The sequence below is a fragment of the Coregonus lavaretus genome (assembly GCF_964263955.1).
Source record: "Coregonus lavaretus genome assembly, chromosome: 26".
Classification (NCBI taxonomy): Eukaryota; Metazoa; Chordata; class Actinopteri; order Salmoniformes; family Salmonidae; genus Coregonus; species Coregonus lavaretus.
Window position 1 is genome coordinate 6,922,151 of NC_140013.1, and position 72,089 is coordinate 6,994,239.

Genomic DNA, 72,089 nt, shown 5'->3' on the forward strand with positions numbered 1-72,089 from the left:
ACAGTAAAGCAACAGGGAAAAATGACACTAACGATGGAGAAGAAAAAACAGAAGTGCTTCTTGAATGGCACAATTCAGGACCTTTATCAGATGGTTGAGGGGATATTCAGAGATTCAAAATGTTCTACTATGAATTATTAAAAATACACCACCGGTCAAAAGTTTTAGAACATCTATTCATTCAATGGTTTTTCCTTTATCTTTACTATTTTCTACATTCTACATTGTAGAATAATAGCGAAGACATCAAAACTATGAAATAATTATTATTTATTATAAATAACACATGGAATTATGTAGTAACCAAAGAAGTGTTAAACAAGTCCTAATATTTTATATTTGATATACACTGCTCAAAAGAAAAAAGGGAACACTTAAACAACACAATGTAACTCCAAGTCAATCACACTTCTGTGAAATCAAACTGTCCACATTGATTGACAATACATTTGATTGACAATACATTTCACATGCTGTTGTGCAAATGGAATAGACAATAGGTGGAAATTATAGGCAATTAGCAAGACACCCCCAATAAAGGACTGGTTTTGCAGGTGGTGACCACAGACCACTTCTCAGTTCCTATGCTTCCTGGCTGATGTTTTGGTCACTTTTGAATGCTGGCGGTGCTTTCACTCTAGTGGTAGCATGAGATGGAGTCTACAACCCACACAAGTGGCTCAGGTAGTGCAGCTCATCCAGGATGGCACATCAATGCGAGCTATGGAAAGAAGGTTTGCTGTGTCTGTCAGCGTAGTGTCCAGAGCATGGAGGCGCTACCAGGAGACAGGCCAGTACATCAGGAGACGTGGAGGAGGCTGTAGGAGGGCAACAACCCAGCAGCAGGACTGCTACCTCCACCTTTGTGCAAGGAGGAGCACTGCCAGAGCCCTGCAAAATGACTTCCAGCAGGCCACAAATGTGCATGTGTCTGCTCAAACGGTCATAAACAAACTCCATGAGGGTGGTATGAGGGCCCGACGTCCACAGGTGGGGGTTGTGCTTACAGCCCAACACCGTGCAGGACGTTTGGCATTTGCCAGAGAACACCAAGATTGGCAAATTCGCCACTGGCGCCCTGTGCTCTTCACAGATGAAAGCAGGTTCACACTGAGCACATGTGACAGACGTGACAGAGTCTGGAGACGCCGTGGAGGACGTTCTGCTGCCTGCAACATCCTCCAGCATGACCGGTTTGGCGGTGGGTCAGTCATGGTGTGGGGTGGCATTTCTTTGGGGGGCCGCACAGCCCTCCATGTGCTCGCCAGAGGTAGCCTGACTGCCATTAGGTACCGAGATGAGATCCTCAGACCCCTTGTGAGACCATATGCTGGTGCGGTTGGCCCTGGGTTCCTCCTAATGCAAGACAATGCTAGACCTCATGTGGCTGGAGTGTGTCAGCAGTTCCTGCAAGAGGAAGGCATTGATACTATGGACTGGCCCGCCCGTTCCCCAGACCTGAATCCAATTGAGCACATCTGGGACATCATGTCTCGCTCCATCCACCAACGCCACGTTGCACCACAGACTGTCCAGGAGTTGGCGGATGCTTTAGTCCAGGTCTGGGAGGAGATCCCTCAGGAGACCATCCGCCACCTCATCAGGAGCATGCCCAGGCGTTGTAGGGAGGTCATACAGGCACGTGGAGGCCACACACACTACTGAGCCTCATTTTGACTTGTTTTAAGGACATTACATCAAAGTTGGATAAGCCTGTAGTGTGGTTTTCCACTTTAATTTTGAGGGTGACTCCAAATCCAGACCTCCATGGGTTAATACATTTGATTTCCATTGATAATTTTTGTGTGATTTTGTTGTCAGCACATTCAACTATGTAAAGAAAAAAGTATTTAATAAGATTATTTCATTCATTCAGATCTAGGATGTGTTATTTTAGTGTTCCCTTTATTTTTTTGAGCAGTGGACTTCAAATAGCCACCCTTTGCCTTGATGACAGCTTTGCACACGCTTGGCATTCTCTCAACCAGCTTCATGAGGTAGTCACCTGGAATTTAAATTAACAGGTGTCCCTTCTTAGAAGTTAATTTGTGGAATGTCTTTCCTTCTTAATGCGTTTGAGCCAATCAGTTGTGTTGTGACAAGGTAGGGGGGGAATACAGAAGATAGCCCTATTTGGTAAAAAAGCAAGTCCATATTATGGCAAGAACAGCTCAAATAAGCAAAGAGAAACTACAGTCCATCATTACTTTAAGACATGAAGGTCAGTCAATACGGAACATTTCAAGAACTTTGAAAGTTTCTTCAAGTGCAGTCTCAAAAACCATCAAGCGCTATGATGAAACTGGCTCTCATGAGGACCCCCACAGGAAAGGAAGCCACAGAGTTACCTCTGCTGCATAGGATAAGTTCATTAGAGTTACCAGCCTCAGAAATTGCAGCCCAAATAAATGCTTCACAGAGTTCAAGTAACAGACACATCAACAGTTCAGGCCTTCATGGTCAAACTACTAAAGGACACCAATAAGAAGAAGAGACTTGCTTGGGCAATGAAACATGAGCATTTGTCCTTTAGTCTGGAGTCCAAATGGGACATTTTTGGTTCCAACCGCCGTGTCTTTGTGGGTGAATGGATGATCTACGCATGTGAGACGGAGGTGTTATGGTATGGGGGTGCTTTGCTGGTGACACAGTCTGTGATTTATTTAGAATTCAAGGCACACTTAACCAGCATGGCTACCACAGCATTCTGCAGCGATACGCCATCCCATCTGGTTTGGGCTTAGTGGGACTATCATTTGTTTTTCAATAGCCCTTACACAACTCCAGGCTGTGTAAGGGCTATTTTACCAAGAAGGAGAGTGATGGAATGCTGCATCAGATGACCTGGCCTCCACAATCCCCCGACCTCAACCAAATTGAGATGGTTTGGGATGAGTTGGACCGCAGAGTGAAGGAAAAGCAGCCAACAAGTGCTCAGCATATGTGGGAACTCCACGAAGACTGTTGGAAAAGCATTCCAGGTGAAGCTGGTTGAGAGAATGCAAAGCTGTCATCAAGGCAAAGGGTGGGTATTTGAAGAATCTCAAATATAAAATATATTTTGATTTGTTTAGCACATTTTTGGTTACTACATGATTCCAAATGTGTTATTTCATAGATTTGATGTCTTCACTATTATTCTACAATGTAGAAAATAGTAAAAATAAAGAGAAACCCTTAATGAGTAAGTGTTCTAAAACCTTTGACCGGTAGTGTACATCCTTTTTGGGTCGTCATGACAACAGTCCAGGATAGGGACACATACCTCTGCAAAACCCATGCCAACCTCCAGTTCATGGCGGACAAACTACAGTATCAAAGTGATTAGCTGCAGCAACATTGAGAACCTTATTGAGTCTTTGTGCTGTGAGAACCTGAAGAAAAATGGAATAATTTACATTTTCGTCATTTAGCAGATGCTCTTATCCAGAGCGACTTACAAATTGGTGCATTCACCTTATGATAGCCAGTGGGACAACCACATTACAATATATCAAATTATTATTATTATTTATTTTTAGGGGGGGTGGGGTAGGGTAGAAGGATTACTTTTATCCTATCCAAGGTATTCCTTAAAGAGGTGGGGTTTACCTGTGTAAATACACCAGTGAAATCCAGGCAGTTCACTTTGATGATTCTCACAAGCAGGTGACCTTCCACACCTGTGATATATGTACCACAAATTATACGGTTTCCCTTTGCTCACAGACCTCTTCTATGCGGCATGACCCCTCTGGTATCTGGGCCCATCTCTCAAAAACACTGGCCTACTTCCTTGAGCTCTGCCCATCGGCTACTGCTATACACTTTGTGAGTGATGGGCCTACAACCCAGTATAGGTCTAAAAATAATGTATATCTCTCCACCCTTCCCTTTGAAATGGGCTTCCAGAGTCACATGGAATTTCTTAGTAGCCGGACATGGAAAGGGCCCAGCTGATGGGGTAGGATCAGCTGTGAAATAAAGAGCAGATAGAATTTTGGCACAAGGCAAGGACCTCCCAAATGGAAGAACTGTATTTGAGGAACTGTCAAAAGATCAGTCAGCTATCAAGCTCTTCTATATCTCAAGGAGGAGATAGAGAGCTTGGAGGCCCTCCTATCAGATCACCTGGAGAAAATCCATGGGACAATGAAGATACACCAGGTAATAGTTGTGGGTTATTTTATGTAAAATCTCACATTTGTTATACAAACATATTATCACTAGACTATGCTATCATTACATATTTCGAATGTGCATAACTTTTAGAATTTCTGGTGTTTCCAGATCTCCGACAGTCCAGGAGAGAGAACTTGGAGGATACTCAGTTGCTTCTGTTACTTTCCAAATCACTGCAGCTGTTTCAGCCCACCGACTGTGACTGGTTGAAAAAACAGAGTTAAACCAAGTTGGATTGATCGGAAAGTGGTGTTTGGAGGAGTATAATCAGGACATTTACCCTGGCATCGTGCAAGACGTTCACGCAGTGGTGCTCGTGAAAAACAAGAGTCATGTTGGCCCCAACCATTTTCTTTCAGCTGATGAGCAACGACATCGTCATCCAGTGACTAAAAGCCACATGGAGCTGCATGCCTTGGTCTGGGAGGAACTTCGCTCTCTTTCTCTGCCTTAGATATCCTTGGAAACTCACTATACAGTACATACAAAGCAGGAGATAAAATCATACATTAAATAGAACATACGCAGCTCTCAATTAACTCTTCACTCAATATATAGGTGTGACATGAGGTCGGACCCAGGAGCAGAGAAGAGAAGCAGATGGGGAATCAGTGGTATAGGATAAACTTGAATACTTTACCAGGAAACGGTTAAACAGAAGGTACAAAGTAACACTGGGAAAACAACAAATACCAGGAATCTAAACTTACGCAGGAGACAAGCGCAAATGAATCAAGCTTCAGCGAAGGGTAACAGAAACACACCTCTCTTAAAAGGGAATCATTATTAGTAATAGAAAACACCTTTGTGTCATTATATAGTCTCTAGGACAGTTTCTGCTGCCCTCTGGTGACAGGTGGAACCATGACAGGTCTCTGCCGCCCTCTAGAGCCATGACAATAGGTGCTAGAAGTTCTAGTTGTTGCATCTAAGTGTAGTCAATGACAAAAAAAATTGTTCTCATGTTGAAAAGGTGCTAGTTCCAGTGTTTTGGCATCTTTGTCTTATTTTAATTACATGTTTAACAATGGTTGCTGTTCAAAATGTGTGCAATAAAATATTATTTTCAGACTAAAAAAAATTATAGATGTAATTTCCACCACACCTTTTCATTTCCACCACAACTCATATTTTTGAGGTAAATTTGTATATTATGTATAATTTACATTGATTTGCATTAGATAGGGAAATCATATGGTTGTTATCATAATCTCACAAAAGGTTGGGTGGAAATATCTTATTTTTCATGATAAATAAATGTTTTCAGCTGTCATCAAGGCAAGTTTATACACTCAGGTGTTGTGTTGAATTATGAATATTAGAAAAACCTTAATCACTTAATATTCAAGTTAATGTACAAATGTATAACAAATGTGTTAAATAAATTGTATGATATTTCATTTTCAACTAAAATGGATGTTTAATGATGGAAATGACATTTGTCTATGGCTGTCCGGGGAAAAAATAAAAATATATATACATTCCTGAATAGTATGATTGCAGCCATTGTCAGATATTGTTTCTAGACAAATCAAAGACAATTATAATACTGGTAAAATTGTGTTTCAATAAGTTTCAATTTCTGAAAGCTTGCAGGGCCGAAGTGCCCGAAGTTGTAGAATCACCTTTATATGACATGAGTAACAATTAGGCGGAAATTAACAAAATAGTTAATAATGCAGTTCTTCTCACTTTACATTTTCACCAACTATAACTGGAAAAGCAGGTCCCAGCAAGACAATGACTCATTCAACATGTTTATGACTGAGATGGGGTCATACTATGGTCATTTTGGGAAAGCTAGGTAACTGGATATTGTCAAGGGTGGTACTTGTAGGTGTGGCTGAAATGGACTACTTATGTCAGTGCATCTTAGTCTTTCCATCTATTAATGAGACTGCTTTATGGAAAGAGTCACCATGCCCACTCAGCTACTGGTGTTTGGTATGTGAGCATCCCTATCAAACTCTGCACATTTGCTAGAATTTGTTTGTACAATCTCTGGACTTTCTTTCCTTAACATTTGTTTGTTTCATTTGTGCAGTTCTTCTGACTCTACCCTGCTACAACGCTCATGGTAAGTGGAAAGCACTATCATCTCTTGCATCTGTTTGTATGAATGAAATGGGGCAGCTGTTGAGAGGTGTAGGGCTGTGTGGGCTACTACTCTGCCTCTCAGATTGAGGTGTGAACAGTGTGTTGGAATGTGGGCTCCTCTTCGTTTACAGTAAGCCACAGCAGAATTCATTGTGAATTATCGCTTTGTGGTTTTTAATTTCAGCGTTTAAGCATCAGGGATGAAAGTATAATTAATTGATTCCTGTTACGGGACCTTTTTATGGGCCTAATCATAGAATTATATATAGAATCCCTTATGCGTCCACTAATAGGTGGCGTGTTTCAAGTTTGGGGAAGCTAATGTTCAACATAAAAATGCACCTTTACATTAAGCATTCAATGCGCCATCACATTTGCAGACTTATGTAAGATAGCCTACTATTCCTAATGTGATCAATAGATTGGATCGTCATCATTTAGGCTAATAATAATAATAATAATAATAATATGCCATTTAGCAGACGCTTTTATCCAAAGCGATTTACAGTCATGCGTGCATACATTTTATTTTATTTTTTTGTGTATGGGTGGTCCCGGAGATCGAACCCACTACCTTGGCGTTACAAGCGCCGTGCTCTACCAGTTGAGCTACAGAGGACCACAATAATATATTATTTCTTTGCATGGGAAGAATTTGGCCTTTTATACACAAATGTATTCAATTCTACTACACTTTATATGACTGGAGACAGATTTTTTTTTTTTATATGACAAAAATTACAGGGTAGCCTAATCTGCTGACACTGACAAACAGATCAATAAAAACATTGTTGTCTGATCTATATAATAGGCCTACGAGAAGGGGAGACACAAGTAGAACATGACATCCATCTAACCTGACGTGACCAATTTTAGGAAATGATTGTCCAGAAACAAACTTTCAATTGGCACTGACCCAACCGTGATAAAATATTGGATATGGCCGATGCTCTCCGCTGGTGCTAATATCCTAAGATGGGCTATACTATTCTCTCAATTAAGTTGAGAATTTATAATAGCCATTTGCTTTCCAAACTATGTTTTCCAGGGATTTTATATGGAAATATATGCCTGGCTCGGCCTTTCTACTTTTCGCAACTCATCAATCATCTATTTGGTATTTGCCAAGTGTGCTGCCCAAATTTGCCGGCCCTTCAGACTTTAGGCAATGTAATTTAAAACAATCAAAAGTTTCTTTTCTTTTCAGTAAGCTAATGATCCTCTGTGGTCAAATCATGCTTTCTGGTGTAGAATCCTATTTTGAATGCTTTTATTTATTTATGTATAAACAGGAATAGGCTAATTAATTTACAATATTGCCAATTTAATTCAATTTACTTAAGGGGAAGCTTAGTTGAACCACATCGCATTTTGGAGCGTAGGCTATACCACCTGTTTTCAAGTCCATTCGTACATTTTTCATGCCTTTTCTTTTTTTGTTTGAATTATTATAGGCTCATGTTTTACCGGTACGCTGTACCCCCACTATTTATTTTGCCAGGATGCCTTACCTGAGTGTATCGTCTTACGCCTCATGTCCACCAGATGCATCAAACGCTTTGCCTTCCAGCGGAAGTCATTCATTGTCAATGGAGCAGTCCGCAACGCTATGTTGGGGGTGCCGCACTAGGCTGCGGTGCGTTCTGTGTACCACATGCGTTCAATATTTTGAAGTTGTGCGTGGCTTTACTGATTGGTGGTACAAATGGAAGTACACACACCGACTTCAACTAGCTAGCTTTTAGCTAGTTGAAAAGCGAAGCATGTGTGTCAAGTACGGCAAATGCGGGCTAGATATCCGGCAAAACAAAACGCATATGCATCTGGTGGACATCTGGCATTACTTTTACCTGTGTGCATCGTAACTAACTTCCCTGACATGCCTCCTGAAAAACAAATGTCAAACAGGAATGCAGTGGATCATGTTGGTTTAGAATCCCAAACAGAGTTCTGCTTGTATAGGGATATGTTTTTTTAATATTTTTTTATTTAACCTTTATTTAACCAGGTAAGCCAGTTGAGAACAAGTTCTTATTTACAACTGCGACCTGGCCAAGATAAAGCAAAGCAGTGCGATTAAAAACAACAACACAGAGTTACATATGGGGTAAAACAAAACATAAAGTCAAAAATACCACAGAAAATATATACAGTGGGGGAAAAAAGTATTTAGTCAGCCACCAATTGTGCAAGTTCTCCCACTTAAAAAGATGAGAGAGGCCTGTAATTTTCATCATAGGTACACGTCAACTATGACAGACAAAATGAGATTTTTTTTCTCCAGAAAATCACATTGTAGGATTTTTTATGAATTTATTTGCAAATTATGGTGGAAAATAAGTATTTGGTCAATAACAAAAGTTTCTCAATACTTTGTTATATACCCTTTGTTGGCAATGACACAGGTCAAACGTTTTCTGTAAGTCTTCACAAGGTTTTCACACACTGTTGCTGGTATTTTGGCCCATTCCTCCATGCAGATCTCCTCTAGAGCAGTGATGTTTTGGGACTGTCGCTGGGCAACACAGACTTTCAACTCCCTCCAAATACGTTCTATGGGGTTGAGATCTGGAGACTGGCTAGGCCACTCCAGGACCTTGAAATGCTTCTTACGAAGCCACTCCTTCGTTGCCCGGGCGGTGTGTTTGGGATCATTGTCATGCTGAAAGACCCAGCCACGTTTCATCTTCAATGACCTTGCTGATGGAAGGAGGTTTTCACTCAAAATCTCACGATACATGCACTGTAAACCCTAATAAGTTCACATAACTCAAAAATTATTTTGTAACAGATTACACAAAAATATTTTAGTGATGTTTTTAAATGTTTTAAGTTTACATAAAATAAAAATTATATTTACAGTTGCCTTAAATTATCTCAATGTTATCTTATAAATATTGATATTCCTCAACTTATAATTAGGGAGTAATTCACTCAAAATTTTCAATATTTTTCAACTCATATAATGTGGGAAATACACTCAAAATATTAAATATTCTTCAACTCATAAATGTGGGAAATACACTCAAAATATTAAATATTCTTCAACTCATATAATGTGTGAAATACACTCAAAATTTTCAATATTCTTCAACTCATAATGTGGGACATGCAAACAAAATTAATTCTAAACTGAAATACTGATGTCGGTCCATTACACAATTATAATCAGCGAATAATGTTAGAAAACATGAAAGTGACACCACAGTGACAATTTAACTTTTTTTTTTATTCAACACAATGTGCTTTTAAAAAGGCACGAATCAAAAGGAGCTCAGTCAAAACAAAGTGCTTGTCATAAATTAAAACAAAAAAGGAAAAGGAAATGACTCCATAAAAACAAAATGTGTTTTAAAGTACATTAAGTGTTAATAGTTCCATATTCTGATAGTGGTCATTGCTACAGAGGGTAGATTCAGTATTTTGGGTCTCCATATCACACTATTCAGTAAACATTATGATAAAAACTCACAAAGGCTTCATGATAAAATTCAATAAGATTCTAATTATAATCCATCCTCAACAGCAATGACAACTATTAGAATGTGGAGCCATTTAAAACGTTTTGGCACTTACTGTACCTTGAAGGCTGCAACTCACTTTTTTTAAATAAAACATTCAAATAAAAGTACTGGTTTCTACTGTGCCGTACTTCAACTGGCAACATCAAGGTAAGCATTAGGTCACACAACATTAAACATGTATAGTGCATGAATTCAACAGTCGTTTCCCACAAGTACAGTACAAAAACTTGGGCTTGGCAATACGTCAATGTTGTGATATTTATCTATTAACAATCAATGTATTAAATCTGAGGTAGAAGAGGCAAACAGTGTAACATATTAAACATGAGGTAGAAGAGGCAAATTATTACATTTGTAAAGAGGGGAAAAAAACTAAAAACATCCTCAATACTCAGCTCAACAAATAGTCCATTCTGAGTGATTCACTCATTGAACAAATCATTCTTCAGTGTCAGTAGACGGCCTTTCAGTGGTTTGTTGTCCTCAAGACACATCACAACTTTTTGGATAAATGTGAATGTAAGCTCAAGATTCTTTGGGTACTGTAGGTCTAGTGCATAGACATACCCAAAGAGCAGGAGAAATGAGTCAGCCAGGTTTGTGGGACCACTCACAAGTATTTCATCTTCCACGACAATACAGATGCTCTCAGGGCTGAAGAGGGCCGCATCAGTAGTATCATCAGTGACAACTGTCAGGAGAGCCACCGGAGTGTCAGTGAGGTCTGGACCATCTGCTGACTATAAAACACAAATAATACAAAAATGAGTTCAGCCCCTCAAGGATACAAATCATGCTAATGATGTCTAGACATTACGGTCACTTTGCACTTAGACTGCAACTAAGCTACATGTTTAAACTATTTTCTTTACACATGCTTATTATTTTATGTTAGTTTCACACCTACCTGTAAGCATACTTTTTGTTTAGTGGAATTCTTTATACTTACCTTTTCATTTATGTAATTTCTACATGTCAGTTTGCAGAATAACAACTCAAGGAAACTTCATAAACAGGTTCTGGGGGCTATTCCAGAAAGGAGGTTCAACAAACTGAGCCTAACCCTGAACTCAGAGTTGACTTATCCCGTGAAGTGAAACTGAGTTTTCAGTTACAGAACAGCTGATCTGAGTTAGGTAAGTTGACTCAGAGTACGTTAACTCGGAGTTGAGCTTGTGCCTGACGACTAGTAAAAAGCCATCATCAATGGAGCTCCGATACGGTTATTCACCATGGCAACGGGAGAAAACAGGAAGCAGACATTTTCTGGCTGCGGCTGTTATATAAATCACTGACAGAGTTTCAGATGCAGTCGTCTTTTCATTTTGAATTTAACATCACTTTATTTTATATTAGCCTTTAAGGAAGTGGTTGAATGTTGTTCAATGTTTTATTTTAGGCTATTTTGTTTTATTTAAAATCGGCTGAAAATGAAATATAAAAACATTTTATCTCATACTCAATGCGGCGACAAACTAGAAACACGGACTTTGAAATTACGTTGTTGGAAAAAATACAATTGGCTATACTGATGGTTTTCACATAACCTGCTTTCTGGAATGCCCCTCTGGTTCTCCTAGAGTTCTTTGAGTGATGTCATGTTTAAGCTGACTGAATAGCTAAGCAAAGGGATTGATAGTGAGGCCAGTACACTTACATTACAGGTCCTGAAAAACTTGGGAGGCATCTTCACGCAGGTACACAGGAAGTGCACGAAGGACGAGGGCCCGTCTCATATTTACATCACGTTGTTCCTACATGGACAAAAAATATCCATTACAATAATAATTACACAAATATCAAAAACATTCATTGTACACTAATTATAGTAAAAATGAAAATGTTAAAAGATAAGCAAGTTAGTTATTAACAAGCAAAGCATCAAAGTTGTGTGCTTATAGATCTGCTATTTCTGTTGTTGTTCTTTGTATTTAACAAAGTATTAATAAAGGGTTCAAGTGATCAACTGTTGACCCCACAGTTGAGATAAAAACATTTAGAGAAATAGCAAAAGAATGACTGTGGAAACACATAAAATAAAACCAATTATTAGTGTAACCCTCTCACCAGGCTCGAATTTGACTCTCACGATATTACCTTATTTAGAATATCTGAACAGCATGGGATATTAGGTGAGAAGGACATCTCCAATAAGAATCCCTATTGTAAACTTGCTAGGGTGAATGACAAATAGGGTATTAACTTCAGATAGAATGATTATAGACTTGGTTATTGTTGTAAGGATATGCTTTCCCATGCATTAAATGAAACTGAAACAGTAAATGACTCCACCAATACAACAGACATAAGGTTCAAGATCTATATTAATCAAATGTTCAATGTATCACATCAAAAGAAATACAAATTATAAACCCCAATGATTTTTCCACAACCCCATGTCCAAATTATTTGCAAGCTTGCTTAAACCCTGGGCGCGCGTTGGAGCTCATAAAAAAAATGACGACATACATAAAGTCCCGAAGTCCACCCCACATTTGTAGTTACTCACTACTTGTAGATAATGCCTCAGCAAAATATAGTAGTTCCGTGCAGGTGTCCTCACAAGATCCACCGCGAACACAGCTATCAATGCAGCCAGTACTCGGTAGCAGCAACAGACATCTGTTGGAAACCCGAACTGATCGTCACAAGCAATTCTCTCCAAGTCTTGCACGATGCTAGGCTAACCTCTAGGATGTCGAATGTCGCGAATGTCTCCACAATGCGACGGCAGCTTCAGTCTCCACTTGGTCTTTCTTAACTAAATAATAAACACTCTCTTATAGAAATAAAATCAGGATTTCCCTTAAAAAAACTCTGTTTTTCTCTCTTTATCGTTTCCTTTGGTCGTTTTTCCTTCACCAACCCCACTAACGTCTCTCCTCTCCCTTCTTTCAACTTTTCCCTCCCTTTTCTTTCCCGGCAACCAGTCCACTCTCCCATTGGCCACAACTTAACAAGTTAGCTCATTGGTCAAAACTTTAACGAGATACGTGGGAAATTTAAACTTAAAAGTAAACCAACCTATTCACTTGTACATTTTTTAAAAACATTGCTTCAAAAGAAATGCATTAATGACATTACAAATCAGGAGCTATTCGATCACCTTTTAAATCTAATACCAATGAATTATAACAAATACACTCTATACTTGGTTTTAGCAATGTATTACATTAGTAACACTATTTCATAATACATCCTACCTGAACTGTTAAAAGGATTTCGAGATGATCTCACAACCACACACTTGAGCCTAGGAAGAAATACACAGGCCTGGTAAGCATAATGATAACACACTCACATTATGTTGTTTAGCATTGTTCGTTTCACGCTAGCACACACGTACACACAGCTCGATAACGTAAAATATTTACTGTGTAAGGCAGACACTTATTGAAATAAGTATAATCACAGTACGCACTTGCATTACCGGCGAACAGCGAAAACTCATGGACCTTCCTCCACCGTCAATGTCCCGGGCAAACATGCATTATGGGAAATGTAGTTCATCCAGGAAACCTGCTGATAATGTTACACCGTTGTAAGATGAAGTAACGTAACGTATTTAGCACATATTTAACAACTTCTAAAGTTACAATTACTTGGATTTTTACACTATTTACAACAAATATTCACTGTGCACATTGTACAAATGTATTCCCAGTTCCACATTTAAGACTATCGAAATTCAATTGAAAAAAAAAAATGAAAAAAAAACAGAGTTACTTACCAAATCAGAGGTGATGATAAGATGGCGCTTAAGAAAACGAGGGCAATAAGACTAATGATAAAAACGGAGGTGGTGGTGGTTTCAAGCGGGCAGCATAAAAGTGCGCATTGCAAACAAATTAAAACAAATTAAACTGTGTTCCACATCCACACGGGCGGCCCAAACAACCCCGCATCTCGGCAAATTCAAGATGGCTGACTCAGCTTTCCTGAGGGAGAGATGACCCACCCACCAGAACGTCATGACGTCGATAACGTCATGACACTTCCTAAACTTTTTGAGCGTTCCACACAAATTACCTATAAAATATTGAGCGCTCTTCAATTAAAGTGGCATAAATCTCAACAGAGCTCAACACTTTATAGTTTGGTCAACTGCATAACGACATTTGACTGTTATGACCTTATTACTTATGAGCTAGTACAACTGTTTGGGAATACAGTGTGGCCCCATTCATTCTTTCCTTTACACGGATCAGTCGTCCTGGTCCCTTTGCAGAAAAACAGCCCCAAAGCATGATGTTTCCACCCCCATGCTTCACAGTAGGTATGGTGTTCTTTGGATGCAACTCAGCATTCTTTGTCCTCCAAACACGACGAGTTGAGTTTTTACCAAAAGGTTCTATTTTGGTTTCATCTGACCATATGACATTCTCCCAATCCTCTTCTGGATCATCCAAATGCACTCTAGCAAACTTCAGACGGGCCTGGACATGTACTGGCTTAAGCAGGGGGACACGTCTGGCACTGCAGGATTTGAGTCCCTGGCGGCGTAGTGTGTTACTGATGGTGGCTTTGTTACTTTGGTCCCAGCTCTCTGCAGGTCATTCTCTAGGTCCCCCCGTGTGGTTCTGGGATTTTTGCTCACCGTTCTTGTGATCATTTTGACCCCACGGGGTGAGATCTTGCGTGGAGCCCCAGATCGAGGGAGATTATCAGTGGTCTTGTATGTCTTCCATTTCCTAATATTTGCTCCCACAGTTGATTTCTTCAAACCAAGCTGCTTACCTATTGCAGATTCAGTCTTCCCAGCCTGGTGCAGGTCTACAATTTTGTTTCTCGTGTCCTTTGACAGCTCTTTGGTCTTGGCCATAGTGGAGTTTGGAGTGTGACTGTTTGAGGTTGTGGACAGGTGTCTTTTATACTGATAACAAGTTCAAACAGGTGCCATTAATACAGGTAACGAGTGGAGGACAGAGGAGCCTCTTAAAGAAGAAGTTACAGGTCTGTGAGAGCCAGAAATCTTGCTTGTTTGTAAGTGACCAAATACTTATTTTCCACCATAATTTGCAAATAAATTCATAAAAAATCCTACAATGTGATTTTCTGGAATTTTTTTTCTCATTCTGTCTGTCATAGTTGACGTGTACCTATGATGAAAATTACAGGCCTCTCTCATCTTTTTAAGTGGGAGAACTTGCACAATTGGTGGCTGACTAAATACTTTTTTCCCCCACTGTATACAGTGTGTGCAAATGTAGCAAGTTATGGAAGTAAGGCAATAAATAGACCATAGTGCAAAATAATTACAATTAGTATTAACACTGGAATGATAGATGTGCAAGAGATGATGTGCAAATGGAGATACTGGGGTGCAAATGAGCAAAATAAATAACAATATGGGGATGAGGTAGTTGGGTGGGCTAATTTCAGAAGGTCTGTGTACAGGTGCAGTGATCGGTAAGGTGCTCTGACAACTTATGCTTAAAGTTAGTGAGGGAGATAAGAGTCTCCAGCTTCAGAGATTTTGCAGTTCGTTCCAGTCATTGGCAGCAGAGAACTGGAAGGAATGGTGGCCAAAGGAGGTGTTGGCTTTGGGGATGACCAGTGAGATATACCTGCTGGAGTGCTTACTACGGGTGGGTGTTGCTATGGTGACCAATGAGCTAAGATAAGGCGGCGATTTGCCTAGCAGTGATTTATAGATGGCCTGGAGGCAGTGGGTTTGGCGACGAATATGTAGTGAGGACCAGCCAACAAGAGCGTACAGGTCACAGTGGTGGGTAGTATATGGGGCTTTGGTGACAAAACGGATGGCACTGTGATAGACTACATCCAATTTGCTGAGTAGAGTGTTTGAGACTATTTCGCCGAAGTCAAGGATCGGTAGGATAGTCCGTTTTACGAGGGCATGTTTGGCAGCATGAGTGAAGGAGGCTTGTTTGCGAAATAGGAAGCCGATTCTAGATTTTGGATTGGAGATGCTTAATGTGAGTCTGGAAGGAGAGTTTACAGTCTAACCAGACACCTAGGTATTTGTAGTTGTCCAGATACTCTAGTTCAGACCCGTCGAGAGTAGTGATTCTAGTCGGGTGGGCGGGTGCCAGCAGCATTCGATTGAAGAGCATGCATTTTGTTTTACTAGTGTTTAAGAGCAGTTGGAGGCTACGGAAGAAGTGTTGTATGGCATTGAAGCTCGTTTGGAGGTTTGTTAACACAGTGTCCAATGAAGGGACAGATGTATACAAAATGGTGTCGTCTGCGTAGAGGTGGATCTGAGAGTCACCAGCAGCAATAGCGACATCATTGATATACACGGAGAAAAGAGTCGCCCCAAGAATTGAACCCTGTGGCACCCCCATAGAGACTGCGATAGGTCCAGAAAAAAGGCCCTCCGATTTGACACATTGAACTCTATCTGAGAAGTAGTTGGTGAACCAGGCGAGGCAGTCATTTGAGAAACCAAGGCTATTTAGTCTGCCAATAAGAATGCGGTGGTTGACAGAGTCGAAAGCCTTGGCCAGGTCGATGAAGACGGCTGCACAGTACTGTCTATTATCGATCGCGGTTATAATATCGTTTAGGACCTTGAGTGTGGCTGAGGTGCACCCATGACCAGCTCGGAAACCGGATTGCATAGCAGAGAAGGTACGGTGGGATTCGAAATGGTCGGTGATCTGTTTGTTAACTTGGCTTTCAAAAACTTTTCGAAAGGCAGGGCAGGATGGATATAGGTCTGTAACAGTTTGGATCTAGAGTGGCACCCCCTTTGAAGAGGGGGATGACCGCGGCAGCTTTCCAATCTCTGGGGATCTCAGACGTTACGAAAGAGAGGTTGAACAGGCTAGTAATAGGGGTTGCGACAATTTCGGCGGCTAATTTTAGAAAGAAAGGGATTGTCTAGCCCAGATGATTTGTAGGGGTCCAGATTTTGCAGCTCTTTCAGAACATCAGCTGTCTGAATTTGTGTGAAGGAGAAGCGGTGGGGGCATGGGCAAGTTGCAGCGGAGGGTGCAGAGCTGGTGGAAAGCATGGCCAGCCGTAGCAAAATGCTTGTTGAAATTCTCGATTATTGTAGATTTATCGGTGGTGATAGTGTTTCCTAGCCTCAGTGCAGTGGGCAGCTAGGAGGAGGTGCTCTTATTCTCCATGGACTTTACAGTCCATGTGCAATCTATACTGAACAAAAATATAAACGCAACATGTGATGTGTTGGTCCTATGTTTCATGAGCTGAAATAAAAGATCCCAGAAGTGTTCCATACACACAAAAAGCTTATTTCTCTCAAATTCTGTCAACAAATTTGTTTACATCCCTGTTAGTGAGCATTTCTCCTTTGCCAAGATAATCCATCCACCTGACAGGTGTGGTGTATAAATTAGCTGATTAAACAGCATGATCATTACACAGGTGCACCTTGTGCTGGGGACGATAAAAGGCCATTCTAAATAGTGCAGTTTAGTCACACAACACAATGCCACAGATGTCTCAAGTTTTGAGGGAGCGTGCATTTGGCATGCTGACAGCGGGAATGTCCACCAGAGCTGTTGCCAGATAATTTAATGTTAATTTCACTATCATAAGCCGCCTCAAATGTTGTTTTAAAGAATTTGGCAGTACGTCCAACCGGCCTCACAACCGCAGACCACGTGTAACCACGCCAGCCCAGGACCTCCACATCCGGCTTCTTCACCTGTGGGATCATTTGAAAAGCCAGCCAGACAGCTGATGAAACTGTGGGTTTGCACAACCAAATAATTTCTGCACTAACTGTCAGAAACCGTCTCAGGGAAGCTCATCTGCGTGCTCGTCATCCTCACCAAAGTCTTGACTGGACTACAGTTTGGCGTCATCACCGACTTCAATGGGCAAATGCTCACCTTCAATGGCCACTGGCACGCTGTAGAAGTGTGCTCTTCATGGATGAATCCCGGTTTCAACAGTACAGGGCAGATGGCAGACGGCGTGTATGGCATCGTGTGGGCGAGTGGTTTGCTGATATCAGCATTGTGAACAGAGTGCCCCATGGTGGTGGGGTTATGGTATGGGCAGGCATAAGCTACGAACACTGTTGCATTTTATCGATGGCAATTTGAATGCACAGAGATACCGTGACGAGATCCTGAGGCCCATTGTCGTGCCATTCATCCGCTGCCATCACCTAATGTTTCAGCATGATAATTCACGGCCCCATGTCGCAAGGATCTGTACACAATTCCTGGAAGCTGAAAATGTCCCAGTTCTTCCCTGGCCTGCATACTCGCCTGACATGTCACCCATTGAGCATGTTTGGGATGCTCTGGATCGACGTGTACAACAGCATGGTCAAGTTCCCGCCATTGAAGAGGAGTGGGAAAACATTCCACGGTCCACAATCAACAGCCTGATCAATTCTATGCAAAGGAGATGTGTTGCGCTGCATGAGGCAAATGGTGGTCACACCAGATACTGACTGGTTTTCTGATCCACGCCCTTACCTTTTTTTAAGGTATAACCAACAAATGCATATCTGTATTCCCAGTCATGTGAAATCCATAGATTAGGGTCAAATGCATTTATTTCAATTGACTGATTTCCTTAAATGAACTGTAAAACCTTTGAAATTGTTGCATGTTGCGTTTTTGTTGAGTGTAGATTAGTCAGTGAAATTAGTTGTCATCATTACTCTAAACAGTATAACCTTCTAGGGCATATTACTGGCTGTGTGGTTTATAGAGCTATGGGGATATTAAGCCTGATTTTAAGGTTTTTTAATTCAAATTACTTCTATGGAGCTGCAGAGAACTTTAGGGAGTGCTAACTGGAGCCATAAATACCGTTGCTTCCTGACAATACCTTATTCAGTTTTTCAGGCATTTTATCATAGAATTATCTTTATGTGTTTTATGCTAATCAACTTCTGTCAATGTATCGGCAGTTGTAAAATGTGATTTTAAAACAATGTATTAATTGCTTTACTTTTTATTTATATTTTTTTACTGTAAAGCAATTTACAGTTCCAATATTTTCTTAGTGAGCGTTTTGCAAATATCATACTTAGATTAATAGCATTCATCATGACCTGAGATACAGCTTTTCACAGAATACGTAGGCAGGACTTTTTTCTTGACGTGGGGATGTTCCATGTTTCACAGGGCAGGTCAATCGTTTTGGAATTCCAGTCTCTGCCCATGCTGGGAAGTTCTACGGCAGGTGAGTGTAGCAAGTACCCTTATTATCTGTGCTCTGGGTAGAAGCTACCCTTGGGCCCAGCTCTTTAGTGGGGATATGTAAAACTGACCTTAGATCAGTGTTTAGGGGCAAATTCATCCTACTAGCTTTCTTTAATTAAGATGTTTCGTCATGATGTGACTCTGTATATGTGAGCATTGTGACTCCACTCTATGTCTATGTCTAGTATATGTGCTGCACACAAACTCAGCAAAAAAAGAAACGTCCCTTTTTCAGGACCCTGTCTTTCAAAGATAATTCGTAAAAATCCAAATAACTTCACAGATCTTCATTGTAAAGGGTTTAAAAACTGTTTCCCATGCTTGTTCAATGAACCATAAACAATTAATGAACATGCACCTGTGGAATGGTCGTTAAGACATTAACAGCTTACAGACGGTAGGCAATTAAGGTCACAGTTATGAAAACTTAAGACACTAAAGAGGACTTTCTACTGACTCTGAAAAACACCAAAAGAAAGATGCCCAGGGTCCCTGCTAATCTGTGTGAACGTGCCTTAGGCATGCTGCAAGGAGGCATGAGGACTGCAGATGTGGCCAGGGCAATAAATTGCAATGTCCGTACTTTGAGACACCGAAGACAGCGCTACAGGGTGACAGGACGGACAGCTGATCGTCCTCGCAGTGGCAGACCACGTGTAACAACACCTGCACAGGATCGGTACATCCGAACATCACACCTGTGCGACAGGTACAGGATGGCAACAACAACTGCTTGAGTTACACCAGGAACGCCCAATCCCTCCATCAGTGCTCAGACTGTCCGCAATATGCTGAGAGAGACTGGACTGAGGGCTTGTAGGCCTGTTGTAAGGCAGGTCCTCACCAGACATCACCGGCAACAACGTCGCCTATGGGCACAAACCCACCATCGCTGGACCAGACAGGACTGGCAAAAAGTGCTCTTCACTGACGAGTCGCGGTTTTGTCTCACCAGGGGTGATGGTCGGATTCGCATTTATAGTCGAAGGAATGAGCGTTACACCGAGGCCTGTACTCTGGAGCGGGATCGATTTGGAGGTGGAGGGTCCGTCATGGTCTGTGGCGGTGTATCACAGCATCATCGGACTGAGCTTGTTGTCATTACAGGCAATCTCAACGCTGTGCGTTACAGGGAAGACATCCTCCTCCCTCATGTGGTACCCTTCCTGCAGGCTCATCCTGACATGACCCTCCAGCATGACAATGCCACCAGCCATACCGCTCGTTCTGTGCGTGATTTCCTGCAAGACAGGAATGTCAGTGTTCTGCCATGGCCAGCGAAGAGCCCGGATCTCAATCCCATTGAGCACGTCTGGGACCTGTTGGATCGGAAGGTGAGGGCTAGGGCCATTCCCCCCAGAAATGTCCGGGAACTTGCAGGTGCCTTGGTGGAAGAGTGGGGTAACATCTCACAGCAAGAACTGGCAAATCTGGTGCAGTCCTTGAGGAGGAGATGCACTGCAGTACTTAATGCAGCTGGTGGCCACACCAGATACTGACTGTAACTTTTGACATTATTCAGTTTCTGTTTGTCACATGTCTGTGGAACTTGTTCAGTTTATATCTCAGTTGTTGAATCTTGTTATGTTCATACAAATATTTACACATGTTAAGTTTGCTGAAAATAAACGCAGTTGACAGTGAGAGGACATTTCTTTTTTTTTGCTGAGTTTAGATATAGAAAATGCCCTCTAGACATGAAGATGAGCCTCTGCCTTTCAGGTCTCCCAGAGGTCACCTCTGCAGCGGGCTGAATTATGGCATTCTAGATTACACTTGCTGTGAAAAAGTACTGCATAAAGGGGCGGGGCTGTCCTGCTGTGGAAACAGGGCCTTCAACCTCACCCAGGCTTCCTGTTGTGAAGGTGAGATAGACAGAGTCATGTCTCCTAGCAGTATCCCACTGCATCTATTCACTTAAACCTGGTAACTGTGAAAACATTTATTTTTTCAGCATCTCCCAAGTTTGAATTTATATTTTGTGTGTGTGTGTTTATCTGTGATTCAACCGATGCAGGTAGGCTGACTCTGAATGTGAGCCAGCTGGTGTCAGATTGCTGTGGGTGTAGGGCCTATGACCCACTCAACCAGCTGTGTTGTGACTCACAGATCCTAACCAGGACCCAACCCCATTCTAAGTGTTGTGGAAAAGGTCAGTAATGTCAGATCTATTGACTTCTTTAGTGTCATCATTGATGTAGTAGTTTGTGTTATTCTTCCCAAAGGCATAAAAAGAGGTGGTGTCATAGTGTGCATCTTAAACTGTCGTTCCCATTGAGGTCTGTCTACCCCGAAAGCTGTTTGGGAGATATTTCCCAATTCTCTCATGCTGAGTCATTGTGACAACCTAATTTCCCACCTGCACCCAGAGTTCGCACAAGGTGCTTCAGGTGCAACAAGTACTTGAATTTGGCACTCTGAAATACTGGAGTACCTTGAAAATCAGACGTTTTCTCAAGTTAGTACTTGAAAAGTCATTGACTTAAAATGAGAGAAGAACAGAAAATGATCAAATATGTTAATATGAAAAATATTAGGAAAATGTATTGGTCTTGCAAATTAATTTCCAGGCAGACAAGAACATTTTATTTCCTCACGTGTCTGGTTGCCAGGCGAGCTTGCTCATTCCACACACACTGGCACTTAGTCAGAATTGACTGAATAAGTGCCGCCAAACGTCACATCAATAGCTAAAATGCCGGGCAACTGTAGATTTAATCATGCCTGGCAAGATATTGATGTTTATGAATGGGTTTTGCCAGACCCAACCAGGGATGTAGTGGAGGGTAAACATCGTTACGTTTACGCACCTTTTTATTTGTGACATAGCACCATTTTATTTTGTTAATTATTGTTTACCCACTTATTGCATTCCCAGCGTTGATCAACGCTCAAAAGGCTTCTTGATCTGAGTTCTAATCGCGCCTACCTCTGCTAATCATGATTCACGTATGCTCATATGTTCGCCTACTCCCCCGGATTTGCCTTGTTAGCAGCGCATTCATTCACCACTCTGTCCAACGTCAAACTCCGCCCCCGACATAGGAGGATAGGTGACACGAACAAGTGTTGCCAATTTAGCGACTTTGTCGCTCTATTTAGCGAGTTTTCAGACCCCTCTAGCGACTAATTTTTTAAAGAAGCGACTAGCGACAAATCTAGCGACTTTTTCTGGTGTTATTGAAGACTCTGACGTGAAAGCACGTATCGTTCTTACTCTTCTCAACGAGCAGCAGGTGCTTTGTTACCCCCGTCCCAAAGCACTCACAGGCGGACCAGTCCTCGCGCAGCATTCCCTCCCAGCTGCAGTCAGAGGAGGAGATGTTCACCCCTCCGTGTCCAGACTGAAAATAAATCGTGCATGCGGGAAGCCGCCGCTGGCTGATCCCGCCCTGGCTTACATTCAGGGCGGGATGTAAATGTAGGGTGTGTTATTCCTCTCTCCTACAGCGTCCATCACAATTACATGCAAATTAGGTGATGACGTCATTTAGCGACTTCTAGCGACTTTTAGGACAGCCAATAGCTACTTTCCTTACTGAGGAGTTGGCAACACTGACAGGAACTACCTCAGTTCAGATCTACAGTGGCAAGTGGCAGAGAGACGACGCTAACAGTCAGATTTTTTTTAACATCCCTCGACTCCTGTCATGTCAACATACATCCCCCAAACAAAAATCCCCTGACTCTCAGAGAATGAGTGTACAACTGGTAAATAGTTGCTGATATTTAAGTCAGATATCTAGCTAGCTAGGTAGCTCAAGGGCTCTGGCTATTAGCCAGGTAGCTAGCTAGAACTAGCTGGCTAGAAGGATGAAGTTAGAAGCTAACGTTGAACCTTGCCTGACCTCAGCAGGAGCAGTTGACTAGCTAGACTTAGCTAGCTATAATCAAAGACAACATTTCAGAGTCAACTAAGGGCCTTTTACACTGTCAGAATTCACTTTCATGTCATTATGTGTTGGGACAGCCTGTGGGGCAAACATTTTGCTAAATATAAAGACAATTTCAACACAAGACCATTTTATATTATTGTCATGTACACTGAACAAAAATATAAAAGCATCATGCAATTTCAAAGATTTTACTCAGTTACAGTTCATATAAGGAAATCAATCAACATCATCAGTACTGACTTAGCACTCGTGTGTAGTAAATAAGTAGTGAAACACGTGTTATTGAGTAGAACTTAAGGTAGTGATGAATAGTAAGTTCGTTTTTTTTTTTCATGAGGTTGTGGCGATATACTGTCATCAAACAATTGCATAATAGGAACTATTACAAATTGATGGTCCTTGAAAATAAATATTAGTGCTTGAAAAAGTACTTGAAGGTCCTTGAATTTGACTTACCACTGTCTGTACGAACCCTGTGCACCTCACGGCTTCTATGCTCACTTACTCCCCTTCACAATGTCAAGCTTGTAACACTTGAGCACTTGAAAGCACTTGAGTGCTTTAAACAGTAAATCTGATCAATTGTTATTACCTGTCCCACAGACCTTTACGATGAAGACCACCAGCTTTGCTGTGGAAATGTCCATGAAGGAAGGAAGGTCCTGACCAAAATGTCCAGTCACCACCGGTGCTGTGGAGACAACCAGTTTGATCAGCAAAGCCAATGCTGCTGCTTAGATTCTGAACCACTATCCCCACAGCCTCTCAATGCAAGCTGCTGTGCGTCATCAGGGTCTAATGTTAGTAAAAAGGCAACCTACTAGTTTTGTGTGGTTGTAATGAAACTTCACATTATGATAGTTTGTCATTTTTGTGTGTATTTTGTTCTTTCTTTTTTTCAGCCCAGGAGAATTTCTCAGAGTTCTACAAACTGGTAAGGTTGCTTTTGGCCTTCAACCATATACTGAACCTCATAATGTCTCACTTTCTTTATTCAATGTTCAAGTCAACCATTTCATTAACAGTCAGGTTTTAAAATAATAATTTTGATATCCTATGGCTAAAAGCCACAATGGGGGTGGCATCCGTTTTTTAAATGATGACTATCAGATATTGCTTTATTTTCCTTGTGGGTTTTAGCTTTTGGCCTAGGCCTGAGGCATTGAATGGTCTGCCAACGACCACATTGACACTGTGATTACTAAATTAAAGTGGGCACTTTAATTGTAAACCTTTGTCTGTAGAACAAGAGTGGTGTCACAAATGTTGGTGGAATGCGACAGGCCAGAGTCAAGCGTAGGACACAGAATGAGATGAAGAACCACTTTACTGAGTAGTAAAGAAATACAAGGAAAATCCTCCAAAACAACAAAGGAGGAGCAAAACCCGCTCACACTAAAGACACTCGTACATACAATAAACACGCACACCAAACAGTGGACGTGTACAGGTTAAATAGGCAGACAAACTAACATAATGGGGAACAGGTGTGCAACAACAGACAACAATCAAGTGAACATAGAAACATATAACATAGAGCGGCAGCAGCTAGTACTCCGGTGACGACGAACGCCGAAGCCTGCCCGAGCCAGAAGGAAGGGCAGTCTCGGCAGAATCCGTGACAAGTGGTGCAATAATTAGAAACATGATGGTGGATTATGTTTTTTAACATGATTTTTTAAAACAGTGCTTGTATGTGTATTTGTGTACATATTATGTTTGTTTGTTTATGTGTGTCTTTATGTGCATGTGTTTGTGTGTTTGTCTCTTTCGCTCTCTACATGCTTCCAGTATTCCTGGGGAGCAGCCCTGTGGTCGAGGTGCCTGTTTTAACCCAACAACAGAGCGTTGCTGTGTGAATCCTAGATCTCGCCAGGGGCAGCGTTACTCACATGACCAGGCCTGCTGTGATGGAACACTCAGCCGCACCCCAGGTAAGACAGCACAAGGTGCCCTGCTAGTGTTTGTGTGTGTATCAGAGGAGGCTGGTGGGAAGAGCTATAGGAGGACAGGCTCATTGTAAAGGCTGGAATGGAATAAATGGAACGGTATCAAACACATCAAACATATAGAAACCACATGTTTGACTCCGCTCCATCTATTCTATTCCATCCGCTACAATGAGCCGGTCCTCCTATAGTTTCTCCCACCAGCCTCCTTTGGTGTGTATGTACACTGAGTGTACAAAACATTAGCAACACTTGCTCTTTCCATGACAGACTGAGCAGGTGAAAGCTATAATCCCTTATTGACAGGATGTGAAATCTGAAACAACTTGAAGCTGGGATGTCCCTCCTACCATTTCATTCACTCTTCCGACTGTCCGTCAACTCCTGGCTAAACCCTACGTCACAGCCACTGACAAAACACATGCCTGCAATCCTTACATCGTAGCGCAGCAGGAGGGCGTGGTTTTCTCACTGTAGCACATTCAGAGATGAATTTATAGCCATCAGAGGCGTGTATTCATGGGTGCCAAGGGAAGCCAGACTTCCCCCCCAAAATTGACAATTTTCCTTCAATTCGCAAAAGGCGGAATGTATCTCGCAGGAGAAAGCATCCAAGCTGTGTAGGCCATCTGTCTGATGCTGTCTGGTCCAAACGAGTATGACATTGTTGCCGCCCGTAGCATTGAAGGCAAGGGAAACCAGCGAGCATCTGGCCCCCCTTGACAGAAAAAAGTATACAATTTTTGACAATCAGCGAGCTCAACTGTGAATGGTCCTGGTGCACCAAAAAATACTGTCAAGGGAAGCCAGCTTGGATTTGGCGTCACTCTTATCAAATCCCATTGAGAGCATACGTCACTGACAGAAAAACTTGAATTGTTGCGTCTTGTTGTGTTGTCCTCCGGTGGCTAGCCAGCTAGCTTAAATTGTCCCTTTCCTAAATTAGCTATGGATGGTTTTTCTTGATTTTTACTATTTTCTACATTGTAGAATAATAGTGAAGACATCAAAACTATAATATAACACATATGGAATCATGTAGTAACCAAAAAAGTGTTGAACAAATCAAAATACATTTTAGATTTTAGATTCTTCAAATAGCCACCCTTTGCCTTGATGACAGCTTTGCACACTCATTTGTTTAACACTTTTTTGGTTACTACATGATTCATATGTGTTATTTCATAGTTTTGATATCTTCCCTATTATTCTACAACATAAAAAAATAGTAAAAATAAAGAAAAACCCTTGAATGAGTAGGTGTATCCAAACTTTTGACTGGTAGTGTAGGTCCTCCAGAAGTTTTTAGTTTTCCTCCATTTTTGCTCAGCTACCTGCAGCCCTGTTCTGTAAGCTCTTAGTGAGTCACTCAGCCACAGAGCAAGAGGGGATGGCCAAGGAAAGGGGACAGTGCGAGTCATAGAATGCGGAAAGGGAGGAGAGTAGGGTCGAAGAGGCAGAATCAGGAGACAGGAGGGAGAAGGATTTAGCAGGAGGGAGAGATGATAGGATAGAAGAGAGAGTAGTGGGAGAGCGAAGATTGCCTATACCCCCCCAAGGTGGCCTAGAGGCTCTGAGCTTCATTTTAGAACAATGTCCTACAGACTCTCGGCCTAGCTCCTCATGTATCAGATACCTAGCAGAGCTGGTACTTACATAACAGTTTCATGTATAGAAGTGACTTTTTTCAACAAACAAAAATAACCGCTATGGGGAGTACGATGGCCCCCAATTAAGGCAATCTTTATATTGGACATTTAGAACATGATTGCATTCTCAACCTTGAGCAAAATCCCTTTCTAGTCAAGATCAAAATATATCGACCTTATATAAATTATGTATTGTTATTATTTCATGGGACTCTTGAGACGTTCCATTAGTTTCTTAATAAGTAAAATGATCATCTTCGTTTCACCATGTACTTTCATTACTCTAGTGTCAGCTTCCTTGACATTCAGATCACCAAAGAAAATGACACACTCATCACCGATCTATACAGGAAGCCCACAGTTTGAAACATGCTTCTAAGATGTGATAGTTTCCACCCTATTCCTCCTAAAGAAAAGCCTCCCGATCAGTCAGTTAAAATGTGTCAGTAGAATATGTAGCATTGACAATTTCCTTTTGGATATATTCCCTCAACACTGTCTCCAAGAGGCCCAAACAAGAAACTAGACATAAAACCTTTTCTATAAAATGTGTTATGCTCACAAGGGCTGCCCTTTTTAAAATTCGCCCTATATTAGATACAATTGTATACAAAATGATTGACGCATTTGTCATACCCATTTTGAATCTATTGCACACGTACAGTGCATTCGGAAAGTATTCAGACCCCTTCACTTTTTCCACATTTTGTTACATTACAGCCTAATTCTAAAATGGATTCTATTTCATTTCCCCCCTCATCAATCTACACACAATACCCCAATGGACAAAGCAAAAACAGGTTTTTAGATTTTTTAGCAAAATTATATTTTATAAAAAATAAATATCATATTTACATTATTATTCATACCCTTTCCTCAGTACTATCTTGAAGCACCTTTGGCAACAATTACAGCCTCAAGTCTTCTTGGGTATGATGCTACAAGTATTTGGGGAGTTTGTCCCATTCTTCTCTGCAGATCCTCTCAAGGTCTGTCAGGTTGGATGGGGAGTGTCACAGCACAGCTATTTTCAGGTCTCTCCAGAGATGTTTGATTGTCTCGGCTCTGGTTGGGCCACTCAAGGACATTCAGAGGCTTGTCCCGAAGCCACTACTGCGTTGTCTTGGCTGTGTGCTTAGGGTCGTTGTCCTGTTGGAAGGTGAACCTTCACCCTAGTCTGAGGTCCTGAGCGCTCTGGAGCAGGTTTTCATCAAGGATCTCTCTGTACTTTACTCCGTTCATCTTTCCCTCGATCCTGACTAGTCTCCCAGTCCCTGCCGCTGAAAAACATCCCCACAGTGTGATGCTGCCACCAACATGCTTCACCGTAGGGATGGTATTGGCCAGGTGATGAGCGGTGCCTGGTTTCATCCAGACGTGACGTTTGGCATTCATTCCAAAGAGTTCAATCTTGGTTTCATCAGACCAGAGAATCTTGTTTCTCATGGTCTGAGAGTCCTTTAGGTGCCTTTTACTGAGAAGTGGCTTCCGTCTGGCCACTCTACCGTAAAGGCCTGATTGGTGGAGTGCTGCAGAGATGGTTGTCCTTCTGGAAGGTTCTCACATCTCCACAGAGGAACTCTGGAGCTCTATCAGAGTGACCATCGGGATGATCAATGGAAACAAGATGCACCTGAGCTCAATTTCGAGTCTCATAGCAAAGGCTATATTTTTAATAAGGCTGTAACGTAACAAAATGTGGAAAAAGCTAAGGGGTCTGAATACTTTCCGAATGCACTGTATATTAGCCTGCTTGACATGGATAAAAAACCAAATGTATTTCTGTTTTTCCATATGTCTACTGTGTAATATTTATTGTGAGATTCATGTATTATATGTATTCAATTGACCGGATGTTCATGCCTCTAGAGGTTATTTAAGTAGGTGTGTTTCACAGTGGTGTATGACCTGACGGAGATCCAACTCGGACCTATAGCTAGGAGATATAAGTAAGCTTAGGACATTTTATTTATTTAGTTTTGGACATATTTAACCCATTATTTTTGTTGCCACAAAACTACCTCCATACTTCCATTCATTTGTATGGGTTAGCTTCAGATAAGTCCTGTGACACTTGTGGGGGACGCTACAGACGTTTTCGTGAGAAGACCGATTTTTCGGGATGTCTCATGCTCTGTTAAATAGCGCTGTAGCTCTGACACTTTCCACCGCAGCTGCGGATGGCCGCAGGCAGATGCGGTGGATTGAGACTCATGCAAAGAAACATACAGTGAGGGAAAAAAGTATTTGATCCCCTGCTGATTTTGTATGTTTGCCCACTGACAAAGACATGAGTACACAATTTAGCCTCACTTCTTTTTTAGCTTCACTTCTGTCTCTGAAAAGTGTGCTTATGTCATTACTCCCATTCATCAGTCGACCCGCACAATTTCTCTACATCCACGTGGATCATAAATGGTATCACCTCAATTGGCGATTCATATAGTACCTCTTTCATTTAGCCTCCTGGGCAACAGTACATGGTTTCACAGCTTTCTGGCAGCAGCAGTGATGCTGATGTTTGCGTTGGTTAATGGAAAATGTTTGTGGAAAGAGGAATGTTTTTGGGATTCCTTGAATACTTCTTTACAAGGCCGTAATGCACCAAATATGTAGGTGAAAGAGCATTCATTTTTCTAACAGATGACCAGTTTTGTTCAGCAGTCATAGTACTGTATTGCATGGATGCTGATTTTGCAGTGCGCTCCAGGTTAGGCAAATTATTTACCATTCTTGATCTGATATTCCCCACAAGAAAAAATACTATAGTATACTATGGTATAAATACTATAGTATTCACTGTCGTGTTTTTGATATATAATATAAATATAAAATATATATAATATAATAATAATATAATATGCCATTTAGCAGACGCTTTTATCCAAAGCGACTTACAGTCATGCGTGCATACATTTTCTTCTTGTGTATGGGTGGTCTACTGTAGTATACTGTATACTGTAGTATTTACAGTTAACTATAGTATAAATACTGTAGTAAAATAACTGTAGTGTTTATACTATAGTAATTCATGTAGTGTTTTTGCAGACTGTACTCTACTGTAGTATTCCTGTAGTGTTTTTGCAGACATTACTGTAGTATTTACTATACTGTTTTTGTTGTATTATCTTTGACATAGAAGTGGAGGCTTTCTCCTTCAGGAAACCTACTGAAGAAATACTAAAATAGCACATTTTCCCTAATCTGTAGGTAGGTAAGACTGTGCTTTGAACAGATAGTTCAGTGCTTCTGCTATTTTCTATAACCTGTAAGGAACACAATATGGTGATTTGTCACTTATGGGTGGCACAAATTGCGATATGGGGGAGGGGAATGGGCAGGATATATGCTCGTTAAATACTGTAGTTAAAAAAGATTGTTTTGGGTAGACTGTGTGTGCGGACATTACTGTATTATTTACAACTGTGGTGCAGATAATACTAGTATTTACTGTAGTATTCTATACTACAACATTGTATAGTAAGTACTACACATGATTGAGGGATACTATAGTGTGTAGTATAGTATATTGCGCTGTAGTGTTCTATAGTAAACTGTAGTATTTTTTCCATGTGGGTCATCACTATCTCTGTCCTCCCTCCTTCCCATCTCTCTAACCAGGTCCCTACAATGGTGCTAGCTGTGGCTCTCAGGTTTACAATCCAGACATTAACATCTGCTGTGCCGGGCAGCTGTCCAATAGGGTGATTGGAAAAAACCTGGTGAGTCCATTAGCCCACAGAGCTTAAGCCTACAGCTAAACCTTAGTTCACTGAACCTCCTCCGCTACATAAAGTTGTCCTCCTCATCTCAGTCAAATTGAAGTAAAACAGCTAAATCATCCATCCGCTTGCGGAGTAGTTGTTTGTCAAGGCATAAAGACAATGCTGTACAGCACAGGGCTGTACAGTACAGGAATGTATTTGTAAAAAATAGTCAAGCCTGAAACTGTACGTTGTCCACAGACCCATTTCAGTCCACTCAGAATGTTCTAGACTGCTGCTTCATCTAAAAGTCTATCAGGGAGAAAATCTGCCCCATGTTTTGCAAGTAACAATTACTATTTATATTGGTGTTTGCTTTACTTGGGCTATATGCTGTACTGTGTCCTTTTCGGCTGCACAGTTAGTTCTGTAAGCCCCACCCTGTAACCAGTTAGAGAGGCTCCTCATCTGTGTGAGCGTTAATCAGACAATGGATAACGATAGTTCTCATCGGGTCTCTTTTCTATCGCTTGGCACTCTGTCGGTAGAGGATGTGTGCACAGGTTTACTGGTAAGAAAGTTAGACTATTTTCTAGCATGTGGACTGTGATTGTGTGTGAATGTTGTGTATTTGCATGCTACGGTTTGTGAGTGCATGAAGTTATCTGTGTGTGTGTGGATACCCTGCTGACTGCTGTGTGTCTCTCCCAGTGCTGCGGTACAACTCCGTATGGTGTAGAGGACCTAGGGGTGCTGTGCTGTAACCAGTCCTTGCACCATGTGGTGGAGGATGGGTACCAGTGCTCCCCAGGTGGCAACTTGTATCTGCCATCCCGTGAAATGGTGTGTGGGTCACACGTTCATCTCAACGATCCAGGCAAACACTGCTGTGGAGAGGAGACATACGACCCTCAGGATGAAATCTGCTGCAACGGACACAAGTGAGTTGCTCTGTAGGTGGAAACTGTAGGTAGTTTATCCCAAAGACGTGGGGTTATCACTGTCTGCAAGCACAGTTCAGAGTGCCTAAGGGCCAATGATTAGATCACTTCATTTTCAGCAGACTGTATCAAGCCTCCCTGTCTAAGTGTTGATGCAATGTCTTAAAATGTGTGTGTGTGTGTGTCGGTGCAGTAGTGCCTAGGTAGAGGTAAGTTGCTTACCACGTGCTTGCATACTCTCACTTTACAGCTCATTGCCGCCGGCTAGCCCTTGTGGTGAATTGGGGAGCAGCTTCATGCAGAAGTCTCCCCTTGTCAGTACAAAGCCTCTCCATGACCAAGACTCCTGTCAGGCCTCCTCGTGGCGGCACACGTTAACTGGTGGTCTTGAAACTCCAGGCTAACCGGCAGGGGATCTCGGAGCAGCAGTGGGCCCCAGAGATGTGTCTGTACAGGCCCACCTCTGTGTGGACATGCCCAGGCAGCCATCAGCCACTGCCCCTCTGCCTTGTCATGCCTTAGGCATGCTGCATGGAGGCATGAGGACTGCAGATGTGTCCAGGGCAATAAATTGCAATGTCCGTACTGTGAGATACCTAAGACAGCGCTACAGGAAGACAGGACGGACAGCTGATTGTCCTCGCAGTGGCAGACCACGTGTAACAACACCTGCACAGGATCGGTACATCCGAACATCACACCTGCGGGACAGGTACAGGATGTCAACAACAACAACCCGAGTTACACCAGGAACGCAAAATCCCTCCATCAGTGCTCAGACTGTCCGCAATAGGCTGAGAGAGGCTGGACTGAGGGCTTGTAGGCCTGTTGTTGTACTGAGGATACGAAGAGGCAGGACGCAGACGCAGGAATCAACAATGTAAAGGTTTACTTTACACTGAGCAAGAGCACAACAAAGAGCAAGTACACGTCACAACACTATCAATCACACACAACACAACACTGAACAGTCCAGGGCTATATAGGGGTGGTGATGAGATGATGAGGTGCAGGTGCGCTGCAGGTGATTAGGGTGTGTTGGGTTTCCATTCCGGTGTTGCCGAGGTGGTGCGCTCAGACTGGTGGCTCAGTGGACCAGCGAATCAGAGTGCCGGAGGGGAGCAACGGGAGGAGATGTGACAGTTGTAAGGCAGGTCCTCACCAGACATCTCCGGCAACAACGTTGCCTATGGGCACAAACCCACCGTCGCTGGACCAGACAGGACTGGCAAAAAGTGCTCTTCACTGATGAGTCACGGTTTTGTCTCACGAGGGGGGATGGTCGGATTCGCGTTTATCGTTGAAGGAATGAGAGTTACACCGAGGCCTGTACTCTGGAGCGGGGTTGATTTGGAGGTGGAGGGTCCGTCATGGTCTGTGGCGGTGTGTCACAGCATCATCGGACTGAGCTTGTTGTCATTGCAGGCAATCTCAACGCTGTGCGTTACAGGGAAGACATCCTCCTCCCTCATGTGGTACCCTTCCTGCAGGCTCATCCTGACATGACCCTCCAGCATGACAATGCCACAAGCCACACTGCTCGTTCTGTGCGTGATTTCCTGCAAGACAGGAATGTCAGTGTTCTGCCATGGCCAGCGAAGAGCCCGGATCTCAATCCCATTGAGCACGTCTGGGACCTGTTAGATTGGAGGGTGAGGGCTAGGGCTAGGGCCATTCCCCCCAGAAATGTCCGGGAACCTGCAGGTGCCTTGGTGGAAGAGTGGGGTAACATCTCACAGCAAGAACTGGCAAATCTGGTGCAGTCCATGAGGAGGAGATGCACTGCAGTACTTAATGGCGCTGGTGGCCACACCAGATACTGACTGTTACTTTTGATTTTGATCCTCCCCTTTGTTCAGGGACACATTATTCAATTTCTGTTAGTCACATGTCTGTGGAACTTGTTCAGTTCATGTCTCAGTTGTTGAATCTTGTTATGTTCATACAGATATTTGCACATGTTAAGTTTGCTGAAAATAAACGCAGTTGACAGTAAGTGGACGTTTCTTTTTTTGCTGAGTTTTTAAAAAACTAACTGTGAAAAGTATTTTCTCACCCACTGTCTGAGACTGGGTGTGCATGTTTATGTCTGAGAGACATTGATGTATTTGTGATTTAAAAATAACATACCCACTACCTCAAGATGTGGGAGAATTATGTGGGTGGCCACTGCTTAATGGAATGCACAGTGTCATACAGACTACTGTATGTTAGCCTCCCAGACATGTTTCAACAGGGCGTCTACCGATGCAGCCAAAGGTCTAAGAGTCTCCTACGGTTCTGAGACATTTAGACAGCCAGAGATCTCTTAAGAGAGGTTGTATGTTTGCTTTTTGGTCTCTAGGGAAGGGGTCAGACAGTGGGTAGTTGTTTTGGTGTACTTTGCCCTAATGTGTGACTTGTGCTTGACGTCTGGTGTCTGACTCTAGGAGGAAGCTGGTTGATTCTTGTTTGTGATTTGAGGAATGTTACTAATGTATGTGTCACGAGTGCTGTAGGTGGGTGTAGTGGTGGAATCAAACGCAGGACACCGAAGTATAGTCCAACAGACTTTAGTCAATCTCCAACAAGGAAAATACGACACGACTTGCCCGAAGGCGAAATTACGCACGAAGGCGAACAAACAAAAGCGCACTAAACAGTTGCGTAAACACTCCAACGCAGTGGAGGGAAGCTCAACCGAGCAAAATAGCTAAATAAGCCCAACACACGACAGACCAAAATCAATAACACACAACACTAGACAAACACAACGAGAAACTTATAGGACACTAATTACGCTAAACGAGAACAGGTGTCACAACAAACAGACAAAAGCAAACGAACATGAAACATACAACGGTGGCAGCTAGTATTCCGGAGACAACGAACGCCGAAGCCTGCCCGAACAAGGAAGAGAGGCAGCCTCGGCCGAAACCGTGACAGTATGTTCCAGGTACAGTGGGGAAAAAAAGTATTTAGTCAGCCACCAATTGTGCAAGTTCTCCCACTTAAAAAGATGAGAGAGGCCTGTAATTTTCATCATAGGTACACGTCAACTCTGACAGACAAAATGAGGAAAAAAAATCCAGAAAATCACATTGTAGGATTTTTTATGATTTTATTTGCAAATTATGGTGGAAAATAAGTATTTGGTCAATAACAAAAGTTTCTCAATACTTTGTTATATACCCTTTGTTGGCAATGACACAGGTCAAACGTTTTCTGTAAGTCTTCACAAGGTTTTCACACACTGTTGCTGGTATTTTGGCCCATTCCTCCATGCAGATCTCCTCTAGAGCAGTGATGTTTTGGGGCTGTCGCTGGGCAACACGGACTTTCAACTCCCTCCAAAGATTTTCTATGGGGTTGAGATCTGGAGACTGGCTAGGCCACTCCAGGACCTTGAAATGCTTCTTACGAAGCCACTCCTTCGTTACCCGGGCGGTGTGTTTGGGATCATTGTCATGCTGAAAGACCCAGCCACGTTTCATCTTCAATGCCCTTGCTGATGGAAGGAGGTTTTCACTCAAAATCTCACGATACATGGCCCCATTCATTCTTTCCTTCACACGGATCAGTCGTCCTGGTCCCTTTGCAGAAAAACAGCCCCAAAGCATGATGTTTCCACCCCCATGCTTCACAGTAGGTATGGTGTTCTTTGGATGCAACTCAGCATTTTTTGTCCTCCAAACACGACGAGTTGAGTTTTTACCAAAAAGTTATATTTTGGTTTCATCTGACCGTATATCTGACATTCTCCCAATCCTCTTCTGGATCATCCAAATGCACTCTAGCAAACTTCAGATGGGCCTGGATATGTACTGGCTTAAGCAGGAGGACACGTCCTGCACTGCAGGATTTGAGTCCCTGGCGGCGTAGTGTGTTACTGATGGTAGGCTTTGTTACTTTGGTCCCAGCTCTCTGCAGGTCATTCACTAGGTCCCCCCGTGTGGTTCTGGGATTTTTGCACACCGTTCTTGTGATCATTTTGACCCCACTGTGGGAGCCCCACTGTGGGAGCCCCAGATCGAGGGAGATTATCAGTGGTCTTGTATGTCTTCCATTTCCTAATAATTGCTCCCACAGTTGATTTCTTCAAACCAAGCTGCTTACCTATTGCAGATTCAGTCTTCCCAGCCTGGTGCAGGTCTACAATTTTGTTTCTGGTGTCCTTTGATAGCTCTTTGGTCTTGGCCATAGTGAAGTTTGGAGTGTGACTGTTTGAGGTTGTGGACAGGTGTCTTTTATACTGATAACAAGTTCAAACAGGGGCCATTAATACAGGTAACGAGTGGAGGACAGAGGAGCCTCTTAAAGAAGAAGTTACAGGTCTGTGAGAGCCAGAAATCTTGCTTGTTTGTAGGTGACCTAATACTTACTTTCCACCATAATTTGCAAATAAATTCATTAAAAATCCTACAATGTGATTTTCTGGATATTTTTTTCTCAATTTGTCTGTCATAGTTGACGTGTACCTATGATGAAAATTACAGGCCTCTCTCATCTTTTTAAGTGGGAGAACTTGCACAATTGGTGGCTGACTAAATACTTTTTTCCCCCACTGTTTTATTGGGAATACAGAAAAATTTACCATGTCTGACAGCATACGTAACACAGACAGCAAGGACTTTTTCTTTTTAAAGCACTTGAATCTACTTATGTTTTGACTCTGTACAGCGGCTTCACACGCTGATTTAAAGTCTGTGGAAACGTGGTCGAATACATCATTAACAAACAATGCTCCAATGTTAAAGTCTCTAACCCTGCCATTCAAACTGTGGGTCGCGACCCCTAGTTAGGTCCCCAGGAAGTTGCATGGCAGTCGGAATTTATACCGATGCCATTACTCAATACTTTGGCCATGAAACAAGCAATCAATGGGCTAAAACGAATAATTCTTATAGCTAGACTCTCCAGATTGCGTTTCCTTGAGTGCTATATTCTTTGAAGTATAATGGGTAAAATCCATTAAATTATAAATAATCAGTACATATGGCTCTGAGTTCACCCAACATGACAGCTCTCTTTCTATTGGGAGGTCAAATATTTTTTCTCTGCACAGACACCAGAGGTTGGGAAACATTTCCTGCTGCGGAGAGAAGGCCTACAACCCCAGCAGTGTCCAGATGAAGTGCTGTGCGGGGACTCTGTACAACCTGCAGGTTCAGGGCAGGCTCTCAGAGGAGGCCCAGTGCTGTGGGACTGTCCTGATGGAGGCTGGCTACAACCAGACCTGTTGCTCCGCCCCGGGGCTAGACCTGCTCTACCCTACCCAGTCAGGGTTCACCTGCTGTGGGCACCGCTACCCCAATGCCTCCCTGTGGTCTTGCTGCGCGGGTGTCCTGCACCCAAGGTCTGAACCACACACCACCAACAAGAACATGATTCCAGGTCAGTGGGAACAGGATACAATTGATCTATGATTTATGTCACAGTTTGAGTTGCGTCTGTTTATCTCTGAAAGGTCTCCGAAAGACCAACCTACAAGTCAGACGAGTGATATGAAAATTGAATTCTATATCTAGTTCATATAAGATAAAGGGGGTGTCTTTTGATGGGTCCCTGCCTGGAGTCTGTCTTTGTCTTAGCCCATTTGATTAGACTGTTGTTCATTATCCTCAGAAACCAGGCTTCTACCACTGGGGGATTTGAAGACGGATGTTCTGTGTTACAACGAAGGTAAGACCTCGTTTAAAGCACAGAATTAAAGGAAACATTACTCAATAATTTGATTTTTAGTAAGAACAGTGGGAAACACTTGAATGTACTCTCATTTTGACACTGATGTACAGTTGCTTCACAACGCTGATCTGAAGTGTGTGTGTGTGTGTGTGTGTGTGTGTGTCCAGTTCTGCTGGGGACAGTGGAGAGTGTGTCTATAAAGATGAAGGAGCGATCCATCGTGATGGTAAACGCCATGTCTTTGCTGGCCTCGCATGGCAAAGTCAGCGCCCTGCCTTCCCCTCACTACGTCACATTAACCGACCACTGCAGCTCCCCTGAACTGGTGCCAGGCAACACTTACATCTGGGTGAAAACAAGACCTTACTCAGACCCCATAAGATTCATCTCTGATCTCAGCGATCATTCCTCCCCTCTCCATTCCATCCTTTCCAGGTGCTCAACCGTTATCTAGCCCAGAGGAAAGAAGGCCAACCCTTTCAACAGAATATGAATTCTGGGTATTTCCATAGGCTATTGTAGAGAAATCTGGTATGTTAACTGACGATAAGCTTAAAACTAGCATCTTTATGATGTCTCATGAGCCATAGCTCAAGAAAGCCATATTTTGTCTGTCTGGGTAGTGGTTTTCTGTAATATTATCATATAAGACTGACTACATGTTTTGTTGCTTTAAAGGAGCAATCTGCAATTGGTGCATCCATTTTTGTATATACCTATTGATTCTTAAAAATATAATTTGTCTCATGGGCTTAGTTCAACTGTCGTACAAGCATGGAGGAGGAGGTGTGGGGGTGTAAGTAAACGTGCGTTTTTTTTTGTTAAAAATAAATGCATTGTTGGTTAAGGGCTGTAAGTAAGCATTTCACTGTAATGTCTGCACCTGTTGTATTCGGCGCATGTGACCAATACAATTTGATTTGATTTGATTTGATATTGATTCTTTAAAATATAATTTGTCTCATGGGCTTAGTTCAACTGTCGTACAAGCATGGAGGAGGAGGTGTGGGGGTGCTTTGCTGGTGACACTGTCTGTGATTTAATTAGAATTCAAGGCACACTTAACCAGCATGGCTACCACAGCATTCTGCAGCGATACGCCATCCCATCTGGTTTGCGCTTAGTGGGGCAATAATTTGTTTTTCAACAAGACAATGACCCAAAACACCTCCTGGCTGTGTAAGGGCTATTTGACCAAGGAGGAGAGTGATGGTGTCCAAACTTTTGACTTGTGCATACAGTACCAGTCCAAAGTTTGGACACACCTACTCATTCAAAGGTTTTTCTTTATTTTTACAATTTTCTACATTGTAGAATAATAGTGAAGACATCAAAACTATGAAATAACACATATGGAATCATGTAGTAACCAAAAAAGCGTTAAACAAATCAAAATATATTTTATATTTGAGATTCTTCAAATAGCCACCCTTTGCCTTGATGACAGCTTTGCACACTCTTGGCATTCTCTCAACCAGCTTTCTTAAAGGTTAATTTGTGGAATTTCTTTCCTTCTTAACCTCTTCATCTCTAGGCACCTGGCTAAAGTGCCTGCCTCGAAAATGCATGCCCAAATTGAATAGAGTATATCTCCAAAACGACAAGGGCTGTTACCTTTCTTTTGGTAGCAAAAGAAAGGTAACACACGTGAGATGTATCTTGAAGTGAAATAATGAATGTGGGTATTACTGTGTTAGAGTACATGAAGCTAGAACACAGCATAAATTGGAAGGTTTTGATTCCGCCTGAAAGTAACTTCAGGTTTTATAGGGAATGCTTTATTGGATTTATGCAGCTGCAGCCCCTAAACACTATGGGACCATAGCCCAATATCTGATGAGTACTTATGTGAAGTTTGATGCCAATAAGGTAAAGTAAACCAAAGTTGTAGAGGGTTTAGTTGAAGTATGTTTAGGCGGATTACCAAATGGAGACATTTGGGTAGATTTGGGCACCATCAGTGCCATTTGACTTTTATCAGGTACCAGACAGCAAAAGTCATTTAATTTCACTAACATATCACTATATGTGTACATTCCATCAAAATACAACTGTTTTGATGTTGTTTCCAATGTTCTCCCAGACCTCTATAGGTGTTGACTAAAGTGATAATTCAGTGACAAGAAATAATACACATAGCATTCTATTGTAAGTAAACTTGCGTGTGGGCCTCTATTTAGCCAATAAAAGTGTTATCATACAATAAACACAGACTCGATTGTGATCCTTGCAGGACTAGCTAAGCTAAGCTACAGTGAGGGAAAAAAGTATTTGATCCCCTGCTGATTTTGTACGTTTGCCCACTGACAAAGATATGATCAGTCTATAATTTTAATGGTAGGTTTATTTGAACAGTGAGAGACAGAATAACAACAAAAAAATCCAGAAAGACGCATGTATGTCTACATTGATTTGCATTTTAATGAGGGAAATAAGTATTTGACCCCCTCTCAATCAGAAAGATTTCTGGCTCCCAGGTGTCTTTTATACAGGTAACGAGCTGAGATTAGGAGCACACTCTTAAAGGGAGTGCTCCTAATCTCAGCTTGTTACCTGTATATAAAACACCTGTCCACAGAAGCAATCAATCAATCAGATTCCAAACTCTCCACCATGGCCTAGACCAAAGAGCTCTCCAAGGATGTCAGCGACAAGATTGTAGACCTACACAAGGCTGGAATGGGCTACAAGACCATCGCCAAACAGCTTGGTGAGAAGGTGACAACAGTTGGTGTGATTATTCGCAAATGGAAGAAACACAAAAGCACTGTCAATCTCCCTCAGCCTGGGGCTCCATGCAAGATCTCACCTCATGGAGTTGCAATGATCATGAGAACAGTGAGGAATCAGCCCAGAACTACACGGGAGGATCTTGTCAATGATCTCAAGGCAGCTGGGACCATAGTCACCAAAAAAACAATTGGTAACACACTACGCCGTGAAGCACTGAAATCCTGCAGCGCCCGCAAGGTCCCCCTGCTCAAGAAAGCACAAATACATGCCCATCTGAAGTTTGCAGGGATGATCAGACAGGGTAAGGGAATCTTCGTTAAGGAGCCAACCCCCGAGCCCTAGTGGTGAACGGTTCTTTCTCCTAACTCTGTGTTTGTTCGTCAGGTGTAGCTGGGTTTACCTTTTTACAGTGTGTGACATGCACCCAGGTGGATCTTTCCGCAATTCTTACAGCGAAGGCCGTCACCAACAGGACCTGATATGGACCTTCCCAACGGGGCTGCTTCCAGTTTTTCTTCTTTAAGGATTGGATCCACACCCAGTCACCTGGTTAGATAGAGTGGGTCACCTTCTCCTTTAGTTCACATGTGGGGCACAAAACCTCTGACATACAGGTGTGGTTAATAAACTACCTTCTCATGTGTTCTGCTAGGGTGCTCTCAATTTCTATTTCTGCCTGCTCCGGTCCTCCTAACTCGGGCATTCTGTATGGTCTACCAAATCCCTTCTCCAATGGCAATAACCCTTCTTTATCTGGAGTTCTCCTGATTGTAGTTAATACTATCGGTAGACATTGTACCCCATTTCTTCCTGCTCTGCTGTGTGTTTTCCTTAACCCCTCTCTAATCATACCATTCACATTAGTATTCTCTTTCTAGACTGTATCTAAAAAAAAAAACTTTTAAGTATTTAATCTTTACTTCGTCTATTTATCTTTAATCCTACCATCTACCATCATCCCCCCTCTTGACACATGTCACTGCCCACGTGTCAATATTACCACCTACCTAAACAATCACTTAGGTAATATTGGTAATTTATCATCCAATTGCCATCCCTTATTTATTTTTGAGACTGTCCCTTGCTTCTTTATTGCTCCTATCTTCCTGATCTCATTACTTAATAAATGATCTAGGTAATAGCTGTTTCACATTAGATTGTGCCTTCCTCTGATTACTGCAGTTCATTGCATTAATTTAGTTTCAAATACCAACTTGTTGTTTATTAAAGCATAATAAAAATGAAATTTAAATGACAACATTTGATAATACCTCAACTTACTTCTATCCCGTAAAAGTAATCCAAGATTAGTACAATTGACTAGCAACAGGTATCCCTCATTCAGGGAAAGCTCTCTCTCTCTCTCTCTTCTGTTATTTTATGGTTCAAATCATATGTATTATTACCAAATTATAATCTTCTTCACACTTTTCACAGTATTATAAATTACCCTCAACGTGGTAAAATAAACTATCTTAAAGTCCTCCTCTCATGCCTTTAGAATTACCAGTGTGGATGATTAATTAACACCAGAAAGTCAAAACAGAGTTCAGAGGCAATTGAAATCATAAAAAAGTTCCATCCCATAGTATACTAAACATTACCATCATTCTAAATATTTCATAAATGTTACTTATCCCAAGTTTTCATTAAGTCCTCATGACATTTATTCTCATAAGAAATCATATATATCCTAAACTCAGTCAAAACCGAAAAACTCCATAAAATTCACTGTGTGTGCTCCTTTAAGACTTATCACCTTTGACCTGTTGAAAACCCCCTAAAATCAAAATAACAAGGCTTTATAAACATCATACTAGGTGTGTTGTTTTTTATTTGAAAACCCCAATTAAAAAACAACAAACCAAAATAGCCAGGTCATGAGGACCCCTGATTTCTCTCTTACCCTTCTGCCTACAGTTTCTTAACTGGTGCCCTTTCCTTGCACAGTAACTACACGGTTCCTCACATTCTCTAGCAAAATGTCCCGTTTTGTCACAATTGTAACACTTCCACTCACTCCTGTCTCCACTATTACCGTTTCCTTCTTGTCTGTCTTTGCTACCGTAACCTCTCTTCTCTCTTAGGTATTGACTAATAGTCTCACTGTCTCCCTGTTTACACTCATGGAATTTGGAGAAGTCGGCATGTCTGTGATAATATTCTCTCAGATTATCACAGAGTTGTGCCAATTTATCTCCATAAGCCCCTCCTTCTTCTTCCTTCTTCCCACTCTAACACCGGCGCGTTCCCATCTCCAGGAACCCAGTTTCCCCTTACTGCCGCCCAGTCCTTCAACACTTTCTGTCTGACTGCCCTCTCTAGTTCCCCTGTATTCAGCTTAAAGCTGGCGGTCAGCCCTTCCATATCTCTTCTGAACTGGTGTACCCCCGTCTTAGGGTGGGGTATCCCTTCCACTGCTCTCACTACATCTCTCTGCTTCGTTTACTAAATCCTGGCATTAGTAAATTCTATCCACACACCACCAAAAACGAATAACATATTTGCATACACATAACTAGAAAGCATGAATTTAATGCCATTCTTGCTTAAACAATGCAATTCAACATTTCTCATCACCCAATTTCTATTACTTTTTTCACATAGGAAACCCTGTACAATCTCTATCCTCTATTGCTGACTTTCCATCTAACATTACTTTTCAACATTTCTCAAATCTAATTACCTCTGTTATCAACTAAAATTATAGCCACCTCTTATGAAACCCCCAATCTGTCATTGTTTAGAATACAGCAGATAGGTAACTGTCCTTTCTAAATAGGCTACAATTAACACCAAACACATTCCGTAGTTGACCAGCATATATTGAATTTATCTCCATAGTATTAATATCCAATGTAGTGATTGACGTTCCTTAATGGAAACCCTAAATTGGCTTTGTACAATATTAATTGTCTCACCCATGACGTATGTCTACGTTTGGGTGAGCAAGTTAATATATAATTATTATTCCAATTATTATTTTATGAAGTCTCTAGCCTCTCATTCAACACAAATCCCGATCATCAAATATACTCCCAGCAGAACTGAAAAAAAGCAAAACAGACTGTGATTTCCAGGACACCGCCCCTTTGTTTCTGGCCTCACTAACTCCCCGAGAGTTGGCACTCCCTTAAGGTCTCTCTTACTCCTCTTTTTCTCTCCCAATCTGCTCTTGGTTAAACTGCATACCTTTTAACCTCAATCAGTGTTGCTGTGCCGTTCTCCACCCTATCAAAGTATTTTTAATGGTCCTGCTTATCTCTGGTCTCATTCCACTGAGGAACGCTATATTTTTAATTGCTGATGGTAGGGCGTATCATTCCCCTGTCTCTGGTCTGGCTCGGGTATGCCACTGTTTGCGTTAAACACATCTTTGCCTCTCTAAGTACTGGCTGACAGTCTCACTATCCTCTTGTTTACACTCATGTACTTTAGAGAAGTCTGCATGACGATGGTAATGTTCTCTGAGGCTATTACACAATTCAGTTATTTTCCCAACATACTCTCCGTGATCGGCCCATGGCAAAAGTGCCCTCTGGGCATCCCCTGAAACCCACTGCCCTCTAACATCTAAGGTTGCTGGGGCCCCTTCATCCCCTGCCAATAGATTAGGTAAGGCTATCAGTGGGTACTGGCCCCCTCCTACTCTCTCTCATCTCCTGACTCATACTGACTCCCTCCTGAGCTTAGCTCTGAATCCTCCTGTTCCTCTCTTTTCTGTTTCTTTAGATCATTACCACAATTTACATACATTTGTTTAATCATGGACTCTAGTTTAATTACTCTCGTTTCTGTTTAATTTAGATCAGTACCACAATTTACATGCATTTGTTTAATCATGGATTCCAGTTTAATTACATCAAGTCGCCCAGTAAAGCCATTTTCTTTCTCCAATTAGGTCCATAATAAATATTTCGTTTGTCTCGCATTTCCATGTATTTCTCGTCTCAGTTAATTCTGGGACCTCTTGTGAGGATTTGCCCCCCATGGTTGGTACTGTTAAAAATCACCCCTCCCTGTATGGGTAGTCTTGACTAGTCCCCCAGAATTATCTCATACCGTTACAGAGGAATTTATCCCCTCAAATGTAATCTTGACAATTTCTGACAGTCTCATACAACAGGAATGGGTTCTCCCTTTCTTTAACCCCAGGTTCTCTGAATGCAGGGTAGTTTCTTTTGGTAATGGCCTATTACCGTGAATCGTTACGGACCCACCCTGAGCAATCCCAGACTGCCCCAATTAATGAATAAAGACTACTGACCTTATCCTTGCAGCCGAGATTCAATGTTGGTTTGGATTCCGTCACCGTCTCTGTCATTAATCAGGTGTCCTCTGGCCTGTCTTAACCCTTAATGTCAAAGGGCAGGACTTTCTATTTATGAATGTATCATTCGCACGTTGACGGTTTTCAGAGTTACCTGGAATGACAGAGGCAGGTATTGGATTCCGGCTTAGAAGGACCAAGCTGTTATGAGAATTATTTAACTAACTATTTCAGTGTGTCTGTGCGTCTTCCAAAAGGTTGTAAGGCTCTTGGATCAAGAAACACACAGAGTCCCGGTCTGCATAGTCAGAGATGTTTATTCATTGAGAATTCTGCCACAAAATGGTCGTACAATATTTTTATACGCACACGTAAATCCCTCCCCTCTGTAGGCAGGCTGTAGTTTTCCACTTTATAATTGCTCTCCTGACCATCAGTTCACACACACACACACACACACACACTCACACACACACACACACACACACACACACACACACACACACACACACACACACACACACACACACACACACTCTTCCAAGCCTAACAGTTTCTCTCCTCCCTAAATTCCTCAGTTATCTTGGTTTCTCAGTTGCCTGTAGACAGTTCTCCTTGTCCTTTGTTGTCAGGCCTAACTGTTACTCACATTGCTAAATAGTAACACAATGTCATAATCTTTACTGGTCCAACACTCACACATTACCAGGTAGTAGATTCTAACACATCTCACACAGTTTCGGAGTATAATAATTAGTCACTAGAAAGTACTAATCACTTAAAACAAGAACATTTCACAACTATATTTAAGGGTGGAACATTTAGTCATTACTTTTAACCTGTATATATTTGAATTTCTATATCAGGGTGTTTTTCTGCTAAGGGGACAGGACAACTTCACCGCATCAAAGGGACGATGGATGGGGCCATGTACCGTCAAATCTTGGGTGAGAACCTCCTTCCCTCAGCCAGGGCATTGAAAATGGGTCGTGGATGGGTATTCCAGCATGACAATGACCCAAAACACATGGCCAAGGCAACAAAGGAGTGGCTCAAGAAGAAGCACATTAAGGTCCTGGAGTGGCCTAGCCAGACCTTAATCCCATAGAAAATCTGTGGAGGGAGCTGAAGGTTCGAGTTGCCAAACGTCAGCCTCGAAACCTTAATGACTTAGAGAAGATCTGCAAAGAGGAGTGGGACAAAATCCCTCCTGAGATGTGTGCAAACCTGGTGGCCAACTACAAGAAACGTCTGACCTCTGTGATTGCCAACAAGGGTTTTGCCACCAAGTACTAAGTCATGTTTTGCAGAGGGGTCAAATACTTATTTCCCTCATTAAAATGCAAATCAATTCATAACATTTTTGACATGCGTTTTTCTGGATTCTTTTGTTGTTATTCTGTCTCTCACTGTTCAAATAAACCTACCATTAAACTTATAGACTGATCATTTCTTTGTCAGTGGACAAACGTACAAAATCAGCAGGGGATCAAATACTTTTTTCCCTCACTGTAGCTAGCTAGCTAAACTAAGCTAGCTAGCGAGCTAAGCTAGCTGAGCTAGCTAGCTAAGCTAAGCTAGCGCTAACTTACGTTGAGCTTCAGTTACTCAAATAGATATTTTAGAATGTATGTTTTGTACTCATACAATAAATTAGTAATAGTAGTATTAGAAGTAATAAATAACAATGGGATTACATACTCTTCTGATGCTTGAGTAGGGCCCTGGACACGATAACCTTCGTTCTCGTCGTTGGGGTCTGGGTTGTCCGGTCTAAGCAGGTCCTCATCGTCCGATTCAGAGTCAATGGGGATACATGGAGTCCAACTTTCATCTGTTACAATTGCTAACGCCTCTGTAACTGTATATTTCTTACTAGAGCCTGCCATATTTGTATAAACTTTGCGTTTTCCCTCCAAAAGTCAAGTGCTGTTGTGCGCTCTGCGTAACCGTGCATAATGCAGCAAGTCAACTAATGTGATACAAAAATTTTTCCCACCTTTATTTAACCAGGTAAGCCAGTTGAGAACAAGTTCTCAACTGGCTTAAGAGCTTTCCACACCTGGATTGTGCAACATTTGCCCATTATTCTTTTCAAAATTCTTCAAACTCTGTCAAATTGGTTGTTGATCATTGCTAGACAACCATTTTCATGTCTTGCCATAGATTTTCAAGTAGATTTAACTCAAAACTGTAACTCAGCCACTCAGGAACATTGACTGTCTTCTTGGTAAGCAACTCCAGTGTAGATTTGGGTGTTTTAGGTCATTGTCCTGCTGAAAGGTGAATGAATCTCTCAGTGTCTGGTGGAAAGCAGACAACCAGGTTTCTCTATGATTTTTCCTGTGTTTAGCTCCATTCCGTACATTTTTTATCCTGAAAAACTCCCCCGTCCTTAACAATTAGAAGCATACCCATTACATGATGCAGTCACCACTATCCTTGAAAATATGGAGTGGTACTCAGTAATATGTTGTTTTGGATTTTCCCCACACAACACTTTGTATTCAGGAGAACTTATTATGCGACTTGTTAAACACATTTTTACTCCTGAACATATTTAGGCTTCCATAACAAAGGGGATGAACACTTATTGACTAAAGACATTTCAGCTTTTCATTTTTTATTAATTAGTACAAATTTATTTAAAAAAACAATTCCACTTTGACATTATAGGGTATTGTGTGTAGGCCAGTGGCAAAAAAACTCTACATTTAATCCATTTAAAATTCAGGCTGTAACAACATTTTGAAAAAGTAAAGGGGTGTGAATACTTTCTGAAGTGCATTCGGAAAGTATTCAGACCCATTCCCTTTTTCCACATTTTGTTACGTTACAGCCTTATTCTAACATTGATTAAATTCATCAATCTACACACAATACCCTATAATGACAAAGCGAAAACAGGCGTAGAAATGTTTGCAAATGTATTAAAAAAAATAAAATACAGAAATACCTTATTTATTAAGTATTCATACCCCCTTTGCTATGAGACTGAAACTTGAGCTCAGATGCATCCTGTTTCCATTGATCATCCTTGAGATGTTTTTCCAACTTGATTGGAGTCCACCTGTGGTAAATTCTATTGATTGGACATGATTTGGAAAGGCACACACCTGTCTATATAAGTTCCCACAGTTGACAGTGCACGTCAGAGCAAAAACCAAGCCATGAGGTCCAAGGAATTGTCCGTAGAGCTCCGAGACAGGATTGTGTCGAGGCTCAGATCTGGGGAAGGTTACCAAAACATTTCTGCAGCATTGAAGGTCCCCAAGAACACAGTGGCCTCCATCATTCTTAAATGGTAGAAGCTTGGAAGCACCAACACTCTTCCTAGATCTGGCCACCCAGCCAAACTGAGCAATCGGGGGAGAAGAACCTTGGTCAGGGAGGTGACCAAGAACCCGATGGACACTCTGACAGAGCTCCAGAGTTCCTCTGTGGCGATGGGAGAACCTCCCAGAAGGACAACCATCTCTGCAGCACTCCACCAATCAGGCCTTTATGGTAGAGTGTCCAGACGGAAGCCACTCCTCAGTAAAAAGGCACATGACAGCCAGCTTGGAGTTTGCCAAAAGGCACTTAAAGGACTCTCAGACCATGAGAAACAATATGTTTTTAAGCGGCAGGGACTGGGAGACTAGTTAGGATCGAGGGAAAGATGAACGGAGGAAAGTACAGTGATCCTTGATGAAATCCTGCTCCAGAGTGCTCAGGACCTCAGACTGGGGCGAAGGTTCACCTTCCAACAAGATAACAACCCTAAGCACACAGCCAAGACAACACAGGAGTGGCTTCAGGACAAGTCTCTGAATGTCCTTGAGTGGCCCAGCCTGGACTTGAACCCAATCGAACATCTCTGGAGAGACCTCAAAATAGCTGTGCAGCAACGCTCCCCATCCAACCTGACAGAGCTTGAGAGGATCTGCATAGAAGAATGGGAGAAACTCCCCAAATACAGGTGTGCCAAGCTTGTAGTGTCATACCAAAGAAGACTTGAGGCTGTAATCGCTGCCAAAGGTGCTTCAAGAATGTACTGGGTGAAGGGTCTGAATACTTACGTAAATGTCATTCAGTTTTTGATTTGTAATACATTTGCAAACATTTCATTATGGGGTATTGTGTGTAGATTGATGAGGGGGGGAAATGTTTTAATCCATTTTAGAATAAGGCTGTAACGTAACAAAATGTGGAAAAAGTCAAGGGGTCTGAATACACTGTATATGGCATTGGCTTGGTTTTTCATAAAGGTAGTAAAACCTAGAATCTGTGGCTGAGAGGGGATAAAACAAAACTTTTATTTTCAATACTGATGCAATTAGCATGTGAAACACTTGCACAATATGGCCGAGCCTAACCGAACAACAGCTGATTGCGAGGAAACGGGCATCCGTCGACTACCTTCGGCCATTGTTGACATATTGTGCATCACGTGCAATGCATGAAGAGATTGAAAATATAAGTGACAGAATCTATCGGCGTTGGAAAAAGTCTGGTAAAAAAAAACATAACTTGCCTGTGGTTACCTCCTACCGCCAAAAGGACCAACAGCATGTACAATCGGTAAAGTAAGTGGGAAAATTGTATTCAACATTCTGGCTTGTAGAGATCCTCGCGTCTTTTTTAGGGCAACTTCGGTCAGACTGATAATCCATGGACAAGCCTAAATCCTGTTGTGGAAAATAGGCACAAGCTTCAACCTCACTCACCAACATACATAACAGTGCCAATCGTGGTGGGTAGCCCAACAACCACCACTTGGCAGTGGTTGCCGACGGCGATGGCGGCAGCCTCCTCTGCATCACAAGCTGCAAGCTCCGCCTCCTTTTTAGCAGTTTCTTCTTCATTGAAGCAACCAGCATGTTGCTTCTTCCTGAATGACCTTAAAGAGTCTGGACAATCCACTATGAAATCCCAGTATTACAATGGTAATAGTTTTTCGCTCAATCATTACGTAACGTGCAGAGGGAAAGTTTTGCCATGTAACCTCAAACTGAAAGGTAACAGGATGTAGATGAGAGCAGTTGTGCTAAGTATCACTAGTTCTCTGTTGTGGCACTCGCAAGTGGTAAGTGGCTTTCAACAAGTCCTTTCTTCACTGCCTCTGACTCAATTTCAAATTCCTCAAATACAGACGTGAAGGAATGTAGGCATACGCTTTAGCTGTGAATGACGGACGATAATGCAAGCTCACAGTACCTGTCCTCCTCATAGACCTCGTCGGGAATCTCGATTTTCTCCACTTTAGACATCACTGAACTCTCCGCTCTGGGCTCCACTGCGGTCGATCACCTAAGCACACAGAATTCACCATCATCCTGACTCAGCATATTGAATGAAAAATAACAGAATGGCTCAGTCATCATACAGATGCCAGTCAGATTCTGCTTTTAGCCAACTGGTCTTTGTCTAGCCAAATAAGACAAGTATGGCAAGGAAACAATATAACCTTGTTGAATGCAGAAAGAGGTTGGCACTCAAGCTAGCAAAGTCATACTGTGGTCAGCAATCTTGTGAGTGTTGAAATCGCTTTTGGGGGTGTGAGGGGTCGGCGGTGGGGGGGTCTCAGTCTGGCTTTAAACATACTCTTGAAAGTTGTAATAGTAGAATGCACAAGGTGCAATTTCAAAATTGGGTAGTGCATCATCAGTTCTTCTTGTCATGTTAGTCATTGCATACCTTAGAGAGCTATTTATAACTTGTCAGAAATGTCCAGATCAAGTAGCCCATATCAGCTAATGTTTTTTTATTTAGGTTTTATAGCCCATAGATATTGTTGTACATTTTTGGTCACTCAAATATCACATGAATACACAGACATGGCAAAATGTATAGAATTGCAAGAAAATTAGCTTTAAAACAATTTTATTTGCACCCCATGACAAAATGTGTCAAATAAGCTTTAAACCTGCAAAATTCTCTCCACCAACAAGAGGAGTGTGAACCGTGTGTAATGAATAGTGCTTGTGCCCATAGAAATAGATGTGGCGTGCGTGGGATGTTCCCCAATGGTGGAAGGGGAAAAGGTTTGGGAACCCCTGGGTTAAGAGACCCTATCAACAGATCCAACAGTAGGTCCCATCTTACACGTGAACAACAGTAAACAGGGGACATACCCTGTGGGTGTCATGTGAGCAGTGTTTTGGAGCACAGAAGTACATACATGAACTTCTATGCTCGCTTCGAGGCAAGCAACACTGAAGCATGCATGAGAGCACCAGCTGCTCCGGACGACTATGTGATCACGCTCTCCGTAGCCGATGTGAGTAAGACTTTTAAGCAGGTCAACATTCACAAGGCCGCAGGGCCAGACGGATTACCAGGACGTGTACTCCGAGCATGTGCTGACCAACTGGCAAGTGTCTTCACTGACATTTTCAACATGTCCCTGACTGAGTCTGTAATACCAACATGTTTCAAGCAGACCACCATAGTCCCCGTGCCCAAGAACTCTAAGATAACCTGCCTAAATGACTACCGACCCGTAGCACTGACGTCTGTAGCCATGAAGTGCTTTGAAAGACTGGTCATGGCTCACATCAACAGCATAATCCCAGAAACCCTAGACCCACTCCAATTTGCATACCGCCCCAACAGATCCCCAGATGATGCAATCTCTATCGCACTCCACACTGCCCTTTCCCACCTGGACAAGAGGAACACCTACGTGAGAATGCTATTCATTGACTACAGCTCAGCATTCAACACCATAGTGCCCTCTAAGCTCATCACTAAGCTAAGGATCCTGGGACTAAACACCTCCCTCTGCAACTGGATCCTGGACTTCCTGACGGGCCGCCCCCAGGTGGTAAGGGTAGGTAACAACACATCTGCCACACTGATCCTCAACACGGGGGCCCCTCAGGGGTGCGTGCTCAGTCCCCTCCTGTACTCTCTGTTCACCCATGACTGCATGGCCAGGCACGACTCCAACACCATCATTAAGTTTGCCGACGACACAACAGTGGTAGGCCTGATCACCGACAACGATGAGACAGCCTATAGGGAGGAGGTCAGAGATCTGGCCGTGTGGTGCCAGGACAACAACCTCTCCCTCAACGTGACCAAGACAAAGGAGATGATTGTGGACTACAGGAAAAAAAAGAGGACTGAGCACGCCCCCATTCTCATCGACGGGGCTGTAGTGGAACAGGTTGAGAGCTTCAAGTTCCTTGGTGTCCACATCACCAACGAACTATCATTGTCCAAACACACCAAGAAAGTCGTGAAGAGGGCACGACAAAGCCTATTCCCCCTCAGGAGACTGAAAAGATTTGGCATGGGTCCTCAGATCCTCAAAAAATTCTACAGCAGCACCATCGAGAGCATCCTGACTGGTTGCATCACCGCCTGGTATGGCAACTGCTTGGCCTCCGACCGCAAGGCACTACAGAGGGTAGTGCGTACGGCCCAGTACATCACTGGGGCCAAGCTTCCTGCCATCCAGGACCTCTATACCAGGCGGTGTCAGAGGAAGGCCCTCAAAATTGTCAAAGACTCCAGCCACCCTAGTCATAGACTGTTCTCTCTGCTACCGCACGGCAAGCGGTATCGGAGTGCCAAGTCTAGGTCCAAAAGACTCTCAACAGCTTCTACCCCCAAGCCATAAGACTCCTGAACAGCTAATCATGGCTACCCGGACTATTTGCACTGCCCCCCCACCCCCACCCCCACCCCCACCCCATCTTTTTACGCTGCTGCTACTGTGTTAATTATTTATGCATAGTCACTTTAACTCTACCCACATGTACATATTACTTCAACTACCTCAACTAGCCGGTGCCCCCGCACATTGACTCTGCACCGGTACCCCCCTGTATATATAGCCTCCCTACTGTTATTTTATTTTATTTCTGCTCTTTTTTTCTCAACACTTTTTTGTTGTTGTTTTATTTTACTTTTTTATTTAAAATAAATGCACTGTTGGTTAAGGGCTGTAAGTAAGCATTTCACTGTAATGTCTGCACCTGTTGTATTCGGCGCATGTGGCCAATAAAATTTGATTTGATTTAATGAACTTATTTCAATAAACCTTTTCACATTCTCTACTGGAATTGGTTCACATTCTCTTCTGGTTGAAATTAAGTCTCTCATTTGATGAGATACTACACTTACAGTGGGGAAAAAAGTATTTAGTCAGCCACCAATTGTGCAAGTTCTCCCACTTAGAAAGATGAGAGAGGCCTGTAATGTTCATCATAGGTACACGTCAACTATGACAGACAAATTGAGAATTTTTTTCTCCAGAAAATCACATTGTAGGATTTTTAATGAATTTATTTGCAAATTATGGTGGAAAATAAGTATTTGGTCACCTACAAACAAGCAAGATTTCTGGCTCTCACAGACCTGTTAGTTTTTCTTTAAGAAGCCCTCCTGTTCTCCACTCATTACCTGTATTAACTGCACCTGTTTGAACTCGTTACCTGTATAAAAGACACCTGTCCACACACTCAATCAAACAGACTCCAACCTCTCCACAATGGCCAAGACCAGAGAGCTGTGTTAGGACATCAGGGATAAAATTGTAGACCTGCACAAGGCTGGGATGGGCTACAGGACAATAGGCAAGCAGCTTGGTGAGAAGGCAACAACTGTTGGCGCAATTATTAGAAAATGGAAGAAGTTGAAAATGACGGTCAATCACCCTCGGTCTGGGGCTCCATGCAAGATATCATCTCATGGGGCATCAATGATCATGAGGAAGGTGAGGATTCAGCTCAGAACTACACGGCAGGACCTGGTCAATGACCTGAAGAGAGCTGGGACCACAGTCTCAAAGAAAACCATTAGTAACACACTACGCCGTCATTGATTAAAATCCTGCAGCGCACGCAAGGTCCCCCTGCTCAAGCCAGCGCATGTCCAGGCCTGTCTGAAGTTTGCCAATGACAATCTGGATGATCCAGAGGAGGAATGGGAGAAGGTCATGTTGTCTGATGAGACAAAAATAGAGCTTTTTGGTCTAAACTCCACACGCCGTGTTTGGAGGAAGAAGAAGGATGAGTACAACCCCAAGAACACCATCCCAACCGTGAAGCATGGAGGTTGAAACATCATTCTTTGGGGATGCTTTTCTGCAAAGGGGACAGGACGACTGCACCGTATTGAGGGGAGGATGGATGGGGCCATGTATCGCGAGATCTTGGCCAACAACCTCCTTCCCTCAGTAAGAGCATTGAAGATGGGTCGTGGCTGGGTCTTCCTGCATGACAACGACCCGAAACACACAGCCAGGGCAACTAAGGAGTGGCTCCGTAAGCAGCATCTCAAGGTCCTGGAGTGGCCTAGCCAGTCTCCAGACCTGAACCCAATAGAAAATTTTTGGAGGGAGCTGAAAGTCCGTATTGCCCAGCGACAGCCCCGAAACCTGAAGGATCTGGAGAAGGTCTGTATGGAGGAGTGGGCCAAAATCCCTGCTGCAGTGTGTGCAAACCTGGTCAAGACCTACAGGAAACGTATGATCTTTGTAATTGCAAACAAAGGTTTCTGTACCAAATATTAAGTTCTGCTTTTCTGATGTATCAAATACTTATGTCATGCAATAAAATGCAAATTAATTACTTAAAAATCATACAATGTGATTTTCTGAAGTGTACCTATGATAAAAATTACAGACCTCTACATGCTTTGTAAGTAGGAAAACCTGCAAAATCGGCAGTGTATCAAATATCTGTTCTCCCCACTGTATGTACAGTGCCTTGCAAAAGTATTAATCCCCCTTGGCGTTTTTCCTATTTTGTTGCATTACACCCTGTAATTTAAATGGATTTTTATTTGCATTTCATGTAATTGACATACACAATATAGTCAAAATTGGTGAAGTGGAATGAAAAAAATAACTTGTTTCAAAACATCCCAAAAAATAAATAATGGAAAAGTGGTGCGTGCATATGTACAGTGGGGAAAAAAAGTATTTAGTCAGCCACCAATTGTGCAAGTTCTCCCACTTAAAAAGATGAGAGAGGCCTGTAATTTTCATCATAGGTACATGTCAACTATGACAGACAAAATGAGAAAAAAAATCCAGAAAATCACATTGTAGGATTTTTTATGAATTTATTTGCAAATTTTGGTGGAAAATAAGTATTTGGTCAATAACAAAAGTTTCTCAATACTTTGTTATATACCCTTTGTTGGCAATGACACAGGTCAAACGTTTTCTGTAAGTCTTCACAAGGTTTTCACACACTGTTGCTGGTATTTTGGCCCATTCCTCCATGCAGATCTCCTCTAGAGCAGTGATGTTTTGGGGCTGTCGCTGGGCAACACGGACTTTCAACTCCCTCCAAAGATTTTCTATGGGGTTGAGATCTGGAGACTGGCTAGGCCACTCCAGTACCTTAATGCTTCTTACGAAGCCACTCCTTCGTTGCCCGGGAGGTGTGTTTGGGATCATTGTCATGCTAAAAGACCCAGCCACGTTTCATCTTCAATGCCCTTGCTGATAGAAGGAGGTTTTCACTCAAAATCTCACGATACATGGCCCCATTCATTCTTTCCTTTACACGGATCAGTCGTCCTGGTCCCTTTGCTGAAAAACAGCCCCAAAGCATGAAGTTTCCACCCCCATGCTTCACAGTAGGTATGGTGTTCTTTGGATGCAACTCATCATTCTTTGTCCTCCAAACACGATGAGTTGAGTTTTTACCAAAAAGTTATATTTTGGTTTCATCTGACCATGTGACATTCTCCCAAACTTCAGACGGGCCTGGACATGTACTGGCTTAAGCAGGGGGACACGTCTGGCAATGCAGGATTTGAGTCCCTGGCGGAGTAGTGTGTTACTGATGGTAGGCTTTGTTACTTTGGTCCCAGCTCTCTGCAGGTCATTCACTAGGTCCCCCCGTGTGGTTCTGGGATTTTTGCTCACCGTTCTTGTGATCATTTTGACCCCACGGGGTGAGATCTTGCGTGGAGCCCCAGATCGAGGGAGATTATCAGTGGTCTTGTATGTCTTCCATTTCCTAATAATTGCTCCCACAGTTGATTTCTTCAAACCAAGCTGCTTACCTATTGCAGATTCAGTCTTCCCAGCCTGGTGCAGGTCTACAATTTTGTTTCTGGTGTCCTTTGACAGCTCTTTGGTCTTGACCATAGTGGAGTTTGGAGTGTGACTGTTTGAGGTTGTGGACAGGTGTCTTTTATACTGATAACAAGTTCAAACAGGTGCCATTAATACAGGTAACGAGTGGAGGACAGAGGAGCCTCTTAAAGAAGAAGTTACAGGTCTGTGAGAGCCAGAAATCTTGCTTGTTTGTAGGTGACCAAATACTTATTTTCCACCATAATTTGCAAATAAATTCATTAAAAATCCTACAATGTGATTTTCTGGAAAAAAAATTCTCCATTTGTCTGTCATAGTTGGCGTGTACCTATGATGAAAATGACAGGCCTCTCTCATCTTTTTAAGTGGGAGAACTTGCACAATTGGTGGCTGACTAAATACTTTTTTCCCCCACTGTATTCACCCCCTTTGCTATGAAGCCCCTAAATAAGATCTGGTGCAACCAATTACCTTCAGAAGTCACATAATTAGATTGCACATATGTGGACTTTATTTAACTACAGTGGGGAAAAAAAGTATTTAGTCAGCCACCAATTGTGCAAGTTCTCCCACTTAAAAAGATGAGAGAGGCCTGTAATTTTCATCATAGGTACACATCAACTATGACAGGCAAATTGAGAATTTTTTTTCCAGAAAATCACATTGTAGGATTTTTAATGAATTTATTTGCAAACTATGGTGGAAAATAAGTACCAAAACTAACGGACCAGGCAAGGAGGGCATTAATCAGAGCGGAAACAAAGACACCAAAGATAACCCTGAAGGAGCTGCAAAGCTCCACAGCAGAGATTGGAGTATCTGTCCATAGGTCCACTTTAAGCCGTACACTCCACAGAGCTGGGCTTTACGGAAGAGTGGCCAGAAAAAAGCCATTGCTTAAAGAAAACAATAACCAAACATGTTTGGTGTTTGCTAAAAGGCATCAAGGAAAACGCTATGTCTGGTGCAAACCCAGCACCTGTCATCACCCCGAGAACACCATCCCCACAGTGAAGCATGGTGGCGGCAGCATCATGATGTGGGGATGTTTTTCGTCGGCAGGGACTGGGAAACTGGTCAGAATTGAAGGAATGATGGATGGTGCTAAATACAGGGAAATTCTTGAGGGAAACCTGTTTCAGTCTTCCAGAGATTTGAGACTGGGATGGAGGTTCACCTTCCATCAGGACAATGACCCTAAGCATACTGCTAAAGCAACACTCGAGTGGTTTAAGGGGAAACATTTAAATGTCTTGGAATGGCCTAGTCAAAGCCCAGACCTCAATCCCATTGAGAATCTGTGGTATGACTTAAAGATTGCTGTACACCAGAGGAACCCATCCAACTTGAAGGAGCTGGAGCACTTTTGCCTTGAAGAATGGCTAGATGTGCCAAGCTTCAATCTTATAGAGACATAACCCCAAGAGACTAATTGCTGCAAAAGGTGGCTCTACACAGTATTGACTTTGGGGGGGGGGTGAATAGTTATGCACGCTCAAGTTTTCAGTTTTTTTGTCTTATTTCTTGTTGTTTTCACAATAACAAATATTTTGCATTTTCAAAGTGGTAGGCATGTTGTGTAAATCAAATGATACAAACCCCCCAAAAATCCATTTTAATTCCAGGTTGTAAGGCAACAAAGTAGGAAAAATGCCAAGGGAGGTGAATACTTTGGCAAGCCACTGTATATAGGCAGAAGCCTCTAATGTGCTAGTGAAGGCTATTCAACAGTCTGATGGCCTTGAGATAGAAGCTGTTTTTCAGTCACTCGGTCCCAGCTTTGATGCACCTGTACTGACCTCGCCTTCTGGATGATAGCGGGGTGAACAGGCAGTGGCTCGGGTGGTTGTTGTCCTTGATGATCTTTTTGACCTTCCTGTTACAACGGATGCTGTCGTTTATAAAATCAGGCTGCTCTTGAGACTTCTTAAATTTCTTAAAGGCCTTATTCCTTGCTTGGATATATTCTAGAATCTCATGATTAAACCAAGGGCTAGATCTCTGCTTTACTCTGACCTGTCTAATAGGAGCCATCACATTCATCACATCAAGGAATCTACATTTAAAGACTTCCCAGGCACTGTCTACCCCTACACTATCCAGCACAGGTGACCAGTCAATTTTACCCACTTGCTCCCTAAACATTTCAACACAGTATTTTTTCAGTCCTCTGATTCTAACAGTTTTGTGACACTTAATTACTTATTTAAAAACCCTCCTTGTGCAAAATGTAATAAAATTATCACTGATTCCATATACTATTACTCTACTCTGCGATATTTTGGATTTATCAGACACCAACATTAAGTCAATCGTACTTTGTACTGTTTCACATACCCTGGTGGGATCTTTTATCATTTGGGTCAAAGCAAGTGATCTACAGAAGTGCATAAATACATTGTGGGTTGGGCTATCCTTTTTGCAGACATCAGTATTGAAATCCCCTAACATAATTATTTCCTTCAGCAGGGAATCATTACAGTTTGACAACACAATTTCGAGACCTTCATACAATGCATTCTGATTGGGCGGCCTGTAACACACTCCCAACATATATCCAGCTAGACAATCTCCAGATCAACGCTTAAATCCGATCTGACGTTATAAGCAATGTCTGATCTTACAAACGCGCATATCCCCCCACCTTTCCGATTCCGATCCTTCCTGACAACAGAGTAATTGCCTATCTCAATTTCTGAGTCACAAATCCAACCATGTCTCTGTAAAACATAAGACACCAACCTCTGATTTGCGAACCAACAGGCGTATCTCATCAATCTTTGGTAGTAGGCTTCGGACGTTTAAGTGCACAAAATGTAAACCTTTCTTCCCAAAGGCCTCACTGAATTCCCAATCCACTTGTAACTCGCCTCCCACTGCACTACCATCCTCCCGCTGCACTGCATCCGGTGGCCTCTCTGCAGCCATTCCCCAGGTCCTGCTCCATCGTCCTCACCACCGTGTCCCCCGTCTCTTGCATCTGGTGGCCTCCGCGCCGCTGTGGACACCCCCTCCTCTGGTGCACTCTCTGTCCTAGGTAAGTCCTCTGGTCACACTCCACCTTCAATGCTCACACACCCCGCGAGTACAGCACACAGACAGCAAAGGTAAATTCCTTTGACCCCTAGGATCGCTGCATTTTAGATAAATCCACTGCGCACATTCCATGTTCCTCTTAATCCAACGTTCGCAAGAGGAGCATGGGTGCATAGGCCATTTGATGGTGTTTGTGATAAACTGAGGTCCAGGGCATTGATGGATATCAACCGATAAAAGAAGGCATAAAGTTATTATAAGATCTCCACCATTAATTTGAGATTTCAGACTTGGTTTCGATTATCGTTTTGGTTTGTGCCAAGGTGCTATGAAAGTTTGGTATATAACATTCCTTCCAAATCCGAAGGGTTGGATGCCATCAAAAGTGTTGGCATGACTGAGAAGTTGCTGAGAATTTACAGTTTTTTCATCTAGATTGCAGATGCGATTATTTCCAGTGATATTTAAAACAAGCACATATTAATAGTGCTGCCACCATGCCGAACTTGCCGGTCGCTATTTTGTTGAGACAGACCAGACAGGTAGTTGGGAGAGTTGAAGTGGGTCTAGGGTGGCAGGTAAGGTAGAGGTGATATTATCCTTGACTAGTCTATCAAAGCACTTCATGATGACAGAAGTGAGTGCTACGGGGCGATAGTCATTTAGTTCATTTTACCTTTGCAGTCTTGGGTACAGAGACAATGGTGGCCATCTTGAAGAATGTGGGGACAGCAGACTGGGATAGGGAGAGATTGAATGTGTCCGTAAACACACCAGCCAGCTGGTCTGCGCATGCTCTGAGGCCTCGGCTAGGGATGCCATCTGGGCCAGCAGCCTTGCGAGGGTTAACATGCTTAAATGTCTTACTCACGTCGGCTACGGAGAAGGAGAGCCCACAGTCCTCGTGGCACTTTATTATCCTCAAAGCGGGTGAAGAAGGTGTTTAGCTTGTCCGGAAGCAAGACGTCGGTGTCCGCGACGTGGCTGGTTTTCCTTTTGTAGTCTGCGATTGTCTGGAGTCCCTGCCACATACGTCTCGTGTCTGAGCCGTTGAATTGCGACTCCACTTTGTCCCTATACTGACGTTTTGCCTGTTTGATTGCCTTGCGGAGGGAATAATGACACTGTTTGTATTCTGCCATATTCCCAGTCACCTTGCCATGGTTAAATGTGGTGGTTCGCGCTTTCAGTTTTGCGCGAATGCTGCCACCTCTCCACGGTTTCTGGTTAGGGTAGGTTTTAATAGTCACAGTGGGTACAACATCTGCTATACACTTCCTGATGAACTCAGTCACCGTATCAGTACATACGTCAATATTATTATCTGAAGCTACCCGGAACATATCCCAGTCCGCGTGATCAAAACAATCTTGAAGCGTGGATTCCGATTGGTCAGACTAGTGTTGAATAGTCCTTAGCATGGGTACTTCCTGTTTGAGTTTCTGCCAATAGGAAGGGAGGAGCAAAATGGAGTCATGATCAGATTTGCCGAAAGGAGGGCAGGGGAGGGGCCTTGTATGCATCCCGGAAGTTGGAATAGCAGTGGTCGAGTGTTTTAGCAGCGCGAGTACTACAGTCGATAGCCTTTTCCTCAAATGTTCTTTGTTAAAATCCCCAGATACAATAAATGCAGCCTCAGGATATGTGGTTTCCAGTTTGCATAAAGTCCAGTGAAGTTCTTTGAGGGCCGTCGTGGTATTGGCTTGAGGGGGGATAAACACAGCCGTGACTATAACCAACTAAAATTATCTTAGGCGATAATACGGTTGGCATTTGATTGTGAGGTATTCTAGGTCGGATGAACAAAAGGACTTGAGTTCCTGTATGTTATCACAATTACACCATGAGTCGTTAATCATAAAACATACACCTCCGCCCTTCTGCTTCCCGGAGAGATATGTATTCCTGTCTGCACGATGAACTGAGAACCCAACTGGCTGGACCGACTCAGACAGTATATCCAGAGAGAGCCATGTTTCCGTGAAACAGAGTATGTTACAATCCCTGATGTCTCTCTGGAAAGAAACCCTCGCCCTGAGCTCGTCAACTTTATTATCCAGAGACTGAACATTAGCGAGTAATATACTCAGAAGGCGAGTAATATACTCAGAAGCGGTGGGTAGTGTGCACGCCTCCTAAGTCGGACAAGAAGACCGCTCCTACTACCTCTCCTCCGGCGTTGTTTTGGGTCGGCCTCTGGAATCAGTTCAATTGCCCTGGGGGGTGTGAACAAAGTATCCACTTCAGGATAGTCGTATTCCTGGTCGTAATGCAGGTAGTGCTGGTGAGTTACCGCTGCTCTGATATCTGATAGTTCTTCCCGGCTGTATGTAATCATTTTATTTACACAACATGCCTACCACTTTGAAGATGCAACATATTTTTTATTGTGAAACAAACAAGAAATAAGACAAAAAAACAGAACTTGAGCATGCATAACTATCCCCCCCCCCCCCCCCCCCAAGTCAATACTTTGTAGAGCCACCTTTTGCAGCAATTACCCCAAGAGACTTGCAACTGTAAGTCTCTATAAGCTTGGCAGATCTAGCCACTGGGATTGTTGCCCATTCTTCAAGGCAAAACTGCTCCAGCTCCGTCAAGTTGGATGGGTTCACTTTGGGGATAGTGTTCTCGGGGTGATGAGAGGTGTTGGGTTTGCGCCAGACATAGAGATTCCTTGATGGCCAAAAAGCTCAATTTGTGTCTCATCTGACCAGAGTGCCTTCTTCCATATGTTTGGAGAGTCTCCCACATGCCTTTTGGCGAACACCAAACGTGTTTGCTTATTTTTTTCTTTAAGCAATGGCTTTTTTCTGGCCACTCTTCCGTAAAGCCCAGCTCTGTGGAGTGTACGGCTTAAAGTGGTCCTATGGACAGATACTCCGATCTCCACTATGGAGCTTTGCAGCTCCTTAAGGGTTAACTTTGGTCTCTTTGTGGCCTCTATATACAGTGGGGAAAAACAGTATTTAGTCAGCCACCAATTGTGCAAGTTATCCCACTTAAAAAGATGAGAGAGGCCTGTAATTTTCATCATAGGTACACGTCAACTATGACAGACAAATTGAGAAGAAAAATCCAGAAAATCACATTGTAGGATTTTTAATGAATTTTTTTGCAAATTATGGTGGAAAATAAGTATTTGGTCACCTACAAACAAGCAAGATTTCTGGCTCTCACAGACCTGTAACTTATTCTTTAAGAGGCTCCTCTGTCCTCCACTCGTTACCTGTATTAATGGCACCTGTTTGAACTTGTTATCAGTATAAAAGACACCTGTCCACAACCTCAAACAGTCACACTCCAAACTCCACTATGGCCAAGACCAAAGAGCTGTCAAAGGACACCAGAAACAAAATTGTAGATCTGCACCAGGCTGGGAAGACTGAATCTGCAATAGGTAAGCAGCTTGGTTTGAAGAAATCAACTGTGGGAGCAATTATTAGGAAATGGAAGACATACAAGACCACTGATAATCTCCCTCGATCTGGGGCTCCAAGCAAGATCTCACCCCATGGGGTCAAAATGATCACAAGAACGGTGAGCAAAAATCCCAGAACCACACGGGGGGACCTAGTGAATGACCTGCAGAGAGCTGGGACCAAAGTAACAAAGCCTACCGGGGCGGCAGGTAGCTTAGTGGGTAAGAGCGTTGTGCCAGTAACCGAAAGGTAGCTGGTTCTAATCCCCGAGCCGACTAGGTGAAAAATCTGTCGATGTGCCCTTAAGCAAGGCACTTAACCCTAATTGCTCCTGTAAGTCGCTCTGGATAAGAGCGTCTGCTAAATGACTAAAATGTAAAATGTAAGTAACACACTACGCCGCCAGGGACTCAAATCCTGCAGTGCCAGACGTGTCCCCCTGCTTAAGCCAGTCCATGCCCGTCTGAAGATTGCTAGAGTGCATTTGGAGAATCCAGAAGAGGATTGGGAGAATGTCAGATGAAACCAAAATATAACTTTTTGGTAAAAACTCAACTCGTCGTGTTTGGAGGACAAAGAATGCTGAGTTGCATCCAAAGAACACCATACCTACTGTGAAGCATGGGGGTGGAAACATCATGCTTTGGGGCTGTTTTTCTGCAAAGGGACCAGGACGACTGATCCGTGTAAAGGAAAGAATGAATGGGGCCATGTATCGTGAGATTTTGAGTGAAAACCTCCTTCCATCAGCAAGGGCATTGAAGATGAAACGTGGCTGGGTCTTTCAGCATGACAATGATCCCAAACACACCGCCCGGGCAACGAAGGAGTGGCTTCGTAAGAAGCATTTCAAGGTCCTGGAGTGGCCTAGCCAGTCTCCAGATCTCAACCCCATAGAAAATCTTTGGAGGGAGTTGAAAGTTTGTGTTGCCCAGCGACAGCCCCAAAACATCACTGCTCTAGAGGAGATCTGCATGGAGGAATGGGCCAAAATACCAGCAACAGTGTGTGAAAACCTTGTGAAGACTTACAGAAAACGTTTGACCTGTGTCATTGCCAACAAAGGGTATATAACAAAGTATTGAGAAACTTTTGTTATTGACTAAATACTTATTTTCCACCATAATTTGCAAATAAATTCATTAAAAATCCTACAATGTGATTTTCTGGATTTTTTTTTTTCTCAATTTGTCTGTCATAGTTGACGTGTACCTATGATGAAAATTACAGGCCTCTCTCATCTTTTTAAGTGGGAGAACTTGCACAATTGGTGGCTGACTAAATACTTTTTTCCCCCACTGTATAATGAGATCATGTGACAGATCATATGACACTTACATTGCACACAGGATGACTTAATTTACATTTTACATTACATTTTAGTCATTTAGCAGACGCTCTTATCCAGAGCGACTTACAGGAGCAATTAGGGTTAAGTGCCTTGCTCAAGGGCACATTAACGTCATTTAGCAGACGCTCTTAGCCAGAGCGACTCACAAATTGGTGCGTTCACCCTATAGCCAGTGGGATAACCACTCTACAATTGGGGGGGGGGGGTAGAAGGATTCCTTTATCCTATCCCAGGTATTCCTTAAAGAGGTGGGGTTTCAAATGTCTCCGGAAGGTGGTGAGTGACTCCGCTGTCCTGGCGTCGTGAGGGAGCTTGTTCCACCATTGGGGTGCCAGAGCAGCGAACAGTTTTGACTGGGCTGAGCGGGAACTATGCTTCCGCAGAGGAAGGGGAGCCAGCAGGCCAGAGGTGGATGAGCGCAATGCCCTCGTTTGGGTGTAGGGACTGATCAGAGCCTGAAGGTACAGAGGTGCCGTTCCCCTCACTGCTCCATAGGCAAGCACCATGGTCTTGTAGCGGATGCGAGCTTCAACTGGAAGCCAGTGGAGTGTGCGGAGGAGGGGGGTGACGTGAGAGAACTTGGGAAGGTTGAACACCAGACGGGCTGCGGCATTCTGGATGAGTTGTAGGGGTTTAATGGCACAGGCAGGGAGGCCAGCCAACAGCGAGTTGCAGTAGTCCAGACGGGAGATGACAAGTGCCTGGATTAGGACCTGTGCCGCTTCCTGTGTAAGGCAGGGTCGTACTCTCCGAATGTTGTAGAGCATGAACCTGCAGGAGCGGGTCACCGCCTTGATGTTGGCGGAGAACGACAGGGTGTTGTCCAGGGTCACGCCTAGGCTCTTCGCACTCTGGGAGGAGGACACAGCGGAGTTGTCAACCGTGATGGCGAGATCATGGAACGGGCAGTCCTTCCCCGGGAGGAAGAGCAGCTCCGTCTTGCCAGGGTTCAGCTTGAGGTGGTGATCCGTCATCCATACTGATATGTCTGCCAGACATGCAGAGATGCGATTCGCCACCTGGTTATCAGAAGGGGGAAAGGAGAAGATTAGTTGTGTATCGTCAGCGTAGCAATGATAGGAGAGACCATGTGAGGATATGACAGAGCCAAGTGACTTGGTGTATAGGGAGAAAAGGAGAGGGCCTAGAACTGAGCCTTGGGGGACACCAGTGGTGAGAGCACGTGGTGCGGAGACAGCTTCTCGCCACGCCACTTGGTAGGAGCGACCGGTCAGGTAGGACGCAATCCAGGAGTGAGCCGCGCCGGAGATGCCCAGCTCGGAGAGGGTGGAGAGGAGGATCTGATGGTTCACAGTATCAAAGGCAGCAGACAGGTCTAGAAGGACAAGAGCAGAGGAGAGAGAGTTAGCTTTAGCAGTGCGGAGAGTCTCCGTGACACAGAGAAGAGCAGTCTCAGTTGAATGACCAGTCCTGAAACCTGATTGGTTTGGATCAAGAAGGTCATTCTGAGAGAGATAGCAAGAGAGTTGGCTAAAGACGGCACGCTCAATAGTTTTGGAAAGAAAAGAAAGAAGGGATACTGGTCTGTAGTTGTTGACATCAGTGGGGTCGAGTGTTGGTTTTTTGAGAAGGGGAGCAACTCTCGCTCTCTTGAAGACGGAAGGGACATGGCCAGCGGTCAAGGATGAGTTGATCAGCGAGGTGAGGTAGGGGAGAAGGTCACCGGAGATGGTCTGGAGAAGGGAGGAGGGGATGGGGTCAAGCGGGCAGGTTGTTGGGCGGCCTGCAGTCACAAGTCGCAGGATTTTATCTGGAGAGAGAGGGGAGAAAGAAGTCAAAGCATAGGGTAGGGCAGTGTGAGCAGGACCAGCAGTGTCATTAGACTTAACAAACGAGGATCGGATGTCGTCAACCTTCTTTTCAAAGTGGTTGACGAAGTCATCCACAGAGAGAGAGGAGGGGGGGGGGGGGGGGGGGGGGTCGGATTCAGGAGGGAGGAAAATGTGGCAAAGAGCTTCCTAGGGTTGGAGGCAGATGCTTGGAATTTAGAGTGGTAGAAGGTGGCCTTAGCAGCAGAAACAGATGAAGAAAATGTAGAGAGGAGGGAGTGAAAAGATGCCAGGTCGGCAGGGAGTTTAGTTTTCTTCCATTTCCGCTCCGCTGCCCGGAGCTCTGTTCTGTGAGCTCGCAGTGAGTCATCAAGCCACGGAGCTGGAGGGGAGGACCGAGCCGGCCGGGAGGATAGGGGACACAGAGAGTCAAAGGATGCAGAAAGGGAGGAGAGGAGGGTTGAGGAGGCAGAATCAGGAGATTGGAGGGAGAAGGAGTGAGCAGAGGGAAGAGATGATAGGATGGAAGAGGAGAGAGTAGTGGGAGAGAGAGAGCGAAGGTTGCGGCGGCGCATTACCATCTGTGTAGGGGCAGAGTGAGTAGTGTGGGAGGAGAGAGAGAGAGAAAAGGAAACAAAGTAGTGGTCGGAGACATGGAGGGGAGTTGCAGTGAGATTAGTAGAGGAGCAGCATCTAGTGAAGATGAGGTCAAGCGTATTGCCTGCCTTGTGAGTAGGGGGGGACGGTGAGAGGGTGAGGTCAAAAGAGGAGAGGAGTGGAAAGAAGGAGGCAGAGAGAAATGAGTCAAATGTGGACATAGGGAGGTTGAAATCCCCCAAAACTGTGAGGGGTGAGCCATCCTCAGGAAAGGAACTTATCAAGGCGTCAAGCTCATTGATGAACTCTCCAAGGGAACCTGGAGGGCGATAGATGACAAGGATATTAAGCTTAAATGGGCTAGTGACTGTGACAGCATGGAATTCAAATGAGGAGATAGACATATGGGTTAGGGGAAAAATTGAGAATGTCCACTTGGGAGAGATGAGGATTCCTGTACCACCACCCCTCTGACCAGATGCTCTCGGGGTATGCGAGAACACATGGTCAGACGAGGAGAGAGCAGTAGGAGTAGCAGTGTTTTCAGTGGTGATCCATGTTTCCGTCAGCGCCAGGAAGTCGAGGGACTGGAGGTTGGCATAGGCTGGGATGAAGTCAGCTTTGTTGGCAGCAGAACGGCAGTTCCAGAGGCTGCCTGAAACCTGGAACTCCAGGTGTGGGCTGCGTGCAGGGACCACCAGGTTAGAGAGGCAGCAGCCACGCGGTGTGGTGCGTTTGTGTAGCCTGTGCAGAGAGGAGAGAACAGGGATAGGCAGAGGCATAGTTGACAGGCTGTAGCAAATGGCTACAATAATGCAGAGGAGATCGGAATGAAATGAACTAAACATCTGGGAGAGAAACTTATACCTCAGAAACTATAATTGTTTCACTGAACCACCCGAGCAAAAACTCTACCAACTTCCACCTTAGAAATCAGAATTGTTGTGAACCACAGCGGTTCAATGTTTAAAGGAATAGACTCAACCCACTTAATTCAGCTAGCTAACTATGACACCATAGCTAACTAGCATGCTAGCATCCAAAAAAAACACAGTTTAGCACCAACACTTGGTCACAACAAACCACCAATAGTGGTTTGTTGTTTTTAACGTTGGCTAGCTTTAACTCCCAAAAATAACTCTCCCAACTTCCACCTCAGAAGCTATAATTGTTGTAAACTACAGCGGTTCAATGTTTCTAGGAATAGACTAACTCAGTTTATTCAGCTAGCTAACTAGGTGCAGTGTTATTCCGTGAAAAACGTCCGGGCACCTAGTCATAAGACGCCACAGCCAGCTAGCATGCCGGGCTCCAACAACGCGGTTTAACGCCAATACTCTGCCACAACAAACCACCAGTGTATCAACGCGCAAGCAGATCGTTCGTGTCCGTGTCGAGCGTTGTGGGTTAGTCCCGACAGCTTGAGCGAGTCCGTCGTCAACTTATTCAGCCAGTTAGTTAGCTAGAATAGTTAGCAAACTAGCTAGCCATTGCTTTCAGACAAAGAAGAACCCCTCCTTTCACGGCACGAACACACATAGAGAGCCAAACGAACGTTAACTAGTCACCCATGTCCCAAATTCCTTGAACGACTCGGGCTATCAATATGTAAAAAGCAAAACAAATGTAGGTTATGACTTACCCCTATCAGCTACTGTTAGCTAGCCAAGTGCAAAGCTAGCCACTGAATTGACTCAGCCAGTTCGCGTCTGTTCACACGGTCGTTCCAGCTATTGTTTACTAGTAGCCAACCAGGTAGCAACAAGCTAGCTAATATTTCAAGCACAGTAGCCACTTGCTACCTAACGTTAACGGTTCAGACAATGAGGTTAGGAAAGAGCTGAATGGTAGGCAATTATTGTATGTAATTATTGTAGGCAGCCAGCTGGCGTAATTACAGGCACTCTCAGGCGTGAAATAACTGTACCGTTGCTAATAGCTACTCGCCAGCTAGTCGCGGTGGTGGGTTAGCTAGCTAGCTTCGTGCAACGCTGGGCAAAGCCGAATACAATACTAACCTACAATAATTACATACAACAACCCACAATAACTAACTACAATCTAAATACGTAGTTTAAGCCTTACTCGACGAAGCCCAAGCTATGTGTAAAGCCAAGCTAACCCGACGCCAAGCCAAGTTGACTCCCCGTCCGTGAATACTTAAACAATACGTAAACAATACAATGTATTACCTAATTATGTGACTTCTGAAGGTAATTGGTTGCACCAGATCTTATTTCAGGGCTTCATAGCAAAGGAGGTGAATACATACAGTGGGGAGAACAAGTATTTGATACACTGCCGATTTTGCAGGTTTTCCTACTTACAAAGCATGTAGAGGTCTGTAATTTTTATCATAGGTACACTTCCACTGTGAGAGACGGAATCTAAAACAAAAACCCAGAAAATCACATTGTATGATTTTTAAGTAATTAATTTGCATTTTATTGCATGACATAAGTATTTGATCACCTACCAACCAGGAAGAATTCCGGCTCTCACAGACCTGTTAGTTTTTCTTTAAGAAGCCCTCCTGTTCTCCACTCATTACCTGTATTAACTGCACCTGTTTGAACTTGTTACCTGTATAAAAGACACCTGTCCACACACTCAATCAGACAGACTCCAACCTCTCCACAATGGCCAAGACCAGAGAGCTGTGTAAGGACATCAGGAATAAAATTGTAGACATGCACAAGGCTGGGATGGGCTACAGGACAATAGGCAAGCAGCTTGGTGAAAAGGCAACAACTGTTGGCGCAATTATTAGAAAATGGAAGAAGTTCAAGATGACGGTCAATCACCCTCGGTCTGGGGCTCCATGCAAGATCACACCTCGTGGGGCATCAATGATCATGAGGAAGGTGAGGGATCAGCCCAGAACTACACAGCAGGACCTGGTCAATGACCTGAAGAGAGCTGGGACCACAGTCTCAAAGAAAACCATTAGTAACACACTACGCCGTCATGGATTAAAATCCTGCAGCGCACGCAAGGTCCCCCTGCTCAAGCCAGCGCATGTCCAGGCCCGTCTGAAGTTTGCCAATGACCATCTGGATGATCCAGAGGAGGAATGGGAGAAGGTCATGTGGTCTGATGAGACAAAAATAGAGCTTTTTGGTCTAAACTCCACTCGCCGTGTTTGGAGGAAGAAGAAAGATGAGTACAACCCCAAGAACACCATCCCAACCGTGAAGCATGGAAGTGGAAACATCATTCTTTGGGGATGCTTTTCTGCAAAGGGGACAGGACGACTGCACCGTATTGAGGGGAGGATGGAAGGGGCCATGTATCGTGAGATCTTGGCCAACAACCTCCTTCCCTCAGTAAGAGCATTGAAGATGGGTCGTGGCTGGGTCTTCCAGCATGACAATGACCCAAAACACACAGCCAGGGCAACTAAGGAGTGGCTCCGTAAGAAGCATCTCAAGGTCCTGGAGTGGCCTAGCCAGTCTCCAGACCTGAACCCAATAGAAAATCTTTGGAGGGAGCTGATAGTCCGTATTGCCCAGCGACAGCCACGAAACCTGAAGGATCTGGAGAAGGTCTGTATGGAGGAGTGGGCCAAAATCCCTGCTGCAGTGTGTGCAAACCTGGTCAAGACCTACAGGAAACGTATGATCTCTGTAATTGCAAACAAAGGTTTCTGTACCAAATATTAAGTTCTGCTTTTCTGATGTATCAAATACTTATGTCATGCAATAAAATGCAAATTAATTACTTAAAAATCATACAATGTGATTTTCTGGATTTTTGTTTTAGATTCCGTCTCTCACAGTTGAAGTGTACCTATGATAAAAATTACAGACCTCTACATGCTTTGTAAGTAGGAAAACCTGAAAAATCAGCAGTGTATCAAATACTTGTTCTCCCCACTGTATGCATGCACCATTTTTTAGAGTTTTTTTAAACAACTTATTTTTTTCATTCCACACCATTTTGGACTTTTTTGTGTATGTCCATTACATGAAATCCAAATAAAAATCAATTTCAATTACAGGTTGTAATGCAACAAAATAGGAAAAACGCCAAGGGGGATGAATCATTTTACAAGGCACTGTACACCTACACATTAACAGTGTGACACCCTCCATATAATTCATATCATAGGCCTAATAGTACTGTAGAGGTCTTTTTACTTGCACACAATAAAGCTGGGTCCACGGCCCTGTAGCGCCCCAACCCTACACACCACACTCAGCTTTAGGATTTAGTGAAACATTCATTATTGGTTTCAGGTGTGTTAGGCCAAGGCCAGAGTGACAACAGTACAGCGAACCCAAGAGCCAGGACTGAGCAGCCAAGCAGCTAGGGATTGCCTAAATAGGTACAGTGCATTCGGAAAGTAGTCAGACCCCTTCCCTTTTTTCCACATTTTGTTAACTTTCAGCCTTATTCTAAAATGGATTCAATAAATAAAAAATCCTCATCAATCTACCCACAATACCCCAAAATGACATAGTGAGAACAGATTTTTAGAAATATTTGCTAATTAATAACAAATAAAAAAACAGAAATAGCTTATTTACATAAGTATTGCTATGAGACTTGAAATGGAGCTCAGGTGTATCCTGTTTCCATTGATCATCCTTGAGATGTTTCTTCAACTTGGAGTACACCTGTGGTGAATTAAATTGATTGGACATGATTCGGAAAGGCACACACCTGTCTATATAAGGTCCCACAGTTGACAGTGCATGTCAGAGCAAAAACCATGCCACGAGGTCGAAGGAATTGTCCGTAAAGCTCAGAGACAGGATTGTGTCGAGGCACAGATCTGGGGAAGGGTACCAAAACATTTATTCAGCATTGAAGGTCCCCAAGAACACAGTGGCCTCCATCATTCTTAAATTGAAGATGTTTTGAACCACCAAGACTCTTCCTAGAGCTGGCCGCCCGGCCAAACTAAGCAATCGGGGGAGAAGGGCCTTGGTTAGGGAGGTGACCAAGAACCCGATGGTCACACTGACAGAGCCCTAGAGTTCTTCTGTGGAGATGGGAGAACTTTCCAGAAGGACAACCATCTCTGCAGCACTCCACCAATCAGGCCTTGACGGTAGTGTGGCCAGACGGAAGCCACTCCTCAGTAAAAGGCACATATCAGCCCGCTTGGAGTTTGCCAAAAGGCACCTGTAGACTCTCAGACCATGAGAAACCAGATTCTCTGGTCTGATGAAACCAAGATTCTCTTTGGCCTGAATGCCAAGCGTCGCATCTGGAGGAAACCTGGCACCATCCCTACAGTGAAGCATGGTGGTGGCAGCATCATGCTGTGGGTATGTTTTTCAGCGGCAGGGACTGGGAGACTAGTCAGGATTGAGGCAAAGATGAACAGAGTACAGCGAGATCCATGACGAAAACCTGCTCCAGAGTGCTCAGGACCTCAGACTGGGGCCAAGGTTCACCTTCCAACAGGACAACGACCCTAAGCACACAGCCAAGACAACGCAGGAGTGGCTTCGGGACAAGTCTCTGAATGTCCTTGAGAGGACCAGCCAGAGCCTGGACTTGAACCCGATCTAACGTCTCTGGAGAGACCTGAAAATAGCTGTGCAGCGACGCTCCCCATCCAACCTGACAGAGCTTGAGAGGATCTGCAGAGAAGAATGGGAGAATCTCCCCAAATACAGGTGTGCCAAGCTCGTAGCGTCATACCCAAGAAGACTTGAGGCTGTAATCGCTGGCAAAGGTGCTTCAACAAAGTACTGAGTAAAGGGTCTGAATAATTATGTAAATGTGATATTTCAGTTTTTTCTTTTTAATACATTTGCAAAAAAACTGTTTTTGCTTTGTCATTATGGGGTATTGTGTGTAGATTGATGAGGGGGAAAAAACAATTTTATCAATTTTAGAATAAGGGTATAACGTAACCAAATGTGAAAAAAGTCAAGGGGTCTGAATACTTTCCGAATGCACTGTATCTCCCCTGAAGTGGGCATGTTTTCAATACAGACTATTTTTGTTGTACAGTATTCCATATAAGGCATCCAGCCAGACCTTTCACAGTATACCCTTAACCTTAAAACAAATATAGTGATACTGTACATAACTTGACATTTCTTCCATACATTGTGGGAGGATAACCAACCTTCCAATTAATGGCAATGCATTTATTAGCCACTATAAATGCTAGGTTACACAGTTTATTTTGATACAGTCTCCAGTATCAACATTTCCAAGCAAACAAAAACAGGGAGAAGGGAGAATCTGTAGACATGCTGAGATAAAAGAACATACTCTTTGCCAGAATTCAGCCAGCCTTCACAAGACCACAACATATGCAAATATGTCCCCTTTTGTGCTTTACACCTCCAGCAGAATAATACAATTTCTGAGTGCATGATATTCAGTTTCACTGGCATATATTACATTCTATGGATGGTCTTAAACTGCAGTAATTTATGTCTGAGATTATATGAACATGACTGGGCATTCTAACATATCTGTATCCATTCATCATCATCAATAGCGTCTACCAGGTCTTCCTCACATTTCTGTTTTACATGTTTTGTGTCATCGGGAAAAGCCTCGATCAACCCTTGATACAGTTTGGAAATCAACTTTAGAGGTTTTTCAGACTACCTTAAAATAGTTTCAATCTTTGAAGCTTCTTGCTTGTCTAGTGTTTGCTGCACTGCAAAAATTCACATCAGCTCCCTCAGACTGGTCTTCCCTGGCTGCCTGACCCTGATGAGACCCCTGTCACCATCTGATCCTGCTCAGATGAGGCATGACAAAGAATTACGGAGGCTCTCCGCACTGCTAAAGCTAACTCTCTCTCCTCTGCTCTTATCCTTCTAGACCTATCTGCTGCCTTTGATACTGTGAAACATCAGATCCTCCTCTCCACCCTCTCAGAGTTGGGCATCTCCGGCGCTGCTCACTCTTGGATTGCGTCCTACCTGACAGGTCGCTCCTACCAGGTGGCGTGGCGAGAATCTGTCTCCGCACCACGTGCTATCACCACTGGTGTCCCCCAGGGCTCAGTTCTAGAACCTCTCCTATTCTCTCTATACACCAAGTCACTTTCCTCTGTCATATCCTCACATGATCTCTCCTATCATTGCTACGCAGACGACACACAATTAATTTATCTT

General features: G+C 43.2%; 1 protein-coding gene and 1 long non-coding RNA gene across 3 annotated transcripts; one reads left to right on the forward strand and one right to left on the reverse strand.

Moving 5' to 3' along the window:
* Positions 1-9,466: 9,466 nt before the first annotated feature.
* On the reverse strand, positions 9,467-13,729 carry LOC311101910. 2 transcript variants are annotated; one of them, XR_014609966.1, is made up of 6 exons: positions 13,513-13,729; positions 13,204-13,301; positions 12,986-13,035; positions 12,292-12,404; positions 11,440-11,536; positions 9,467-10,522 (listed from the first exon to the last, which is right to left on the reverse strand). It is a non-coding gene; the product is annotated as an uncharacterized lncRNA (long non-coding RNA). The 2 variants fall into 2 exon arrangements; XR_014609967.1 differs by having other exon boundaries at positions 13,204-13,304; positions 13,513-13,704.
* Positions 13,730-30,411: 16,682 nt separating this feature from the next.
* On the forward strand, positions 30,412-38,947 carry LOC311101667 (uncharacterized protein). Its single transcript, XM_084142814.1, has 5 exons — positions 30,412-30,712; positions 30,853-31,082; positions 36,127-36,455; positions 36,687-36,743; positions 36,914-38,947. Exons 1-5 carry the CDS (start codon positions 30,632-30,634, stop codon positions 37,198-37,200), a joined length of 984 nt encoding a protein of 327 aa, XP_083998940.1. The 5' UTR covers positions 30,412-30,631; the 3' UTR covers positions 37,201-38,947.
* The last annotated feature ends 33,142 nt before the right edge of the window (positions 38,948-72,089 follow it).

Bases quoted from the DNA above. Each gene is read 5' to 3' on its own strand.
- LOC311101667 (XM_084142814.1), top strand. From the start codon at position 30,632: ATGGATAACGATAGTTCTCATCGGGTCTCTTTTCTATCGCTTGGCACT. The intron at 31,083-36,126 runs GTGAGTTGCTCT...TTCTCTGCACAG, and splicing joins ATCTGCTGCAACGGACACAA to ACACCAGAGGTTGGGAAACA. The intron at 36,456-36,686 runs GTCAGTGGGAAC...CATTATCCTCAG, and splicing joins CAACAAGAACATGATTCCAG to AAACCAGGCTTCTACCACTG.